The sequence below is a fragment of the Aristolochia californica genome, unplaced genomic scaffold, assembly GCF_029961685.1.
Source record: "Aristolochia californica isolate CCGP_79_NKW_82.1479 unplaced genomic scaffold, dmAriCali1.0.hap1 SCAF_10, whole genome shotgun sequence".
Taxonomy (NCBI): domain Eukaryota; kingdom Viridiplantae; phylum Streptophyta; class Magnoliopsida; order Piperales; family Aristolochiaceae; genus Aristolochia; species Aristolochia californica.
Genome location: NW_027181771.1, coordinates 23,625,700 through 23,697,788, shown reverse-complemented (window position 1 = coordinate 23,697,788; position 72,089 = coordinate 23,625,700). Strand labels below are relative to the sequence as shown.

At 35.9% G+C, this 72,089-nt stretch overlaps 3 protein-coding genes across 3 annotated transcripts; all 3 read left to right on the top strand.

Moving 5' to 3' along the window:
* The first annotated feature begins 25,418 nt into the window (after nucleotides 1–25,418).
* On the top strand, nucleotides 25,419–26,344 carry LOC137942947 (uncharacterized). The gene is made up of 3 exons (XM_068788665.1): nucleotides 25,419–25,878; nucleotides 26,016–26,109; nucleotides 26,164–26,344. The coding sequence occupies exons 1-3, from the start codon at nucleotides 25,419–25,421 to the stop codon at nucleotides 26,342–26,344; spliced, it is 735 nt and encodes a 244-aa protein (XP_068644766.1).
* Nucleotides 26,345–34,188: 7,844 nt separating this feature from the next.
* LOC137942946 (uncharacterized) lies at nucleotides 34,189–34,611 on the top strand. The gene is made up of 2 exons (XM_068788663.1): nucleotides 34,189–34,278; nucleotides 34,324–34,611. Exons 1-2 carry the CDS (start codon nucleotides 34,189–34,191, stop codon nucleotides 34,609–34,611), a joined length of 378 nt encoding a protein of 125 aa, XP_068644764.1.
* A 21,599-nt stretch (nucleotides 34,612–56,210) lies between these two features.
* Nucleotides 56,211–56,798, top strand: LOC137942945 (uncharacterized). Its single transcript, XM_068788662.1, has 2 exons — nucleotides 56,211–56,300; nucleotides 56,346–56,798. The coding sequence occupies exons 1-2, from the start codon at nucleotides 56,211–56,213 to the stop codon at nucleotides 56,796–56,798; spliced, it is 543 nt and encodes a 180-aa protein (XP_068644763.1).
* The last annotated feature ends 15,291 nt before the right edge of the window (nucleotides 56,799–72,089 follow it).

Here is a 72,089-nt window from a genome sequence, read left to right as displayed (position 1 = left end):
CTTAGAAGGTGGGAGCATCAACTGTTTTCATTGCGGATAACATTGAAGAATCGGCCACATATGTGCACAATACAACTATCCCATATGTTTTTGTCAGCATAAGTTTTGTCTAATCAGATTACATAAACCTCTATTTATAATAGAGGAAAGTAGTAGAGTCTAATTACAATTAAACTACTCCTGTCCCAATTACACCAAAACTCTAACACTTAAAGATAAGTCCTAGCTTAATTGAATAACTCAACATAAATAGAAGACTAATATAACTAAAACACCTTTAAACTGAAATTCTTCTATGAGATCTCCTTCATAATAAATTTTGGATTTGTAAGACTTCTTATAGTGAGAGTCATGTAAAAGGCTTCCATATCTTCTCTTCAACAGATTCCTTGCTACCAAACAACATAAAATAATTTTCTCTCTCCTTTTATTTTATTTTCTTTTGTTTTATGTGTGTTCCATACAGGTCCTTAGGGAAAGAGAGAGAGAGAGAAAGCGAAATCTAGGGTTCTTTAGAGAATGCACTCTTTTGTGTTAATGTGCTCAAGTGAAAGTACACTAGAAAATAATTTTGTGTGTGTCAGAATACTCTTTAAAAATATAATGGAAAGTAAAAAAATAATTTACTAATAAAATACTTTTAAGTTAAATAGTTTATATCTTACTTAATTAATAATAAAAAATTTAAAATAAGGTTTTATATTTAATTAAATATATCAAATAAAAAATTATCATAAAAGTACCAAAATACCCCCATAATTAAATGTTACTTTTATAATATTTAATTTCTATGTAAGTTATTAAATAAATATAATATTAAAAATCATGAAATCATATAAATACATAAATAACCCTTTGTTGAAATTCTAACCTTTTTTTTTTCTTCAAATGATTAAAATCTAACTTGGATCTATGTGACTCATCAACTTGTTTTACTTGTTGTTGAAGAAAATGAAAACTTATGGTTTTAAAAAATAACCAAATCTTCAAATAGTGGACTTTAATGGAAAAAAATGTCTCTTTTTATTAAAAAGAGATATGTGTGTATCACAACAAAAGTAGATTCATAACAGAATTGGTTGAGTAATAAATACATAAATTGCTTACAAACACCTAAAAATGATTCTGATGCTAAAAACGATTGAATAATAAATACTAAAATTACTGATAAAAACTTAAACAACTAACTTAATAATGATCCTAAATTTTTTGTTCCCCGCCATGAAATTCTATTCTATGTCATTCACCCAATGAATAGAATTATGAGCTTGTTTCCTCATCATCTCTGATGCCTTTTCCTCTTGATGATGGCCAATAGAGCAACAAACATTCTAGAAAGCTACAAAATCTTTTCCACTATGAGAAAGAAAGAACAATCAAGTCAACTCAGCATGGCATCTTCCCTTCCTCGTTATCTCCTTGATTTGCGAGGACAAAGTCTGATTTAACCAAAATTTAATACATAAGTTAGATTTAAAGACACGAGACAAAGAAAACCCAAATGCAGATTCAAATTTTATTTTCAGTAGATCTCGAGGAGATCTGAAACAAGGAGAAGTGAAATCTGCTCAACTATTTCCCATCATTGAAACCAGAGATAAAAGCATGTTCAAAACAAAACGTGAAGATCTATACTTTTTCAATCCAATAGAATTCAACAAAAGGAAGTGATCCTGCAACTACAAAAAAATAGCAAAACAAGTGAACTAAATTTAATAGAAGTCCAAGGAATGCATTTCACCTTTAGAAGATAAGTGCCCGTGCTTCAGTAGTTTAACCAATGACAATTTCTATTTTTCATGTTCTTGGAGGACCTGGGAATATAAGAAAAGTGCAATGCATAATTAAAAAAATAGTTAACTTCAAGAGGATTTAACAACATAAACGTTGTAGTCACCATACAACAGAGTTGCAACTTGCCATATGCACACAATCAGGCAAGAGTGACGAAGAGGTAGAGATTTTCACTATCCCAGTTTTGAGAAAAATTCTCTCCTTCGTTAAATACTAAGGGTCAGATTCCTATATGCCAACACTAGAAAAAAAATTTCAAGAGGGCTCTAGCTACCACAAAATGTAAAACATTTGCATGACTAATGCACTAGAAGTCATCTTGGTGACATGACATTCAGTGATATCGTTGTATCTAGATATCTGATAAACGAATGAAAAATGATGACTCCATTGACTACTTATGTATTACGGGTATGACTCCAGTGTTCGGTTGAGAAAAAAGTGATAAATTGAGCAAGCAGCCAATGAGGGGTTCCACTTAAGAAAACGACCAAATTTATCTCCTCTTATGTGTTGCTAGTGGAAATAGGAAGTCAAAAAATAGGAACAAAATTATATGATTACATGCCTAGGAAATTTATAAAAGTTCACCTGTGTATAGATCTTTTTTTCTGAAGGAGAAAAAGGACAAAAGGGTGTAACTGAAAAACTTAGACATCTTAGCTTGATCAACTCCAAATATGTAAAAGAACGTCGTCACATGACCCTTCAGCAAGGAGTATCATAGACGAGGAACTAGTCAGGTTGATCAAACCAGAATATGTATTTTTACAAAAACAAAAATGGGCAGATGGAAACGTACCGGATGAGTACTTGTGACTTTAACTTCTAGGGAGCTTACATGTGAAAGCTTCGTCAATAAATTCTGCCAGAGATGCAACTTGTAGTCAAGCTCATCGTGGTTGAGCAGTAGGGTAGCTTCATTTATGGAGGAGACATTGAAAATAGGCTTGTCACAAACTTGACCCTTGTATTGAAGATTCTTCAGGTTTGGCGTTCTTATCTCCATCTCTTCAATATCAAAACATGAACCTAGTGTTAATCTCTTCAATTGAAGATTGTCAATCTTTATTGACTTTAGGGAGTCACAGTAACTGATAGTTAAGTCATCAAGGAGAGGGGAGCCAAGAATTATCTCACCTAATTGAACACCATTAATTGTCACACCATAGAGAGCAACACTTCTTAGGGCTTTGTAACCTTTTAAATCATGCAGAGCTCTAGTATGCACCAAGTTAAGTCGAGAGATGATATTGATAGACAAGAGAACAAAGAGTTTGGCATTCTCAATGAAGGTTCTCTTATGGGAAATGTGTTTTTTTTTTTTTGCAAAGATATGATGCTACAAAAAGGAAACAAAAAAAAGTTGACATAGTGGGTAAGATAGTATATATTGGTATCAGGTAACATATCGAATAATATCCGATCTGATACATACTGTCTGCACCATGTGTTGCACTTTATAAGACATGTATCATATTTCAGGGCTCTACGATACCATATATCCAATACGTCTCACTTGATATGTTATATGTCTTGGTGATTTAGGCACCCTTGGGTAAGTGGACCAAATTAAGAAAATCCAAAACTATTTAAAAGTGCTTGAGGGAAGAGAAGATTATGTTCACATAAAAACTAATTAAAAGATAAAAAGAGGCAAGCATAGTTGTGGCCAAGAGGAAGTAAACAAAAGTTTGCAAATGAGTTCTAGTAAAATCACAAAAGTTAAGCGTAATAAGTTCTTATTGGAAGCAAAATGTGAGGAGCATGACTATGTTAATATTTAAAAGACAAGATTTGGGAGAAATCTCATCATGGAGGCACAAAGAAGCCTTGTGTCCATGACAAATGAGGCGATAATGAGAGGTTTCAACTCAATATGGTCACAATAAACTTTGTTTAAAGGGTGCATCTTTTCACAATTGGATTATTGTCAATTTCATATTTATGATAAGATGATTCTTGAGGCATTAAATCCTCGTGTTAAGTTATTTTATGGTGTTTATATGTTAATAATTAGCTTTAAAATATCTTAATGCAATTAGATCTAAAGGGGGAATCAACTAGGGGTCTTAGCTTATCTTTGAGTATATTTTTGTTACCACAATTAGTTATCAATAGGAATAGTAATGCTTCCACTAACATTTTTTCTTAAAAAGGACTCAACATGAATTCTACTTTTAATGAAGGGAAGTGAGTAGTAGGCAAGAGAAAAATGGAGCTGGTACAATCTATTAGGTCCAATGAAGGAGAAATCTTGGGGGGGTGTTGGGCGTTCATGCCACTAAATTGACAACAACAACTAACTTACAAAAATTCATCTTCACTTAGATTTACAATCACAAACTAGGCACATAATTCTGACCATTAAAGGGGTTTCTAGTAGCAAGGTAGACTACACAAGCCTAGAGCTTCACAAGGATTTATAATAACTTATTAGGTACTAGCCTAGACTTAAGAATGAGAGTTTCAAGAGTGCTTGGCTACATGAGGACTTATATCACACAATCATAGTAGCAATTCTTCACAACATTTCTTTTTCAACCACACATGGATGCACTCAATGAAATTGAGGTTAGGATGGTCTTGTCTACCCAATGCTTGACCCAATTTACAAGGGTTACTAGCTTCCTAATTGGTAGATTTTATAATCTAAGAGAAAATAATAAACACAACCAATTCTATGTACCTATATATGTAAGAAAATCTCAAATAGTCTTTAATCATTAGATTTCAAAATATAAGTCCAAGGTAAATCTTGGATTGGTTTTTAAAGCAAGGGTTGCACTCACCTCAATGGAATCAATGGTTTGAAAGTACAGCTCATGTGTAGTAGTAGTCTAAACATCAGTGATTGATTTAAAAGTACGATGACACTACTTTAGTATTCTCAATCAAATACAATTTAAGATTTAAATTCAAATGCATGTATATACTTGGATTTTTAAATTCTACCCCAAACTTCTAATACTATGTAAAAACCGTTTTAAATACCCTAATAAATCAACACACAAGAATGTATAATGTGATTAGAAAATAAGAAGCTCAAACAAGGGGCTGATAAACTAGTTTTGAGTGGTAACCTTTCAAACAATCAATCGAGTATTGATTCAAATATGATCTTTGAATCAATAGGCTCACATTCAACAATCATAGTTCTAAATATTTAAACAATATTTAAAAGAAAAAACATTGATACTATTATCTCTAGGAGGAAATACTCAAGTTCAGGTTTTGACTTCCTTTAAGAGCTTGAGATGGTTAAAACCTCAAATTTGAGTCTAGGAGCATGAGCACTTCAAAAAAATTCTTTGGTAGCATGTTGAAAACAAGTTTGTGAGAGATCTTCTTAAATAGAAATCTCTCCAACATTAAAAAAAAACCCATTAGAGTTAGAAAATGATATTTTGTCACTTAGAAAAACAAGGTAAAAAATAAGTCCAAAAAATCTAATCAAATATATATTAAATCCTTTTTTATTACAAAACATATTGGTATGTCACTTATTGATCATTTGGGAGTGTTGTAACATCCAAACCCGGGCCTAACTTTTTGAAAAATTGAATTTTTGAAATAAGGGGTCGACTCTTGTATTGGGGCCGTAATCTTGTTTTCAAAATTTGGCTTCTTTGAGCAACACATGTTGTTGATCCCTTCCATGGGGTCGTCTGCTTTCTTCTTAATTCACACATAAGTAACTTAATTGTATCTTGTCATAAAAATTATATCCATGAGGATCTTGAGACCGGCACATTCATCCTATTGCTCATGTGAAATGATCCTTCTTAACTAAGTTATTTTGGTCGGTACTAATTAATTTAGCCCCAAAGGTTCTAGATAACTACTATATGAAACATAAATATGCCTAAAGGTATTTATTTATCATGCGTTGTCTCAAGTATATCTAGTTGAGCTTTCTTAACTACATTATTTTGGAGAGTACTAACTAATTTAGCTTCAAGGATATTGGCTAACTACTATAAGAAACATTCATATGCCAAAAAGGTATTTATTTTGAATGCTTTCTCACAAGTAAAGTATATCTAGCTTTAAAACTGATTTGGTAACATAGAGTTCATTGCTTCCAAGATTCTTTTGTGTGATTAAAGGCGTACATAGAACTGATATTTGGTATCACCCACAACTATGATTGCTTGGAAGACTTGTGCACTTAACCACCCCCGAAGGAGGGACCTCAACCACCGCATACTCATTTGACTTTTTTTATCTTACTTTGACCAAAAATTAGTGGATTAAAATTTGATTTGGAAGGGTTAGTATTTAAGTGTCACTCAGACAATTTTGAATATAGAAGTACCACAATTTCTATATCCTAAAGATTGATTTGGAGATTTAATTCAACAAGTAAATATATTATAAGATTGGTGGTACACATGATTTACTTGCATGGGACTTCGATGGTTAATTAAGAAAATTAGATACTTCCTTGTATTTAGTAGTGTTTATGGCCAACTCAGAAGGGTGAATTTCCTTTGACACTTTATCCAAAAATCTACAAAGTATATGTACGCAATTTTTCTTTTTCATTATTTAATATGCATTTCTATCTCAATATGCATGGTCTAAGATGTGGACTACATGTTGAGTACGGTGAGTCTTGTCTTGAATTTTTTAAGAGAGCAACTTTAAATGGTTTTATCAATCAATTTAAACCAAGAGGATGTAAGCCATCTATTGTGCCCTTTTGGAATTGATAATATGGGTAAAAAAAAAGGGGGCAATTCAATGAAAATTAGTACAATAGTAGGTATTATATTATTTCCATATATCTTGCATTAAAGGCCAGATTGAGCTACCGTATTGCAAGTTTCTCAAGAGGGTGCTTGTTTTGTTGAGCGTATGCCATTTGGAAAGAAATTTTATCAATGTTGCCAATAATAGAGGTGGACGACACATTGACTTTACTTTAAGAGAAATTGACTGAATTGCCTTGTTATGTGAAATAGATAATTTCTTCTCTCAAGTATCTGCTTTCTCCATCGAGATACTCAAAATGGAGTTGTATTTTCTATGCAAGCTACCAGATTGCAAGCCGCCTAGGAGTGTGATTGTCATGTCAAGGTCTTTGATGTTTTCTGTATCGGCTGCAAGTGACTTCAAGATTTTGAACCACTGTGGAGAATGAAACTTCTTTGCTTCAACAAATTTTTAGAATTTTGGTGATGAACCGGGTCCTCTTGTTAGGAAACTCAAGAGTTTTATCTTCCACTCAACTTTTGCTAGAAAAAAATATTCCTTTGTGACTAAGAAGAGAAAAACGCAATGACAAGAACACAAAGTTTGCATTGTCCTTCTTTCGACCAATGCATTGGATCGAATGACTCTGATACCTTTTTTTTTTCCTATTTTTTTTCTATGCTTAATTCACTCTTCATGGGCATTAAAGCTGCGAGTAAAATCTCAGGCACTTGCTTGCTACTTTTCTTGGACATGATTTCTAAACATTTTTAAAAAAAAATTTCTATATGTTGATTTCCTATTTTATTGATTGGTAATCCAATATATAGATGATCTACAATTAAGGTATATATAGTCTGATAAAATGGTAGGTTTTTTAACTTTTATTCTTAATTTGAACTGCTTTTACATCGTTCCAATGTGCTTTTAATTAATTCAAAATCGAAGGTCAATTTTGAAGTTCATGTTCACAATGAGCAATGACATTCGTAGAAGCAATTACATACAAAGTACACATAGGATTTTTAGGGTGGTTTAAAGTCCTTCTAGCTGATTGCGAGTCTACCCCCTCAAGATGTTTCATAATCTTAAGGAGCCACTAATCTTGGCTTGCCCAAAAACATATAAAACAAATCACCTCGAAGGCCAATTGCAATGTTGCCCACAAATGGACTTATGCAATTCAATTGACCATAACAACCAACTTACAATGGTACTCCCTCAGATTTAACAACTAATTAGGCATACATGCCTAGACCCACAATGAGATTTTTCATCAATTGACAAGGTAGACCAGCACATAGATTTTCAACGACTCACTAGGTACCCCAATCTAAGACCCACAAAGAGATTTTTAGCATCACCTACCTACACAAGGTTTTATGACTGGAACAACTGCAAACACAACTTCCCACCTTCAATTCCTTAGCCACAATTTTTTTTTCTTGAATAAATTTGCGGTGAGGATGGTCTTACCTAAGGAAGGTTTGACCCAATTGTAAGTATTACTTTTTTACAATGTAACACAATATTAATTATCTCTCAATAGGAAAATTTTATTAATCTTGGTACAAACAAATAGGTACATCTATCCAATGTAATTAGTAGTTCAAAATAGTCCTTAGTGACTTGATTTAAAAATGAAAACAACTCATAGAAGTCATTTATGATTTGATTTGAAAATATAGGCAGCAAAAGATGTGTTCATTTGAAAATATCGGCTCAATTTAAATGTGGGATTGGTTTTTCAAGTCGGGGGATGTAAACAATTTAACTCAAAAATAATAAATTTCAAACTATAACCCATAAGTAGTATTATAAATTATAGTGAATGATTTTTCAAAGTGTACTTAGCACCAGTTCATTGTACTCGACCAATTATCATTGATATATCTCAAAGTATATAAATGTAAATACTTGGATTTGAAATTCTATCCCAAAGTTTCAATACTTAGTAAAAGCCATTTCAAATGCCCCAATAAAAATAACATATAGGCATGCATTAATATGATATGAAAATAGAGGAGGTTGTAAAACTAATTTCAAATGGTTGTCAATAACACAACTACTCACAATGAAATGGTTGAATCAAATATGGTCTTAAAATCCCTTTGCACATGTTTAACTAACTGAGATTTAAGTATTAAAACGAACAACACATAATTTCTTAGCTCAAAAAAGAAAACTATCAACCTTTTAAGCTAGCTTTTAAGGAGGCAAAAACTTCTTAAATCATGTGCAAGAGCTTAGGAGGCTTGGTTTTCATTGTGAGAAGAGAGAATTTCATTAGAGGCGAGTTTGGGTTAAAGAGAAAATTCTCCAACATTTACCAAAAAAAGGTGAAAACAAAGGTCTAAAATTTATGAAAAAAATCAATAGTTCCTATTTTTACTACCGAACATATTATAGGTTACTTACATAATTTGAAAACATATAATTTTTTTATTTGGACCGATATTCAGGAAATTGAATTGCTACGACATGGCTTCCACAATGTTTTCTTCTAATAGCTTGATTTTGTAGTCGAATCCTCCCCAAAATTTGAATCCTCTCCGCCCCAGAGTTCAACTCCTCTTGCTTTTGCACCCTATAAGGGTCGACTGATTTTTTTTTATTTCAGAACTTTTCAGTGCATAGAGTCAAATCCTTTTTGTTGTTTTTCACTCAGATGTGGTCAACTCCTTCGATGTTGTCAACTCTTACTATATGCACTTTAGTACAATAATCAACTCCTCCCACTACTATTTTCCTCTGTTGTGGACTCAATAGCACACCAAGTCACACAAGGAAGGAGGCAAAAACGACTCACTCAATAGGATTTATTTCGTATATTACTTTGAGTAGGATTTATTTCTTATATTATTTTAAGTACGGGTTACTTCTAATTACTTTTATATGTAGGGGCATTATGGGGAATTATTGTAACCCTAACCCTAAAACTCCATGACGTGATCTATTTAAGGGAATGGAATGAATGAAGTAGGTAAGCTTTGAGATTTTAGAATAACCTAGTGTCAACAGGTTGAGATCACCTCTTGATCTTGAGTTTAAGGTTTACTCCAAAAATCCAACCTATCCTTCACCGTCCATTGCCATCCATCTTCACCCAACTTCATCCATCATCATCCATACTAAGAAAAGGAACTTCCTGCCCCTTTTTTGAGCCCAAAGAGAGGGTCTTCCCTCCTCATCAACGTCAACAACAAGTAGGGTTCAATTCCCTCTTGACAAGTAGCAAAAAGAGAAGAGTCCTAGTTCTTTCACGTGAAGGATTAAAGCAACTCTTCTTGTTGGGGAATCATCACGGAAATAGAGCAAGAACAACCATCAACGTGAGCCAAGGTTGCTCCCAAAGCTAGGCCTTCAAATCCTAGCACGAGTTGCATCAAATCAGGGTTGAAACCCTGATTTACGTGAGCAAGAACAGGTATTTTTCCATTATCTCTCCACCTGAATAAATTCCATTCTAGCTATAACTTTAGCACTAGAATGAGTTCGTAAAAAGGGAGACTAATCACTGGTGGAAGATTTGCCAAAGAAGGGATCTTTAAGCCTCCTTACTGAGTCCAGCAACTCAGTACCAGTGCTGGATTCATAAATCCCACGCCGTGTTACTCGAACCATGACCCGGGACCGTAACAAACTTGGAATCAGAGCAAGGTAACAGGGGGGATAATATCATCAATGAAGAAATCCAAATCAGGATACAAAAGATAGAAGATAGCCTTGAAATAGCACAATCAGTGTTGGGGAAGGTTTGTGGTTTGGAAGAAGAGATGAGCCGAGTTATCAGCATGCTAACGGAGTTGAGGGCAGAGAGACATCAGAGTCCAGAGGTGAGAGAGGTTGCTCAACCATATCACAGAAGAGGGGAACAGTGGCCTGGGCGCACTGCTGTCCAAGGACCCCAGCACAGTTCCAAGGTACACTAAGTTAGAGTTTCCCTCTTTCAATGGTTCAGTTGATCCCTTAATTTGGTTGCATAGATGTGAAAAAAAAAATTGAACCAAGGGACTACTGAATGGAATAAGGTGCAACTAGCCTCGTTCCATATGACAGATGAAGCCATGTTATGGGTTACTCAAGTAGAGAAAGAGAGACCAGGGATGACTTGGAGAGAATTTAAAAATCTATGCACAATTAGATTTGGCCCTTCCGCCAACAGCAACCCCCTGGGAGAGTTACTCCTATTGCGACAAATTGGTTCAGTGGAACAATATCAAAAATTGTTCCAGGAAAAGTTGGCTCGTGCTGGTGAGAGGGTATTGGTTGACCAGCAGGTCTCCCTATTCATAGCGGGTCTCATTGAGTATTTACGGCTAGAGGTAGAACTTCTTATGCCTACGGATTTAGCTTATGCAATGGAACAACGACAATAGTTGCAGCAATGTAAGCCGGGTTGGTCAGGTGAGAGGAAAACTTCCTCCACATGGCAAGGGAGCCACTATAATTCATCTTAGGGAGCATCTCTGGGTAGTCCCATCGAGACACACTCTGACGACGACTCGGGTAGTCGATCCCCGCCCTGGTAATTCCCTACCAAGCTTTATAAAAAAATTAACGAGTGCGGAGATGGTAGAAAGGCGGTCCAAAATTTTATGTTATAACTGTGATGAGCAGTATCGGGTAGGACACCAATGTAAACAATTATTTTGGCTCGAGGTGGAGGATTCAGAGGATCGAGAGGAGCCAGAGGATATTATTGTGGAGGAGCCACTGGAGATATCCTTGCATGCTATTACTGGCCAGAAATCGCCCAATACAATGCAAGTTTGAGCTCATGTCATCGACCGAGAATTGGTGGGACTAGTTGACTCAGGGACTACACACAATTTTTTGAGTTTGACAGCCGCATAGCATCTCCAGCTCCAGATACACTCTCATCCGACAACCACCGTCTCAGTGGCCAATGGCGAGAAGGTCCCTAGCTATGAGATTAGTAAGGCGGTAAATTTTTCCATTTGCTCTACTTAGTTTAATGCTGAATTTTTTGTTATTCCCCTGGCGAGATTTGATATGGTATTAGGCACTAAATGGTTACAAACATTGGGGCCCATTCTGTGGGACTTTTCGGCTATAACCGTGAGCTTTGATTTGGCCAGGAGTCGGGTGCTCTTACAGGGCTGTCAGGTGGACAGGGCCCACCGCATGCACACTTTGTAGACACATGAACAGCCTGACAGTACTAATGAGGGTCTAGTTGAGGAGTTCTTTAACCTCTTCCAGGAGCCTTCGGGTTTGCCTCCCATGAGGCACTGTGACCACAAGATCTATTTGAAACCAGGATATGAGGTAGTGGTCGTGCGACCGTACAGTTACCCACATCTTCAGAAGGACGGGATAGAGTGTAAGTGCTAGGATATGTTAAAATAGGGTCTTATTCGTCCCAGTCGCTCCCCGTTCTCTTCACCCGTCTTACTTGTGAAGAAACATGATGGGAGATGGAGGTTCTGCATGGATTTTCGGGAGTTGAATGTGCAGACAGTAAAAGACAAGTTTCCGATTCCGGTAGTGGATGAGCTCCTGGATGAGTTACATGGGTTGTGGTTATTCACTAAACTTGTCCAACATTTGGGATACCATCAGGTTCAGATGCACCCCTCTGATATCAAGAAGACGACGTTCCACACGCACCATGGCCACTTTGGTTCGTCGTCATGTCGTTCGGGTTATCCAATGCACCCTCCACTTTTCAAGCTTTGATGAACTGGGTATTTAGCATCTATCTTCAAAAATTTGTTCTTGTATTTTTTTATGATATTTTGATATATAGCAAGTCGGTTGAGGAGCACTTGGCACACTTGAGGATTGTTTTCGACTTGTTACGAGCACATCAACTCTATTTGAAACATTCCAAGTGTTCTTTTGTGGCTTCACATGTGGGGTATCTGGGACACATTATCTCATATGAGGGGGTTATGGTGGATCCTGAGAAGATCCGAGCTATTCACGAGTGGCCGCAGCCACAGTCGTGTTCTACATTACGGGGTTTTTTGGCTACTGTGGCAAATTTATTCAGAACTATGGGCCAGTAGTAGCACCATTGACCAGTCTACTCAAGAAAAATTCCATTATTTGGAATGAGGAGGCCACCAAGTCGTTTGTGGCACTCAAAGTTTCCCTCGCATTCGCGCCAGTATTACAACTTCCCAACTTTGACAAATTGTTCGTGGTAGAGTGTGACGCTTCGGGCGTGAGCATTGGGGTCGTTTTACAGCAGTTGGGACATCCTATTGCGTATTTTAGCAGACAGTTGGCAGTCTGTCATCACAAGCTGGCAGCCTATGAGCACGAATTGATTGGGTTGGCCAAGGTGGTCCAACATTGGAGGCCTTATCTCTGGGCTGGGCTTTTCTCATACGCACTGATCACTATAGCCTTAAATTCCTACTAGAACAACATTTGACGATGTCGCCACAACAACATTGGATCAGTAAGTTGTTGGGGTTTGACTTCTAGGTGGAATATCGTGCGGAGAGATTAAATAAGGTGGCAGACGCCTTGTCACGGTGTTTTGAGGATCAGCAGTCGGTCTATTCGATCAGCCAACCGAGATTTCTCATTGTGGACTTGGTGAGAGACGCACATGCCACTGACCCTGCATTGCATGGACTGCATCAGAAGATTTTGGAAGGGACAATGAATTCGAAGTGGTCCATCCAGGATTCACTTATTTATTACGAGTAGCGGCTTTGCCTTCCACCTAAGTCCGAGTTGATTCCAGCTATTCTCTCGGCCTACCATGACAGTACACACGAGGGGATACAAAAGACCTTGCACAGAATTCGAGTTGATTTTTACTGGCAAGCCATGAAACCCTCTATTGCGACTTATGTGGGCGACTGTGAGGTCTGCCAGCACAACAAAGCCGAGCACTTGAGTCCAGCAGGTCTTCTCCGTCCTCTGGCCCTTCCTAACCAGGTTTGGGCCGACATTTTGATGGATTTTGTGGAAGGTCTACCCCTGTCCTCCGACAAATCTGTACTTTTCGTGGTGGTTGATAGATTCTCCAAGTACGGACATTTTATACCATTGGCTCATCCTTATACAGCAACACAGGTTGCTCAGACTTTCCTGGAGTAGATAGTCCACTTACATGGCATTCCAGAATCCATTGTGAGTGACAGAGATGCAGTTTTCACGAGCACCTTTTGGCGGGAACTTTTTCGCTTGAGCGGGACTAAATTGAAGTTCTCCTCTGCCTATCATCCACAGACAGACAGACATACAGAGGTGGTGAACTGCACCATCGAGATGTATCTACGGTGCTTAGTGGGTGATCATCCGCGGCAATTGGTTCAATGTCTTTCGTGGGCCAAAAACTATTACAACACTTCGTTCCACTCTGCCTTGCAAGCCACTCCTTTCTGGGTTATATATGGCCGGGGTCCACCTCGCCTTCTCTCATACAACCTAGGGTCCACCTGCGTGAACGTGATTGATCAGGCACTCATGAACAAGGATCTACTGCTACAGAATATCACAAAACGACTTTGACGCGCCCAAGCTCAGATGAAGGATGTCTACGACAAAGGTCACCGTGAGGTCTCTTTTGAGATTGGGGAGTATGTGTGGCTATGGCTCCAGCCCTACTGTCAGCAGTCTCTTGCGGGACCTCCACGTCATAAGCTCTCTCCCCAATTTTTTTGACCGTTTCTCATTCTTCGACGCGTGGAACCAGTCGCCTATCAACTCAAATTACCGGACATGGCCAAAATTAATGACATGTTTTATTTCTCTCTTTTGAAGCCACATTCCGAGGCACAACCTACATCTGCTCCATTCCTACCACCGGTTGATCATGGCAAGTTTATTCTTAACCCAGTCGTGGTGTAACGCGCGCGGTTGCCCAATGACCATCGGGAGATTCTCGTTCACTGGACGGACACTGACCCCAACGCTGCCACATGGGAACGTGTCGACATCTTCAAACTGGTCTACCCACCTTTTGAGCTTGAGGACAAGCTCTTTCTCCATGGGGAGGCAGATGTTGTGGACTCAATAGCACACCGAGTCCCACAACGAAGGAGGCAACAACAACTCACTCAATAGGATTTATTTCTTATATTACTTTGAGTAGGATTTATTTCTTATATTGTTTTAAGTAGGAGTTCTTTCTAATTACTTTTATATGTAGGGGCATTATGGGGAATTATTGTAACCCTAACCCTAAAACCCCATGATGTGATTTATTTAAGGGAAATGAATGAATGAAATAGGTAAGCTTTGAGATTTTAGAATAACCTAGTGTAAATAGGTTGAGATCACCTCTTGATATCGAGTTTATGGTTTACTCCAAAAATCCAACCTATCCTTCACCCTCCATTGCCATCCATCTTCACCCAACTTCATCCATCATCATCCATACTAAGATGAGGAGCTTCTTGCCCCTTTCCCGAGCCCAAAGAGAGGATCTTTCCTCCTCATCAGTGTCAACAACAAGTAGGGTTCAATTCCCTCTTGAGGAGCAGCAAAAAGGGAAGAGTTCTGGTTCTTCCACATGAAGGATTAAAGAAACTCCTCTTGTTGGGGAATCATCATGGAAACAGAGCAAAAACAGCCATTAACGTGAGCCAAGGCTGCCCCCTAAGCTAGGCCTTCAAATCCTAGCACGAGCTGCATCAAATCAGGGTCGAAACCTTGATTTACTTGAGCAAGAACAGGTATTCTTCCATTATCTCTCCACCTGAATTAATTCCATTCTAGCTATAACTTTAACATTAGAATGAGTTCATAAAAAGGGAGACTGATCACTGGTGGAAAATTAGCCAAAGAAGGGATCTTTAACCCTCCTTACCAAGTCCAGCAACTCAGTAACAGTGCTGGATTCACAAATCCCACGCCGTGTTACTCGATCCATGACCCGGGACCGTAACATGCTCACTCCATCATGACATGAGGTCGATTCCTTCCATAGGGGTCAACTCTTCTTGCTCCGATTTCACCACATGCTTGACTCCTTAATTTTGTCTTTTCATTTTAGGCTTTCATTTTTTTTCACTGATTATGCTTGATTTTTATAGATGGGTTTGACTCCTTCGACTATTGGCGCATCAATTTTTATTTCTTCCTATATGGTCATCTCCTTTTGCTCATTTTATTCTTCTTGCCTTTTTATGGACTGGTTGTTTCCAAAAAATGATTCTTCCTTTGTCTTTTAAGTCAAATGGTGCTACTAGATGTTGATGGTGTGCTTTCTAGTATGAGCAAATTTCTTCCATTTTCTATGGATCATTGAAATGGGCCATGGTGGATCGAACGAATATGCTGTTAGAAATGTTTTTAAAGGGTTTTTTTAATGCGCCTCATATTTAACATATATTATTAGTAATATTATCTTAATGGGGATCTTGGAACCAACACAATATATAAAATCATTTACTCTTTTCTGATTATATACTTTTTACTCCCTAGCTTGAACATGATTGTGTCCCATTCAAGTAAACAAGACTTCATGCAAAGGCTACAAGTTTAGACATAATTCAACTTACATTCAAATCAAACAACCTAAGTAGGAGTGTGCTTGTCGGAAGTAGTTCATAGCCATCTTCAATTGAGTTGCTCTAACTTCTTATGCTATAGGAAAATTAATGTTTCTCAAATTTTTTTCTTCTCCATGAATTTTTGTTGAAATAAGTATATATTTCTTGATGAAATTTGTATGTTGTCGAGAAAAAGATTCCCACTAAATGGAGAGAACCAATTATTCTCAATGAAATTAAAAAATCACCAAGATATTCTAGTCGAAACTATCCTGTCAATAATAAGCTAGGAAAAAAAAGAAAAATAATTCACTTACTCTCAAATAAATTCAAAGATTAACAAAAAAAATATTATTTTTGAAAAATTATTTTGCCAAGTACAAGAGGGAAAATTAAAAATAAAAATATTCACTTATTCTCAAAGTAATTAAAAAATACCGAGAAATATATACTATTCTCGACAAAAAAAAACCTCGAGAATAAGTTAGAGAAAGACAAAACAAAAATATAAACTAATTATTGGAAAATTTTAAAAATCTCTTAGAAATATACGCTATTCTCGATCAAATAATTTCACAAAAAAAAAGGGAAAATAAAAATAAAAAATCACTTATTACTGGTGAAATTAAAAATCTTTATGAAATATATACTATTCTTAGAGAAGTAATTTCTCTAAAAAATAGTTAGGAAAAAATAAAAAATATCCACTATTCTCTATGAAATAAAAAATCATTGAGAAATATATTTTTTCTCAACGAAATAATTTTGCCAAGAATAAGTAGGAAACATTAACAACAAAAATTAATTGAGAAATATCTACTTATTCTTGATAAAATTCAAAAATTCTGGTAAATATATGCTATTCTCGATAAAACAATTTCATTGAAAATAAGTAGAAAAAAAACATTACAGAGAAATATTCACTTATTCCTAGCGAATTTCAAAAATCATCAAGAAATATATATTATTCTAGATGGAATAATTTTATCGAGAATAAGTAGGAAAAAAATATAATCACAGATAATTAATCACCTATTCTCACATATAGTTATATTTAACATTTCCTCTTACTACCAGCATAGTGCTATGTAAGTCATTAATCAAGTATAATAGTGCTTTTATGTGAATCGAGATAAGATTTTTATCAATGGAATAAATAAAACAATTTAAATTAGAATTTAAATTTTCATTAAATATTATTATAATTTATTTTTTTTATTTTAAGAAAATATTTAATTAAAATATTAAAGTTAAATTAAAAAAATTAAATGATCAATCAACTTAATTTGGTTAAAATAATATAAAAATTAATTAATATATTTTAATTAAGTAATTTATTTGATATTATTAATTTTTTTCAATTATCCTTATATATAATCATTTTGATAAAAAAATTTTCTATAAATTTTCTTAAAATGGAAAATAGAAATTAATTAGTGAGATACACATAAATTCTTTGTATATTAATGGAAATACTTTCAAAGTTAGAAAAAGTAAACTATAAACTAAATATAACTATTTGGTTCGCGATTTAAATTATTAATTAGTGAGTGTATAATAATTTGCATGATCATATTGATGCACATTATAAATTGATCAAGTCATGTTAATGTAATATGACTTATGAAGTAACTAATTGAGTTATTGATCAAGTAATTAGTTAATATCAATTATTAAATATAATTTATTATATAATTACATTATTATCTCATAGATGATTTATTCTTATCCCAATGTTACAAAAAATATTTTTAGGTAATTATTAAAATAAATAAATTAAAGACTTGGTTATTATTAATAATCATTAGGAACCTTTCGTGCGATTTATGGACACTATTTAATAGTGAAAAGTAAAAAAAAAGAAAGAAGAAGAAGTCTTTTTTATAAACATTCGGACTGCGATTGGTCATATTTATTTTTATAGAGAAATAGAAAAAGCCATACAAGGGTTTTGTTAGGCCTAAGCTATGTAATTATGTGATACTAAGAGAGCAGTAAAATTGTGATGTAGTTATGAGAGGGAAAGAGCCACGAGGGTTACGAGTGTTAGGGTTTACTTTAGCTTTTATATTCTGTTGCAATTTTGTAAAAATATTTCTAATAAGAAACAACCTTTGGATGAAGTTAATTGTGATCGACCAGTAATGGGAGATGTAGCGCACTCGATCGTCTCATTAGATATAAGTCAGTAGTTTGATTGACTGCTATAACTGCATTTTTTCACATAACTTTTGTAACCATTGAATCGGACCTAATCTTACCCAGATCAATTATGATCGGACCGATGGGTCAAGTTCGGTTCTAACAGCACTCGTCCATGTGGTTGTTTGCCTAATGGCACTTTTTGCTTCCATCCTGAAACGGTTGCTGACACAGCAATATCTGTCACGCCCCGTCATCAGGTTTGCATTGTTTGTTACCATCAGAAATGTGTAAAAAAGAGTTATATAAAGCAGGAGAGACATAAGAATAATGACAGTAGAGGGAAAGAGAATCAAGAGTGTTTTATCTTTCCTTTCATCTTTTTCTTATTTTACATTTTGTAAAGAAATTGCAGCAAAGAAGAGGAACAACATAGCAATTCAAAGTTGTGATTACTGTACTACAATCGATCCATTTGTAAGCCTTTTTCTCATTCATTCATCTGTTTAAAATGTGCAATTCTGATGCTCTCACTATCGCTATTTGAATCCTCTTTGCTTTTTTTTCTTTAATGGTGCTTTCTTAAATCATCTGAACTCTATATAAGTTCATTTTCTTGCTTATAACATGTAAACACGACGGGGTCCTGACAAGAATTTTATTGGAGCTTCGCTATTACCTAAGATATTGACAAGTTCAACTATCCAAAATTTCAAATTGAAATGCTCAACCCAACCGGTATAGATGCTGAAGTGGTTGGGTTGAACATTCAATTTGACAAATGTGATGGTTCAAGGTAGCAGCTGGCTGGGTTGAGCATTCAATTTGAAAAACTTGAGTTCTAGTGGTTTACATCCATGGATAGATCAAAGAAGAAATCGAGGTCAAGGATTAGCATCTTAGTAATTTCATTCAGGGAAGGGATGTCTTTGAAAATTGGCTTGTCAAAAAATCTACCCTTCTACTCAACACTCTTCAAGTTTGGCTTACTTATTTTCATCTCTTGGGCTGAAGATTATCAATCTTCACTACTTTCACTTTTTAGAGATTTCACTCCCTTGAAATCGTAATGAGGCTCCTTTATGCATCAGGTAAAGTTGAATGCAGTTATTGATGGACAAGAAATAAGAGTATGTGATGACATCGAAACATGACTCCACTATTAATCTCTTTAGTGACTTCAGGGAGTCGCGGTAACTTAAAGTCAAGTCAAATTATCTCACCTAATTGAATACCATTAAGGGTCATACCATAGAGAAGAACACTTCTTAGGGCTTGGAAACCTTTGAAATCATGCGGAGAGGCTCGACTATGCACCAAGTTAAGTCGAGAGATAATATTGATGGACAAGAGAACAAAGAGTTTGGCATTCCTCATTTATTCATCCCCCACCTGATATCATCATCATCTATCGGAGTGCCTTACACTTCCACTCAAATCAAGCACAAGCTCCCCAACTTCTTTGACTTTGAGATTTGAGTCCCTTGAAATCGTAATGAGGCTCCTTTTTTGCATCAGGTTAAGTTGAGTGAAGATATTGATGGACAAGAGAACAAACAGTCTAGTTTTTTGAATTTCTTCATCCTCTGATAATCATCAAGTTCAAACTACTTAACCCCACTCAAATCAAGTTCAAGCTCCTCAACTCCTATTGTAGACAAATCAATCCACATCGAGAGATTAAATGAGTAGCTCTCATTGGGATCAAAGAACAGATGAATAATATTGTCACACAGGTTGCTGATCTTGTTGGTGTTGTTTATCATACAAAGTCAATATTTTTTAACTCCCCTAATTCTCAAATAAATTGTAGTTTTCAGTGTATAATAATGAATCTTCTCTGGGGTTAATATTTGTTCCATAACTTCTCCCCTCAATAGGATTGTTTGCTGCATTGAATTTTGTTTGTTTAATTTATTTCCTTTTTAATTTTCTTCTAGTTAATTTACTAATTTTTATCTTGCTAATTAATTTTATCTATCGTCCCTTTGATTGAAGTAATTGTAAGTCTCTTTCATAACCCTCTTTTATTTTTCTCTCCCTTCCTCTTTTCCTTGTCATTTTGATCTCTTTTCCTAGAATTATGGTAATCCAAGAGCTTGTAACGTAATAGTCATATTTTCTCTTTCTCACTTGAAATGAGGACGAGGTTGAGAGAAAAGGAAATCAAGTGGAGACAAGGTTTAGAGAAAGGGGAATGGTTGGGTTTCAGGGTCAAGCTTTAGTATCGGAATTTAGGTTTTCAAGAACTCTACAAATCCTACTTGTGCCCACCCCTAGGATTCGATATAGCGAGGAGAGGAGTAAACATGTAAATAGGGATTTCAAATTTGTTAGTGATATTAGTCCCCTCTAATAACATGAAAAGGATAAATAAAATTGGTCTACATGGAAGAATGGTTTGTCCATGGGAAGGGAACCAACCCATTGCTAGTACATATGTACTAACAAATCTCACAAGCTATTAGCAAAAACTCCTAACCATATATATCCAACGTACCCTTACATCAAAATGTAATACCCTAATTAAAATTATAAAATACTTTTTTACACCTAATAAAAAGTAAAACTTCCCAAGGGAACTTCTTTGAAAGACATACAAATGACTCCAAGGCATTAGTGTATCCAATGTAATCCTTAATGTTTGTATTATAAGATGAGCAAGGAGATTACTAGGGGTAAGTAAAGTTTAATAGGGTCATTTTTGGCATTTGGATGCCAAGCATGAGAAAGGGAGGGGGGTACCACCTTCAGGTTAAATGGGAAAAGTTTTGTTAAGAAAAGCCAAAAGGTTGGTTAATGTAGGAGTTTTAGGGGGTCAATCTTAATTTCTTATTCGGCGTTTCATAATTCTTATTTGATATAATCTCTAGTTTTTTATTTGATGTATTTGAGTCTGAATTGAAGTAGGAATTGCCATATTATTGTTGTCAAGACCCATGGGTACTAATAAAAAGTCTCAAAAAGATTTAAAACACCCATAGAAATAAAAGGACCAACCAAAGCAATGCTGAAAGGTTTGGCCAAAAGGGTAAGTGAGAGTCAAATAAATGATGATAGGAGAAAAGAGTGCCAAAGGCTAATGGGTAATGAGGAAGATAGGGTGTGGAAGTTGGGTTCACTATGTGTTTTATTTTTGTAAGAAATTCAAATCTTCATTAGAATAACCAATGACGACAACAATCAGTAAATAATGAACCTAAGGCAAGCAATTGAGGAGTTTTTCTTCAATAAGAATGTCTCAATCAAAGAGACACAATAGTAGCAAGACAAATGGGCCAATGCCCAAATAACCGGTAAATAATGGAAGTCCTTAAGAGTAATAAGGACACATGAAATAATTCGTAGCGAGTTCATACTTGAATAAGGAAGATATGAACCTAGACCAGTATAACACAAGAAGAGAGCAAGTAGACCGAGTCAGGTTGGCTCGTGTTCGAGTTAACCCGGTCCAAGTTTGGTGTCAACCTTTCCGACAGCAGCAATAGAGCTGGTGCTCAGGAAATAACCCATGAATAGAATCAGTATGCAAACCTGATAGATTAATTAGATTAACTCAACAGAGTCTGGTGTTGTCATCTCCTGTAACAGCGACGGAGTTGACACTCGAGAAATAACCAACTCGAAATGAGTAAATCACGCATATCACTCGGTAGGCAGCAATAACCAAATAGCAATCAGCTGAGTCATATGAAATATTTCCAAACAAAGAAATGCTGTCAAAGAGATCGTAAAGAAAAATGAGAGAAAACTGACTGGCACATTGTCGTGATCTTTCCGAACAGAGGAAGATCAAATATTTTTGGAAACAACTAGATATCTTCCCGAATAGAGCAAATATATTCTCGGCAATCAGAGTAAAAATGGAATGAATCGGAAGATCAATAACGAAGATCCGAAGATACCAAAAGATCAATTTTGAGCATGAACAACAAAGCCAAGAAGGAATATCATTTTCCATGTGATCTCATAAGATAAGAAACGATGAATCAAGCAATATTTTTCAGCCAAAAACGGATCCAAAAACATTTCAGCAAGTCTTGTTGAACGAAGATATCTTCCTTTGAAGCAACAATGTTTTCAGAATGACACACCAGTGCTTGACTATTTGGTGAAGCAATTTTTGGAATGGAATATGAAATGCCAGTGCTCGAATAACATTACTAGACAATTGGTCGTTCTCATATGAAGAATAGTAAGTTTCCAGAATTAATATTGAAGATGGCATTGATAAAACCAACCACGCTTTGCCAGCTAATGTCCAACTGAGCAAAGAAGCCAGCCTCCAATGATCAACAGATGTTGATAGAAGATGACAAAACTTTCGTCCAACGAGTTTGGTAGAAATATCAGAAGCCAATAGTCGATTTACCGAGTGATGGAAGATTTGTTGGAAGTGATCAACTGCCGAGCAATGGAGGAGCAGAGACTTCTCTATAGACACCGATCAAAGGATGAGCAATGGAGGTACGAGATTCAGAGATCAGACACCGATGCTATGATATATAATGGAAGAGCATCTTCTTCTCCAAAAGATAACGATCAAGAGAAGAAGAAAAACAACGGCCTATGCCGCTGAGATCGCAGCTTCTCCAAAAAAAATTTCTCCCCTGTTATCAACACCTATGCTTTCTGCGTATCAACGAGTAGTGCAGAAGAAATAGGGTAGTCTCTCCAATGAAAAAAAAATGCACCATCCAAGCCAAATAGAGAGGATTGGTAATGGCATAGTAATGCTAGGCAGTAGGAGAAAATGAGCAGTGCTGGAAGGAAGACGAGCCAATTAGGAGGAAACCATGGTTCCAATAGTTTGTCCACTAGCATTGGAACGAGTAACATAAAAAAAATGAAGTTTTCAACAACAACAACAGAGATGATCAACAATATCGAAACGAAATTCTAGCAACGATGAGAAATGAAGCAGCATTATGAGCAACGAAAAATAATGGGTTTCTAGAATCCTGAAAACCATAGCTGTGAGTCTTGAAAATCAATGCATTGATACCATGTTGATTTTCAAGACTCCATGGATTACGCTATGGACAAAAGAAGAGAAGGCATGTTGGGGAGAAAACAGGAGGAGAATGAGATTATGGACTTGTGTCCAAACCCTCCACTTGAAGCACTATTTACAAATAAATAAAATTATAATAATATAATTATGCCCTTCACCCTAAAAGAGTGAAAAAGAGACAAAAAACATAAACTAATCACATCAGTGCCACCACAATTACATCATATCTTCCAACATAAATAGATGCTCATTGTACTCAAATTTCAACAAGTTAGTGAACTTTTCTCTTTTCCAAAAATTGAACAATCCCAACCTTATAAAAAAAAAGAGGTTAGAAATCTAATCCCACTTTCATCTTCCTTCCGTTTCCCTCGACTCCATCTTATTCAAAACAATATTTAGGTTTTCAAAAACCAACTCAAGCTTGCAAGAGTTCCAAAAGTAGAAAATTGACTCTTACCCACATGTGTTTCTATTTCCTTGACCTTGTTCTCAACCAAAATCTAACCCTCACTCCAAATATGACCTCTAAACCCCACCTTGGTCAATTCCAACCCTGCTCATTTCATTTTCCCACAACCATGTTTCTTGCCTTGTGTGGTCAAGGCCATGTTTTCAAAAACCCAATTCTGAGCCGCAACCCTAAACCCTAAACCATAAATACAAATAATAAATAAAATTAATGTGTAAATACAATATGCATCAACTAATACATTATACATATAAAAAATAAGTTCATGATATGACAATTTGTATCATGAATATAGAGAAATCCTCTCCTCCTTGCTCATCCATTCCATTCTGAATTAATTTTTCCGAAATGCAAAATCTTAATCCCAACATAATGGTAGAAACAAAAACAGTATTGGGCATTAACAAAGCTCCCATTATGAATAAACAAAAATAGTGTATAATTTTTAATAAATAGTCAACAATTTGAATTTGAATGTTTTAATGATCTATCGCATGCGTCCTATTAAGAAGGTGAAACAAAAAACAAATGCTAGCATGATCCAATGAAGGCATGCTGGTTTATCTTCCTCATTCGCAGATGAAAAACTGCCCTGAAGTGGAAAATATGGAAGAGAGGAGAAACACTGCTGAAACGGAAAAGAAAGAAGAAGAACGGGGAAAAAAAATGAAACGGAAAATAAATAGATGAGAGAAGAGCAAAGAGACTAACGTGTGGGAGTCAGAGCTGAGTGTGCCGAGACGATGATTAGATGAGCAATGACTTACAGCAGCAGAAAGATGTCCGCTCGGTAGATTTTTGCAAAGAGTCATAGTCAAGATCAAAACTAATTGAGTTTACCCAAAATCGGTTCCAACTAGTCAAACAGAAATCGCAATTGGGTTTTGCGATTTTGTCATTATCGTTTTCGTTTATTTGAAGATCCAAAATCAATCTGATTTTCTGTTATCTCTCGGATTTTCACTCAACTCTCATTTTGCTTAAGAGGTTGAGGGGGTGAGAGGAAGTAGCGAATGATCTCTTCAATGCGGCAAACAATCCTGTTGAGGGAACAAGTTATGGAATAAATGTACAACCTTGAGAAGATTCATTACTATACACAGAAAACATGTCTTTACAATTTTATTGGAGAGTTACAGAATATTGATTTCGTATCACAAACAACACCAATAGAATAATCATTTGTTTTTTGAACCCTGTGAGAGCTACTCATTTGATCTCTCGAGGTGGATTGAATTGTCTGTAGTAGGAGTTCAGTAGCTTGAACTTGATGATATTCGATGGAAGAAGAAATTCAGAAAACCGGATTGTTTGTTCTGTTGTCCATCAATATCTTCACTCGAGTTTACCTGATGCATAAAGGAGCCTCATTACGTTTTCAATGGTCTCAAATCCCTACAAAATGAAAGCAATGAAGATTGATAATTTTCGGCTGAAGAGATAGAACCTGAAGAGTCTTAAGTACTATGGTGGAGTTTGGAACAATCCCACTTTCAACAACACCCTCCCTGGATGAAGCTACGGAGATGCTCACCCTTGACCTCGAATTCTAATTTGAACTATCCAAGGATATAGATCACTTGAACTCAAGTTTTTGCCCAGAAAATAGATTGATTAACACAATACTTTTTTTGTTATTTCAGATCACAAATAGTAGTATATAACAATCAAAAAACCAGTCAATGGACTTTCTGCATAAGAGAACCTTTACTGAGAAGACTGACAATATCTGCAAGCTACCAAAAAATATTATTCAACACATACTCACTTTTCTTCCATTGAAGTGTACAGTGATGACATCAATTTTGTCTAGGCAATGGATAAACATGTGGAAACCCCTATGGATTTACAACACTGTTATAGGCTTGACAAGGAGTTCACAACAAATTTAAAGAAGGCATATTATGTACAAGTTGTCTACCAACTTCTACAACTCCATACTCTGGACAAGATTAAGAAGTTTCGCCCGTGCTTTTGTCCCGGTGACAGATACTCATCCGATCTCACAAAATGGATTAAATTTGTCAAAGTCGAAGGATTTGGGGAGCTTGTACTTGATTTGAGTGGAAGTGTAAGGCACTCAGATTCAACAGATGATGATGATATCAGGTGGGGGATGAATAAATTCAGCATGTCAAACTCTTTGTTATCTTGTCTATCAATATCATCTCTCAACTTAACTTGCTGCATACTGGAGCCTCCGGAAGATGTCAAGGGTTTCAAAACCCTAAGCGGTGTTGCTTTCTATCGCATGACCATTACTGGTGATCAAGTAGGTGAGATAATTTGTGGCTCGAGGACTTGAGTTTGAGTAACTACGACTCCCTGAAATCAATGGAAATTGATCATCTTCAACAGAAGAGAATAATAGTGGAGTAAGTTGCTTGAACTTGATGATATTCGATGGATGAAGAAATTCAGAAAATTGGACTGTTTGTTCTCTTGTCCATTGATATATTCACTCAACTTAACCTGATGCATCAAGGAGCCTCATTACAATTTCAAAGGTTTCAAATCTCTAAAAAATAAAAGTAATGAAGATTGATCAACTTTGGCTGAAGAGATGGAGATAAGCAAGCCGAACCTGAAGAGTCTCGAGGTCAAGGGTCGAGTTGTGACATGCCCACTTTCAAAGACATCCCCTCCCTAAATGAATCTATCGAGATGCTAACCATTCGCCTTGACTTTTACTTCGAACTATCCAGGGATGTAGACCACTTGAACTTAAGCCTTTCAAATTGAATGCTCAACCCAGCCAGCTGCAACTTTGAACCATCACGTTTGTCAAATTGAATGCTCAACCCAACCAGTTCAGCATCTAGACCGGTTGGGTTGAGCATTTCAATTTGAAAACTAGATTGTTCAACTTGTCAATATCTCAAGTACTGGCGGAGCTCCAGCAGTGTTTACCTGTGATAAGCAAGCAGGCGAACTTAAATGGAGTTGAGAATATTTAAGAAAGCACCATTAAAGACAAAAAACAAAGAGGATTCAAATAGCAATGGAGAGAGCACCAGAATTGCACATTTTAAACAGATGAATGAATGAGAAAAGGCTTACAAATGGATCGATTGCAGTATGGGAATCCAGTCTCCTAGAAGAAAGAGGATCACAAGTTTGAACAGCTATGTTGTTCCTCTTCTTTGCTGCAATTTCTTTATAGAATGCAAAAGAAGAAGAAGATGAAAGGAAAGACAAAACACTCTTTATTCTCTTTCCCCTACTCTCATTGCTCTAACTCTCTCCTGCTTTATATAACTCTTGTTTATGTATTTCTGACTGCAACAAACAATTCAGATATTCAATGCACTCATAAAATTGGTTGTAACAAACGTAAAAGCTGGCTGTAACTTGTAAGACACCAGCAAATCGGTGATCTCCTCTACTCTTTCCTGCTTTATATAACTCTTGTTAATGCATTTTTGGCTCTAACAAACAATGCAGTCATTGATTGCACTCATAAAATTGGTTGTTACAAACCTGAAAATTAATTGTAACTTGTAAGACACTAGGAAATAGGTTGTTACAAACCTGATGATGGGGCGTGACAGATTTTTTGTTTCTTATATAGGGAAAATAGATTTAGCTTAAAACCAGAAGATCCGGCCCGTTAGTCTGGTCCTATCGTAATTGGACTGAGTAAGATTACACCTGGTTCAATTCTTACAAAGTAATGTGAAAAAATTCAGTTATACCTTAATGGGGTTTCGTTGAGTTATGAAGTTTCTTTCCACATGATTTTTGATATTTCTTTCAAATAATTTTCTAAGTTCAATAAACTAAATGAGTTCCTAGACTATAGAAATAAGAAATAGAATGTGGTTACCTGATCCAGTGCAATGACACATACATTGAGTGAAATATTATGGGTAAAGTCGCTTCTCTTTGAATATACCTTGATGAAACTTCATTGTGACAATCAAACAGTTATCTACATTTCAGTCTTTTCTAAAGGAACAAAACATTTTGAGATTGATTATATTTTTTTGAGAAAAATAAATCAGGTGGGATTATATCCCTTGAATATGTCTCTTCCCAAAGCCAGGTGACCGATATCTTCACTAAAGAGATTCCAATGAGACCACTTTTGTATACTTGTTCCAAGTTGGGCGTCTATGTTGTGTATGCACCAACTTGAGGGGGAGTAGTGGAGAAGTCAAAAGACTAAATCGTAATTTTTTTTCTTGATTTTTTTGTTATATGTCTATCCATCTATTTCACTTATATAAAAGGGCAACTTTGTCTAAATTCAGCCTTTCCATGGGAGAAGAAAGGAACATGCTCTAAGCTTCTCTTTCTTTTCCTCTTAATTCTCTCTCTCTTGTGTAGCTTTCTCCTTCCTCTTCTTCTTCCTCTTCTTTCTCCTCTCTTCTTCAATTTCCTTCCTTCTTCTTCTTCTACACTCAACCTTAAGACAAAACTCAAGATAAATTAATGGAATCCTAGAATATAATATTTCTAATTTTATATGAATAGTTAAAGTGGACCATAGACATTCAAATGGATATACTACTAGAAATTTCCTTTGAAGGATTTTTAAACTGCACAATATACTTAAAGCATATAATTGCAAACTTGAGTGTTTGTTATCATCAAAATTATCTCAATGGAGGTCTTAAGATCAACATTCCCTCCATTTTTATGATGACAAACACTCATAAGTTTATAGTGATACATATGTTACGAGTGCATAAAATGAATACAAAAATTTTCTTTGAGGAATTTTTAAACTACATAACAACCTTAAGCCATATAATTGGTAACTTCGGTTTTTTTTATCATAAAAATTATCTCAATGGGGTTCTTAAAACCAACATTCCCTACATTTTTATAGCAGACACTCATAAGTTTTTAGTGATACAAATGTTATGACTGCATAAAAGGAATACCAAATACAAAAATCAAACTCTTTCATCATGACTCCCCAAAGTTCAATGCTATGTTGACTTGTGTGGATTTTTATACGTTCACTCCAAATTTTCTCCCCCTTTTGATATCATCAAAATTTATAATGGGGACTATAGGTATGCTCCCCTTATAGTGATGCTCCCCCGACGTCATGTGATGCTCTCTCTTTTGCTATTGCATTCTACTACCCCGAAGATATGTACATTAGCTTGTAATTGTACTCCCCCTTAAGTTTTACACTCCCTTTATTTTCATGCATTCAAGCTTCCTTAAGTAGTCTCAAGTAATATCACAATCAAAACACAACTCTCTTTTTAGGGATCTTGGGACTACATGTCTCATTTCATACTCACAAAACCATATACAATGACTAAAACACTGGTCAAAATTGTTAGTCAATTTTCACTTCTAAAGTTGAGCTAGCATGGCTCTACTGTCACCTAGATTGACTAAGTGGTTCCCTAGAAGCTAATTTTCAAGACCCTTGTCTAGATTATATAACCTCCTTTTGGGCTACATTTTCTCGTTCTTTCCCCTCTTGCTTCTTTCTCCTTTTCAATTTTCTTACCAACTATGCTCAATTGACACTCTTGGTCTCATGACCAACTTTGTCAACTTAAGGTGACTTCATCATCTCTTTTATGCACCACCCTTCATTTGGTTTCATGCACATTTCTCCCAAATTCTTCTATAAACTAGCCCAATGCTCCATTTCTTTCACCATACTCTATAGTTCCTTTTGAGCCTTTAGTTTTTCATTTGCAGACATCAAATGAGATTTTGGGATTTTAGCTTTTCAACTTATCTCATTTTTGTGGCTTCTTTATTTGCTAGCCTCTATCTCAAACTCCTTATGAGGTTGCTTTCTTCTTCTTTTACTACAAAAAAGATATGTTGATTTTAGAATATGAGTTATATCTGATTTCTTCATTCATGCTTCTTGCACACTATTCATTGCCTAAATTTACCCTATAGACTCAAAACAACATAGCAAAAAAATCACAAAATCACACAAATATATTAATGGATTTTAAAATAAATACAGCCAAAACATTTATTATATCCAAGATGAATCTCATCATGAATAATTTTAAAATTTACGATATTCAAGATGAGAACATCTCTATGTGACTTTCTTACTCTCACAAACTTACACATAGTTTGAAATCAAAAGAAATGTAAAAGAAGATATTGAATTGCTACATCGTGAACTCTAATGATTTATAATATCCAAAAATATTCAAGAAATAAAACAGCTTTATGAATAATTTTAACTTCTATTGCCTTTAGACTGAAAAATCTTAGCTAAGGTGTAGTTTTGGGAAATGTGGTATCCCATAAAAATGATATCCTTTCACATTAATTAGAAATGACAATTATTATTTTGTAGGTGACTTTTCAATTTTATCCAAAACTACACCTTAGTTAAGATTTTTTTAGTCTTTGTAGTTTAAATTGCTATAATTAGCAACACTAAAAAGTAGACAAGGTGGGTAATGTGTTAAGTATCAACCTCAAGAATTGACGTAACTGATAATATCTGTATCATTACATATAATATGCATCATTTTTTGGATTGTATTAGTTATGTATCATCTTTCAAAGCTAATCAACACACCCAAAGTCCAACACATATTACTCGATACATGATATAAGTGACAAACGCATCCCTTGGTAAGAGGGCTAAAAGCTCCAGATCCAAAATGATGTTTTTTAAGTGTTTCAGAAGAGAAAATCACAAAATCCATCCCATTAAATTTCATGTATGGTCTTCCTCAACCTTGTCTAGGATAGATAAAGGAGGTGATTGTGAAGCAGCCAATTGATGTGTTGGAAGATGGGCTCCAGCCCACACGACCAAGGAAGCCCACATATCTAAGAGTATTATAACATGGGCCATCTGACCAAGAAAGGCCCACAATATGGTCCCAAGGACCATCAACCATGATTACCACAAGCTGACATCCTTATCACATTAGTTGGAAGATCAATAAGGACTCACAAAGGCATCTTTATCTTATGGTCACGTCCTAGAAGAGTTCTAGTTTGAGTAATGTTTGTCTTTTACCTATATTGAGTTATTTAATTATACTAGGACTTATATTTAAGAGTTAGAGTTTGGGTGTAATTGGGACAAAGGTAATTTTATTGTAATTGGACTACACTACTTTCCTCTATTATAAATAGAGGTTCATGTACTCTGGTTATAATAAGTCAATGAAGTATTTATCTTTTTCATAAATTCAACATGATGAAGGTGAGAAAATTCAAGCAATCATGGAAGATTTGAGAAGGCGCTTCAGTGTTTGAACCACCAACAGAGGAACAAAAAAGAATTGTTTGAATTAAATCAGTGTGAAGACATAAGTATACAAGGGTTTACATAGTTTTCCAAAATCCCACAAAATGGGAATACAAAGGTCTGAATTCCACACATTGAAGTGTCTTAGTGTCATCTAGGTGTCTTTACAAATTTGAAAAAATCAATGGGTTGTTTCTTTCATTCTTCTTCTACGATTATTGGATCTTGATCCTCTTCACTTTAGTGATTCATTTGTCCTTGATTCTCCCTTTTATTGAGTGATTTGTCAGGATACTTATCCTTGATTGATTTTGATTAATTGAGTATGATTTGTAGGAGAATCTTGAATAGCTAATTTTTCTTGTGGTGGGACCCTCATGTGGGTGATTGTGGGATAACTAATTATAGAAGATCCTTGAGGTGGTTGAGATTTATCCATGCTTGAAAACGTCCCCCTTTGCATGGCTTGCATGACTGAGAATAATGTCTCCTTTGCATGGGTGTGAACCTATCTTCTTGTAGGTTTTCCATGGGCATGATTTCTATGTTAATGATTCATTCCATGGGCATGTCTTCTATGTTCATGTTACTTCATGTAGCTTTAGGTTGTGCAGCAGAGGGGAAGAGTAAGACTCAGGAGTAAAGATCCCCTTCCCATACATGTGTGTGCCACACTCACAAGAAAACAAACACAACTAAGAACTAGTTCCTATGGATTTTGCATCACAATGCTATCAACACTTGGCATGAGACTTAAGACAGAGTTTGAAAAGGATTTGTTCAAAGTAAACTTATAGGGGGTGAATAGGTTTACTAAAAAATTATGAACTTTAAATCAATCTAGCATAATCACATCCACAACACCAATATTTAAAGTGGTTCACAATCACTATCTTAGATTGTGGCTCTACTCCCAGGGATCTCTTACCTTGGAGTTAAAGGATCCACTATGTAAAGCCAAACAACATCTACAAATTAGAACCACACAAGTTCAATTACAACACCTTCCCCTAACAGTTAGGGGCTTATAGTTAACAAACTCTAAATAAAAAACCTATAACAACACTTTTTTTCACACAAGGACTTACTAAAACAACAATAACAATAACAACAATAGCAACATCAACAACAATACTTGCCCACATATGGACTTATGGAAACAACAACACCTGCCCGGACATGGTCTTATGGCAATAGCAAATACTAACCCACATAGATCTTATGGCAAGAACAACACTTGTCCACATAGGGACTTACGACAACACTAAGTATAGATGCTTAGCAAGTTAACAAATGACTACATAACAAAGGTCTCTTGCTTTTCAATCAAGCACAATATGCCTCTTGATAGACAGATAGATCAATGGAACAACATAATATAATATAAAAAATACTTAAGTGGTTCTACCAATATGATTGGCACCACTATGTATAAAAATTAAAAGTATACAATAATCTCTTCAAAGAGTTTTGATATCAAAATTCAAAACTCAGATAAAGTAATTTATCAAAACTCAAATCAACCAAACAAAGTACTAAAATAACTATGAATGTAAAAGAAAATACTTAGCATGCTTGAAAAACTCAAGTTGAAGACCTCCATTCTTCTAATTTCAGAGTATGGGACAAGTGGATCACAAAGTATGAATGTGAGGCACTTCAAATTCATGGCTAAGTGTTGAGCATAGGTTGACTCCTATGTTATTTTTTATGATAACATAACTAAATTGATCAAACAATTTGAAAAACTAAGTATTCAGATATTTCACCTTCAAGAGTCAATGCATCTCAAGGTTTAAAACTTCAAAATGATCAAGCCTACACAATATCTCGAGCATCAATGAAGGACATCACTAGAAGAAGCACCCATGAGGAAGAAGACAACGAGAAGACTAGAGTTCAAATGTAAAAATTAAATGTCCATACTCAGTCACAATGTAAGAGAGTATTCCTAAACTCCCTTCATTAAGTACAATTGTGAAATTGGAGCTTTAAGTCACAAAATGCATATAGATATGTTTAAGAACATCACTTAGAACTTGTTAGAGAACTTAGAGAAAAAAACATTCTCATATTTTAAATGTCAACATAGTTGAACTGACACTGGAGTGATCGATCATCTAGAAGTGCAGGGGCCATAAATATAAAGCATGATTGAGAAACCATAGTCGATTGGTCCATCATCCAGAACATGACTATTTCATGCTATGGAGCCTGATCAATCATCCCATTTGGATTGATTGATCAATTCTACCCAGGCAAACAAACTTTACATGGAATGATTGATCACCCCACCTGATTGATCGATCAGACATAATCTTGCCAATCAAACATAATCTTGCAAGTCTGAGGCATAAAACATGATTGATCATAGGAAATGCACTAATTGATCATATTTGTATTGCATAGTCAGAGGGAATTCTGATTGATCGATCATCCCGTAGTCAATGAATGAGTAACTTAACTTTTCTACACCAACTGTAACATATTGATCAATCAGTCCATCGATCAATATGTCACTGTCTAATAGAAAAGTAGTTGTTATGATCAATTGATCGATTAGTCACATAACAATGATCAATCAATCAAAGTACTGATTTTTGCTAACGGGAAAAAATGACTAGTTTGAGTTGGTAAAGTTTTTAATACCCCACCAAACATTGTATTGGAAATTTTAATGAGCATTATTTTCAAATATCCTAAGCATTTACTCTCAATCTTGCAAAATATCTGAAAAATGAATTAGAGTGAAGGAGTGAGTCATATTCTTTGAAATTTCAAGTCTCTTTCCATCCCAGCCTTGCTTTCATATAGTCAAGCTCCTTCAATCACTTCACATTGTGTTGCAAAGGAAGAGGAAGCTTGGATCTCTCATGGAGAATGATCTCTCCAAGTAAGGGTGTACATTTTTCCTTTATATTTACTTAAATTTATGAAAGGTACATCTAGAACCTATAGAATCTAGATACAAAGGGCCAGCTAGAGCTAGAATCTAATAGCAATCTCTTGGGAAGATTGGTGTTGTAAAATACATGTATTGAGCTACACGTGGTTTAAAGAAAACTGAAATCTCTTTATGTAATTTCGGCTATTAGAGCTTTTGAATAGTGGAATTTCCCAAGCAATGGTTCTCTCGTAGTGAATACCAATAGGGGAACTTCAATAACAATTTTTTTTTGTCTCCTGTGGTGTGTGCATGTTTTGTTTTACATCGAATTACTTTTATGCATGATTTTTATTACACGTGCAACTTAATGTTAATTCAATATTCTCAATTCATCCTCCCCTTGAGAAGCCATTGGGCCAACAATTGGTACCAGAGTGGGCCAAACACTTAATTGAAATCAAAATCCTCATGATTTTGAAAATATAATAAATGGTATCTCAAGAAAAATTGCTCTTCCCCGAAGAACAATATGCCAACTATCCACCTTTGTTCAATGGAAAAAAATATGGATATTCGAAGGTAAGAATGGAATTCTTCCTTCAATCTATGAATTTGGATATATAGCATGTAACAGAGAATGGTCCTTTTGAGCCACAAAATCTTGAATATGGCCTTCCAATTGAAAATGAATTCAATAAGCTAACTAGGAAAGAGAAAAAGCAGCTCAAGATAAACTCTAAGGCCTTCCACCTAGAACCAAATGAGTTCAATAGGGTCCCCACATGTAAAATTTTCAAGGAAATTTGGAAAAAACTAAAGGTCACACATGAAGGAATCACTAGAGTAAAAGACTCTAGAATTAGCTTATTGCTAGCCCAAGAAGATGAAATCAAAATGAAACTAGGTGAATGAATAGCTGAGATGAACTCTAGGTTCACTCATATAATTAATGAGTTGAACATTCTAGGAGAAGTGATTTCCTTGTATAGACAAAATGACAAGCTACTCAAGGCACTTCCAAAGTTATGAGAGGCAAGGAAGATAACCGTGCATGGGAATGATAACTTTAGAACTATAAGCTCAGAATAGCTACTATGAATCCTTCTCACTTATGAGATGGAACCTCAAGATGTTGAGGAAGAGCAAGCTAAAAAAATTGCTCTTAAGCCCAATACAAGTGTTGAAAGTAACTCTAGTGAAGAAAGCTCTGATGACGTAAGTTTCATCACTAGACTTCTTCAAAGAATCTATAGGAAAAAGAAGAATTTCATAGAAGGCTAGAACTCAAAATGACAAATTCTATAAGGAAACTGATGTTTGTTTTGAGTGTGGGAAACTAGGACATAGAAGGAACAAATATCCAAAGCTTGAAAAAAGAACCCCATCTACAAGCAAAGATCCCAAGAACAAAAAGAAGAAAGTCTTGATCTCAGTTTGGGATACAATTGAAGAAAAAAGTCTATTCTTTGTCTAAACAAATATAAAGAAAAATGCAATGCTCAATTACATAAGATTGCAAGGCTCAAGGAAGAGCTTGTTGGAGGGTAACGAAAGATATATAGCAAATGCCTCAAGACAAAATGAATTGATAGACAAGCAATCATGTGATTGGCTTGCATTTTAAAAGAAGAGTTTAGACTTAGAACATCAAGTCAAACTTCCATCTCTCAAATCCACATCTAAGAAGAAAGTTGGAAAGAAGAGTACAAAGCAAAATAAGAAAATTTCTCCCATTCCTCACATTAGATGCCACTATTACAATGAGATGAGTCACTATGCCCACATTTATGAAATTAAGAATGAAAAAGGCATCAAACAAACATGGGATACCCCAATCAACCAGAAAAGTTGTAGTAACCCAAAAGAAGTTGGAATAACAAGCTTGGAAACCCAAATCAACTAGAACCTCAAATTTTATCCCAAAAGGACCCAACCTAAAATAGATCTCTAAGGGTTAGACTTTTCGTGATGTTGGTATGTCTCCAAGCCAAGGCTCAAAAAAAATTTGGATTTTGGATAGAGGTTGCTCCCTTTCCCTCGACTCCATCTTATTCGAAACTGTCTTTAGGTTTTTAAAAAACAACTCAAGCAAGTAAAAGTTCCAAAAGTAGAAAATTGATTCTTACCCATATGTGTTTCTGTTTCCTTGACCTTGTTATCAACCAAAATCCAACCTTCACTCCAAACATGAACTCTAAACCCCACCTTGGCCAATTCCAACCCTGCTCATTTCTTTTTCCCACAACCTTATTTCTTGACCTGTGTGTTCAAGGCCATGTTTTCGAAAACCCAATTCTGAACGATAACCCTAAACCCTAAACCTTAAATACAAATAATAAATAAAAGTTAATGTTTAAATACAATATGCATCAACTAATGCATCATACATATAAACAATACGTTCTTGATATGCCAATATTTATCATAGATACAGAGAAATCCTCTCCTCCTTGCTTATCTTCCTCGTTCACAGATGAAAAACTGCCCTGAAGCGGAAAATACTGAAGAGAAGAGGAACACAGCTGAAACGAAAAAGAAAGAAGAAGAACAGGGACAAAAAGCTGAAATGGAAAATAAAATAGAAGAGAGAAGAGCAAAGAGACTAACATGTGGGAGTCAGAGCTGAGCGTGCAGAGACAATGATTAGATGAGTAGCGAGTTACAACAGCAGAAAGACGTTCGCTCAGTAGATTTTCGGAAAAGAGTCATAGTCAAGATCGAAACTAATTGAGTTTAATAGAAATCGGTTCTAACTTGTCAAACGAAAATCGCAATTGGGTTTTGAGATTTTGTCATTATCGCTTTCGTTTCTTTGAAGATCCAAAATCAATCTGATTTTCTGTTATCTCTCGGATTTTCACTCAACTCTCATTTTGCTTAAGAGGTTGAGGGGGTGAGAGGAAGTAGCGAATCATCTCTTCAATGCAGCAAACAATCCTATTGAGGGAACAAGTTAAGGAATAAATGTACAGCCCTCAGAAGATTCATTACTATACACAGAAAATGTGTCTTTACAATTTTATTGAGAATTTGGAGAGTTACAGAATATTGATTTCGTATCACAAACAACACCAACATAATATTCATTTGTTTTTTGAACCCTGTGGATTGATTTGTCTGCAATAGGAGCTCAGTAGCTTGAACTTGATGATATTCGATGGATGAAGAAATTCAGAAAATCGGATTGTTTGTTCTCTTGTCCATCAAAATATTCACTTGACTTTACCTCATGCATAAAGGAGCCTCATTACATTTGCAATGGTCTCAAATCTCTAAAAAATGAAAGCAATGAAGATTGATAATCTTCGGCTGAAGAGATGGAGATAAGTAAGCCGAACCTGAAGAGTCTTAAGTACAATGGTCGAGTTTGGAACAAGCCCACTTTCAACAACACCCTCCCTGGATGAAGCTACGGAGATGCTCACCCTTGACCTCGAATTCTAATTCAAACTATCCAGGGATATAGATCACTTGAACTCAAGTTTTTGCCCAGAAAATAGATTGATTAACACAATACTTTTTTTGTTATTTCAGATCACAAATAGCAGTGTGTAACAAACAAAAAGCATAAGAGAACCTTTACTCAGAAGACTGGCAATATCAGCAAGCTACTATAAAATATTATTCAACTAATACTCTCTTTTCTTCCATTGAAGTTTGCAGTGATGACATCAATTCTATCTAGGCAATGGATAAACATGTGGAAACCCTATGGATTTACAACACTATTATTGGCTTGACAAGGAGGTCACAACAAATTTAAAGAAGCTATTATAGGCTTGACACTATTATGGATGTACAAGTTGTTTACTAACTTCTACAACTCCATACTCTGGACAAGATTAAGAAGTTTCTCCCATTCTTTTGTCTCAGTGACAGATACTCATCCGATCTCACAGAATGGATTAAATTTGTCAAAGTCGAAGGATTTGGGGAGCTTGTGCTTGATTTGAGTGGAAGTGTAAGGCACTCAGACACAACAGAGGATGATGATATAAGGTGGGGGATGAATATATTCAGAATGTCAAACTCTTTGTTCTCTAGTCTATCAATATCATCTCTCAACTTAACTTGCGGGATACTGTAGGCCCCACAAGCTGTCAAGGGTTTCAAAACCCTAAGAAGTGTTGCTCTCTATCGTGTGGCCATTACTGGTGATCAATTAGGTGAGATAATTAGTGGGTCCCCTCTTCTCGAGGACTTGACTTTGAGTTGCTACAACTCCCTAAAGTCGGTGAAGATTGATCATCTTCAACTGAAGAGATTAAGAGTGGAGTTAAGTAGCTTGAACTTGATGATATTCGTTGGATGAAGAACTACAGAAAAGTGGACTGTTTGTTCTCTTGTCCATTGATATCTTCACTCAACTTAACCTGATGCATACAATTTCAATGGTTTCAAATCTCTAAAAAATGAAAGTAATGAAGATTGATCAACTTTGGCTAAAGAGATTGAGATAAGCAAGCTGAACCTGAAGAGTCTCAAGGTCAAGGGTCGAGTTGTGACAAGCCACTTTCAAAGACATCCCCTCCCTAAATGAAGCTTTCGAGATGCTCACCATTGACCTCGACTTCTACTTCGAACTATCCAGGGATGTAGACCACTTGTACTCGAGACTTTCAAATTGAATGCACAACCTAGCCAGCTGCTAGTTTGAACCATCATATTTGTCAAATTGAATGCTGAACTGGTTGGGTTGAGCATTTCAAATTGAAAAACTGGATTGTTCAACTTGTCAATATCTCAGGTACTAGCGGAGCTCCAGTAAAATTCTTGTCAGACTCCGTAGTATTTACCTATGATAAGCAAGTAGACGAACTTAAATTGAGTTGAGAAGATTTAAGAAAGCACCATTAAAGGAAAAAAACAAAGAGGATTCAAATAGCGATGGAGAGAGCATCAGATTAGCACATTTTAAACAGATGAATGAATAAGAAAAGGCTTACAAATGGATCGATTGCAGTACAGGAAACCACTCTCCTAGAAAAAAGAGGATCACATCTTTGAACAGCTATGTTGTTCCTCTTCTCTGTTGCAATTTCTTTACAAGACAAAAAAGAAGAAGAAGATGAAAGGAAAGACAAAACACTCTTGATTCTCTTTCCCCTACTCTCACTGCTCTAACTCCCTTCTGCTTTATATAACTCTTGTTTACACATTTCTGATTGTAACAAAAAATTCAGACATTCAATGCACTCATAAAATTGGTTGTAAAAAACCTGACGATGGGGCGTGACAGATGTTGCTGTGTCAGTAACCATTTTAGGATGGAAGCATAAAGTGCCATTAGGCAAACTACCACATGGATGAGTGGTGTCAGAACCGAAACTGACCCATCGGTTCAATGATTTTTTGTTTCTTATATAGGGAAAATAGATTTAGCTTAAAATTGGAAGATCCGGCCCGTTTGTCTGGTCCTATAGTAATTGGACCAAGTAAGATTAGGTCCGGTTCAATGCTTACAAAGTAATGTGAAAATTTTTTTGTTATACTTTATTGGGATTTCGTTGAGTTATCAAGTTTCTTTCCATTTGCTTTTCAAGATTTCATTCTAAAAACATTTTGAGTTCAATAATATAAATAAGTTCCTAGACTGTAGAAATAAGAAATAGAACGTGGTTATCTAATCCAGTGCAAAAGCAACATAGAGAGCAATGACACATACATTGAGTGAAATAGTATGGGTGAAGTCACTTCTCTTTGAATCTACCTCAATGAAACTTCACTGTGACAATCAAACAACTATTTAAGTTATCTACAATTCAGTCTTTTCTAAAGGAACTAAACATTTTGAGATTGATTATCATTTCATTTGAGAAAAATAAATTAGTTGGGATTATCTGCCTTCAATATGTCTCTTCCCAAAGCTAGGTGACTGATATCTTCACTAAAGAGATTGCAATGAGACCACTTTTGTATACATGTTCCAAATTGGGTGCCTATGATGTGTCTGCATCAACTTGAGGGGAGCATTGGAGAAGGGAAAAGGCTAAATTATAATGTTTTTTTGTTATATGTCTATCCATCTATATCACTTATATAAATGGGCAACTTTGTCTAAATTTAGTCTTTCCAAGGGAGAAGAGAGGAACATGCTCTAAACTTCTCTTTCTTTTCCTCTTTACTCTCTTTCTCTTGTGTAGCTTTCTCCTTCCTCTCCTTCTTCCTCTTCTTTCTCCTCTCTTCTTCAATTTCCTTCCTTCTTCTTCTTCTACGCTCAACCTTAAGAGAAAACTCAAGATAAATTAATGGAATCATAGAATCTAATATTTCTAATTTTATATGGATAGTTGAAGTGGACCATAGCCAATCAAATGGATATGCTACTAGAAATTTCCTTTGAAGGATTTTTAAACTACACAACATACTTAAGGCATATAATAGGTAACTTGAGTGTTTGTTATCATCAAAATTATCTCAATGGAGATCTTAAGACCAACATTCCCTCAATTTTTATGATGATAAATATTCATAAGTTTATAGTAATACAAATTTTATGAGTGCATAAAATGAACACAAAAAATTTCTTTGAGGAATTTTTAAACTACATAACATACTTAAGCCATATAATTGGTAACTTGAGTGTTTGTTATCATAAAAATTATCTCAATGGGGTTCTTAAAACCAACATTCCCTACATTTTTATAGCAGACACTCATAAGTTTTTAGTGATACAAATGTTATGAATGCATAAAAGGAATACCAAATACAAAAATCAAACTCTTTCATCTTAACTCCCCAAAGTTCAATGCTATGTTGACTTTGTGTGGATTTTTATACGTTCACTCCAAATTTTATCCTCCTTTTGATATCATCAAAATTTATAATGGAGACTATAGTGATGCTCCCCTTATAGTGATGCTCCCCCGACGTCATGCAATGGTCTCTCTCTGGCTATTGCATTCTACTACCCCTAAGATATGTACATTAGCTTGTAATTGTACTCCCCCTTAAATTTTACCCTCCCTTTATTTTCATACTTTCAAGATTTCTGTAGAGTCAAGTAATATCACAATCAAAACACAACTCTCTTTTTAGGGATCTTGGGACTACATGTCTCATTTCATACTCACAAAACCATACACAATGACTAAAACACTGGTATAAATTGTTAGTCAATTTTCACTTCTAAAGCTGAGCTAGCAAGGCTCTAGTTTCACCTAGATTTACTAAGTGGTTCCCTATAAGCTAATTTTCAAGACCCTTGTCTAGAGTGTATAACCTCCTTTTGGGCTATAGTTTCTCGTTCTTTACCCTTCTGTTTCTTTCTCCTTTTCAATTTTCTTACCAATTATGCTCATTTGACACTCTTGGTCTCGTGACCAACTTTATCAACTTGAGATGACTTCTTCATCTCTTTTATGCACGACCCTTCATTTGGTTTCATTCACATTTCTCCCAAATTCTTCTATAAACTATCAGTTTACCATTAGGCTACTTTCCTGCTTCCTACCACATGTCACCGTTATGTACTCGTTTGTGTCTATGTCATAGCTATCTAGTAGGCCCAACATGACTTCTGCTGCTACCTAGAACTTCTTCGGGTTTTGACCCTATTCCTGCCGGCTTACCACCACGTGGGCAATTCCGTCGATGCGGTCCTCACGGTCTTCAGAGGGCCCCGAGCCGTTCCTATTAACCGTTGCGGCTCCATGGCTGCTTCAGCAGGGTAGAGCACAGCTCCGTTTCGTTTTCTACCTCGGAGCGTAGCCGAATAATTCTAAGTCTCTAGCGTCTGTCCTATTTGGCACTATTTCAATACTATTTCTTCTTGACGAGTGAACAGTAAATATGAATAGTAATCATGAATAGTAACCATGAATAGTAAAAATGAACAGTACTTTTGAACAGTAACTATGGAACAGTAAAAGAAAAAAGGAAAAGAAAAACTACTTATCTACATATCTCCCAAAGTTACCGACCGTGGCACCGATCGGTTCCCTCTTTTCTACTCAGCCATTACGGCTGTTTAAGCACATACCGTGCTTGAGGAACTTGCCGGAGAAAGATCGCCGGAAATCACCTTCTTCTTTGGAACTAATGCTCGTTTATTGGTGAGTTGCTCCAAGTTTCGATGATCTTTCCTCTGGAGGAGCATCGTATTTATAGCTAAAGATTTTTCAGCTTTTCCACCTTTACCCTTGATTGTAAGGTGTGCGTTTAAAGACAAAGGGTAACTTTTGTCTTTTTGGCATGTCTCTTTTGCCCTTGCATTATTACCTTTTGGCGTCGAAAGCAGGGGTAGAAATGTCTTTTTTGCTTGTGATGTCATGATGATGACGTACAGGAATCTTTTTTAGCCATCTTTGTTGACTTGTGTAGCCGTCATTGATGACTTTTTGTAGTCGCCATTGCGGACTTTTGAGCCGCTTTTGCTGACTTTGTTTTCGTCGTGGGCCTAGTCTGCTGACGTGGCTGCTGACTAGTTGGTTGTCGTGGCTGCTGACTGCTCATTCGGACAGCTGCCTTTCTGTGCACAGTTTACATGTGTGCTCCTTAGAAAAAGTCTTCTGAGCCATCTGGCAGAAGCTTTCCTTTGTTGTTTTGCTTAAGGGGATATTTCCTCCAAGGAGTTTCTTCAGCGTAACTTCAAGACTGGTCTGGATGGAGGCCGGAGTCTCTTTATAGCTTTTAGAGATGATCGTCAATGGGACGGAGGTCTTGTAGACGAAGCTTCTCTTTTTCTGAATCAGCTGCTTCATGAGCTGTATCAGGTGTTTTAGCCCGTGGATACGTCTGGTTGGCCAGACTGCTTCTGGGCAAGGCTAGGCTTTTGGAACATGTCTGGGATCATATTCCATGTTGGCGTCACCTTCTTTGATGCCTTCAATAGTCACGACGGAAATGCTTGGAAACATTTTGGTGTCAGTAACAATTTCAGCAATACAGGAAACGAAATGCAGTCGAATTCCTTTACTCTTCGTTATGGAGATAAAACTTTTGCAAGCCTCCATAATTTCCTTTGGCATTTTCTCCAATACGGATAAGTCGGTGGAGGGCAATACCAGTTGTTTTATGAATCCATATGCATAAAGCATGGATGCATATTTTGAGTCTATTTCATGACTCAGCTTCACTTGATTCCAACTGTTGCTGGGCTCAGTGGTGAAGAAGGGAGTGTTCATCCCTTGTCCAATTTGTTCATTCCATCTCTGGAATTGAACAGTATGATCGGATTCGATCTTTGAACGAACGCTGTCCACCTGTTGAGGGCGTAGCGAGGGTTCCTCAGACATAATGTCCGAAAGTTTTAAAGGTTTAAATTTCTTTAAAAACTCAAACTCATTAAAACTAGTTTTATCTGGTTTATTTAGGCTTTTCAACCTTGTAAACTCAGACGGGGTAACCAATTTTGTCTTGAATGATTTCTCATTCTTAGACAAGTCCGTTTCCATCAGGGATGGATCCGTTAAGACTTCCTTTTCAGTTCTAGACTGACAGGTAGAAGTCCCTAATTCCGATTTCAACGAAATCGTTAAGGTTTCCTTTCCAGCTCTTGACTGGCAGGTAGAAATCCCTGATTCCCCTATCTTCAGAGAAGATTGGGTTGTGATTTCCTTCTCATGCCTGGCATGACTGGTAGAAATCCCGGGTCGACTTGTGTTTATCAAAACACTAAAGTCATCCGTCTGCTGATTAGCTGACGTTGTAGCTTCCTTTTCTCACAATGGAGATCCGGTAGAAGTCCCGGAGGAGCTTGGCATTTCATGCCGTAGGGTGAGTTCTTTTAACTCTTCAGTTAATTCTTTAACCTTGAGTTGTAAGAGTTCTCCACTTAACCCGTAACGGGCACAATTCTCAAAAATGTCTTCTTGTTCTGAGAGAACTAAAAGACTGTCGAATAGTGACTGTAGGGTTGAGAGCAATACCGTGAGTGCGGCAATTGCTGCTGCTAGGTCCGTCAGGGTGCTGCTGAGGGGATCCATTTTACCTGTCTGTAACACAAGAAAATTCTCGAGTAAGAGTGTCAGGTAAATAGTTTTTATCTCCTTTAATGTGTTCAACAGTGAAAGAGAATTGAAAGAACCATTGCTGCCAATGGAGTAACCTATCGCGACAAAGTGAATCTTCTAAATTTCTTGTCATAAAACCGATAAATTTTTTACAGTCAGTTCTTACCAGAAATTCTTTGGGAGCGAGATAAATATAAAACTTTTTTATCCCATTTTTTACTGCTAAAATTTATTTTTCATAAGAATGATAGTTTGTTTCAGCAGATGAAAATGTTCCTGATGTATATTTGCATATTCTTTCAGAATCATTGATTTGGCATTTTTTGAAGACCTGATGGAGGACAGCTCCATTGCCAGAAATGGCATAGGCTTCAGTAGGTTTTACTGCGTAGACAAAGACATCAGTATTGTCGATTTCACGTCGAGTGTGACATCGAAGTTTATAGTAGGCTGGTGTTTGCTCGACAGGGGCATGAAACATGAGCCATTCATTTCCTAGGACTAAATCTGGTCCGAAATTTATGTTTGATCCTAAACTTATGAGTTTTGGAATCATAAATTTTTCACCTCCAATGTCGAGATGAATGTTGCGGGGTTCGGCAGGAAGAGAGATAGTTTCTCCGGAGCCAACTGTTACTTGAAGGGGCGCTTCAAGTGGTTTCCATAGATCGGTGGGAAGTAGATTTTGTCTAGCTAGACAATATGAACTTCCTGTATCTACGAGAGCGTGTATATGGAATTTGATATATCCGGGTAGTTTAAGCATGACCGTGATATAAGAATTTCCAGATGCAACATGCTCTGCGTTTATGCGGATACTCATTCAGAGAAGAAACCTGAAGAGTCTGACATGTACTCTGAGTTTTCCGAGGAGGAGGACTCAGTTTCGAGATGAAGTTCATACACCTCATCTTCTGACTGGATGTCATCGTAATGGATGATTTCCAATCCGTTTTCTTCGGCTAGTAACATGTATGTACTGTACCGCCGTTGTTGTTTATCATTTGGACAATCTCTGGCGAAATGTCCTTCTTTCTGGCATATCCAGCATTTGCATTTGCTTGGGGTTTTCCCCTTTGGGCAGTATGCATTTGACCCTTTACTGGATGTGGTGGGGCCAGAATTTGTTCTCTTTCGAAAGTATCTCTTTTTAGGAGTATACCTTGTTGTAAAACTTTTTTGTATCCTAAATTTTTTTTGTTGAAATTTCTTAGGATATTTTCGTTGCTTATGAGAGGTGGTTTTGCAACCATAAGCTCCTACATTTTTGTTCTGGTTTGAACAACATAATGTTTGTTTATTTGCCTTACTACTTTTCTTTTGTAGTTTTTGGGCTTCACAAAGATTTGCCAACATGTCTTGTACAAATCTATGTCTTCTTCCTAACGTATCAATGTTTAGGAAAATATCCATGGTTAAAGTACCAAGTTCTAGATTGTTTTGCCAATATTTTGTAACGTAGTCTTTTTCAGCTACATGTGCAAATGGTTCTAGCAATTTTGCATAAAAGATAGACAGATAAGGTTTCTGGTCTTCTTTTTGCAGTTTATAGAAGTAACTTGCAAACTCGCAGTAATACTTCTCATAAAAACAAATGTTACAGATTTGTAACTTGTTTAATTTCTGAAGAGTTTCTAAACGTTTTCTTTGTTTAGTATTCTCATTGTAGGCTTCTAGGGTTGGATGTATTCCTAGAAATTCCTTTGATATCTTAGCCACTAATCCTTTCAAGATATTGGCTATCGATATTGAGGTATTAGCTCGTTTTTGGTCTTCGGGAAGGTTGTCCCACCAAAGAGCTACATTACCCTGTAAAGCATGGGTAAAGAAATTAAATGCTGATTCTTGGTTCCAAGATTCATGCATATTTGCAGCATTGCTCATGCTTCTTTCCCAATCTTTAAGGACTTTTTCTCCATCCTTGGGGCAATCCAAGTTGAGGTAAAATCCAAAAGGGTTTATGCTATCTATGGTTCGGTGTCCCTTAGTAGCATTTGAAGGATCGACATTTGTGTATTTTGTCGAATACCTTTGTCCTCCCAAAGATATTTTGGAGTGGGAGAAACTTTCTCGTTCTTGCGGATGAACCGCAGTATGGTTTCGGAAGTTATCTTGAAAGCTATCTTCCATGTAGGTATCTCGTACCCTTGAAGTTTCTGCTTCAAAACTACCACGAAGCATTCGAAACCTTTTACCAAGATCATCTGCCTTTTTGTCTTTAGCAGAGTAGTCTGTTTTCTTGGTATTTTCTTCTGCAACTTCATCAGATTCCCAGGCTTCTGGTTCACTATCGTGTTGCTCTTGTTGTTTACTCGAAGAATGTTTTTCTTCTTGAACATAATAAATCGGTTGGCGACCGAAGGTATTATATTCTGCGTAAACTTCATCATCGGTGGAGGATGATGCTTTTGAAGCGATCCTAAAAGCAGGTGGTGCTGGATCCTTTCTTCTAGGTGCTATGCAAGGTGTTGCAAAGTACACTAGGTTTTTAAGCCATCCGGTGATGTCAGGAAGGCCTAATGGTAATGGAGTTTCCATATCCATTAAATAGAAAAACTCATTCATTTTTACAAAGCTAGGAGGTTTAGCTTTTGTTTGATTTTGTCGATTTTGCATCGAAATAGATGGATGCGATTCGTATACCTTTCCCAATGGAAATTGTACCATTCCCTGGCTAAGGTAGTATCATCTTCTAGTTGAAGCATGTTTCTTAGCAAGAGAGTGAAGGCTAGACCTTCTCTCTTTTGTTGCAAACGATCTAAAAGTTTTTGCCGATAGATCATTTATTTCGGGATGCTGTCCAGGCTTGTTCAGCATCGTTCTTTGTCCGGAATTTTCTGTGAGAATTTCTGGGAAATCCTATGACTTGAGCTTGGGCTTCTTCCCAGCTGTCATATATTCCTGTTGCTCTTCCTATGAAGACAACATACCAGTATTTTGTTTTTTCTGGCTTTTCGTATGTACTTGTAGAGGCTTCTCCTGTTGAAGCGGTGTCTACAGGTTGAGATACGATTTCTTCATGGGTCATTCTGTAGATTTCTCTTTGCAGAATGATTACCAAATCTTCTAAGAATTTCTTAGATAGCATATTCTTGAAGTTCAAGTTGTTCAATCCAGATTTGGTGTTTCAGGTCTTTGATAACTTGTTTTAATCCTACTGGACCGAGTCCTAAGAATCGTCCATCTCGGATTATTCTTCTTCCTTCGTTGTTATAATCTACAACTAAAGGATTTTCTTCGAGCTCTTTGAGTTTGGCTTGAACTCGTGCGAGTCGATCTTTTAACTGTCGAATCCAGACCCTCTGGAATTCGATTTGATTATCATACCTTCTGGTCATGATAAATTCTCGCAGTCGCGAATAATTTATAAGTCTTATTTCTGGATTAGACCTATTTTGTTCCATAATGGACTTTTGGGTTTGTACATTTCTTTTTTACAAATGTTACTTGGGATGTGACCGGTATGGGTCGTAACTGTTTGGGAGTATTTTTACCTAAACAGAAAGAATCAAAGGTAAGCTTTGACTTCTTTGACACATACAAAACCAAGTCTATTACTCGGCTCTGATACCATTTTAAACACAAGGAGTCTCTAGCAGACTCTGACAGCGGGATACTGATACCAAAGCACTATTGCTATGATATCGACACAAAGTCTCTAATAGACTTGTACACACAGCGGAAGACATCCTAGGGATACAGGGCAGCGGAACAAGAATCCTAGGGACTGCTACCTGTCAGTCTCGTGAAATTGGTATCAGAGCCAAGTATTAGACTTGGTTTTGTATGTGTCAAAGAAGTCAAAGCTTATCTTTGATTCTTTCTGTTTAGGTATACATACTCCCAAACAGTTACGACCCATACCGGTCACATCCCAAGTAACATTTGTAAGGAACAAATGTACTAATGTATCAAAGACCCCAACTGGTAGGTCAGAAGGAACTCATCGGTCCTTCTTACGACACCGTGTTGAAAACTGGACAGGCAAATGTTTGTCCAATAATAGGCTATCCACATGGATGGCATGACAAGAATAATCCAATATTAAATAATATAATGGATTTAGTTGGTGATATACATCACAGCTTCTTTCTGAAAAGATGCTGGGAAAAATACACCCCAGAAAGCGTTGCTTTCCTATGCTTAGGAATAGAAAGTGACGTTAATGAACGAGTACAGAAACTCAAGAGAAGAATTAATGCCCATCTTGAGGTACTTAAAACAGGAAGTACTGATGAAACAGTACGTTTCCTTACAGATCTACAAAGCTATGTGGATGAAGAAATAAATCCTTCTAGGATCTTAGCACCAATCCGAGAAGCGAAAATAAAGATGGTTAATAACAAACCATCAAAAAAGGAGTTACAAGAAGTAATTTGCAAAATATCTTCTGTAAAAACTCATCATGGAACAGATAGAGATCGTCTTATACGCGATATCTGTGCCTTAACACAAAATGAGGAATTGAGAGAACTTGTTATACAACACATCACTCCTTTCATCACTTTGTATCAATTGGAACGATTGCTTGAACTCCTGTTCCAAAAATTAGAAGAGACCTCAACTCATATAAAATTCCTAAATGTCTGAACAGATAGGAATCGAATGTACTTCTCTCCAAAACAGTGTTCATATACATCATGAAACACAGGGAGAATACGATGAACATCCTAATCTCATGCAGGATGGACAAAAGTGGACAATAAGTATCCCTAGGATAACTGAAGTCTACAACAAAGATTGGATTGAATTCCAAAAGAAATCCTTCATTTTCCAGAAGGAACTATCTGTAGAAATACAGGATACCGACTCAGGTACTTTCTGCTACAGATTATTAAGTGTATCTGACTTAGCCAAGCTAAAGAGATTCAAATATGTCCATTATGGACTAGTTCGTATAGGATTAGATCCCTTAATACGAATCAATCAGAATTTACCCTTCATAGCAGCTATAGTAGATAACTCTGTGAAGAATAATTTTGAAAAGGCCCTACTCGAAGGAGTTAGAGCAAATTTAGGATTAGGCCCAGTATCCTTTACAACATGGCCCAATCTACAAATAGATTTAGAAGACAAGCACATCTAAGATACCTTGTCCCTAAAAATCTATACAGACAACTGGTCGAAAAATGGAATTCAACCAGGAAGAAGAGTTATGCGCATACTTGTATGCATAGTAGCCCGAGGAATCAACACTGGAAAGGTTCCAGTTAAAGATTCAAAGAAACTCACAGAATTAGCCAAAAACATTGGTTATTCGGAAAATTTGACCATAGAAGAACTCGACCCAAGAGAGTTAACATGGCCAACAGAATGGGTAGTTCAACCTTTGGCACCCAGACACCTTCCTCTCTCTCGAAAAACCATAAAGGAGATAGAAGGAAAACTAGTGATCACAAACACTAGACCCAGCTTTTCCATCGAACAGGACAGGCCCTCTACCTCGATAAGTAGAACCTCAACTAGTTCCCGTTTCGAAGGAATAGGAAATCCAAGGCCCAATGCTTATGTTCCTCTTCACATAGATGATGGCACATAATCCATACAAAACCTTAGGTCCACAGATAGGAAATAGTGACATAGTCACCAATTCCATTCAAACCTTAGAGTCTTATGGTAAGACACTTAATAGGTTAGAAAAAACTGTTGAAAACCTCCAACAGAAAATAGATTTCCTCTATGATGAACATAAACATAGAGAAATAATAAAGTGTCAAAACACCCTAGAAAATATTCTAGAAAAGATTGACCATGGAAATAGTCCTGTTTTCTTCAAAGAGTTAACAGAACTTAAACAAAGTTTAGATAATCTAAACAAAGATAAAATGCAAGAAATTCTGACAGAAGTCTTAGCATTAAAAGAACATCAAGGTTCAAAAGAACTTCTAGGTTCTCCAAGTCCATCACGGTATAAAACACCTTTTACACCTTGGACACCAGAATGATCTATAAAAGGAAACTTTTAGATCGTTTAAAATTAAAAAGAGAAAGCCTTAACCTCGCTTTACTCCAAAGAAATACTCTTCAGCCAGAAGATAATACAATCCCAGCAATGGTATGGTATTACTATTTTTGGGAAAGATATTCTGATCGCATCTACAACCTTAGATGCAAGATCAAGAAAATCAAAAGGAAGCTAAATCTTTTAGCTTTGTAAAATGATCAGTAGAGCAAGACTACTAGATCAACTTCGTCTGGTACGGTCAATGCAAGCCCAAAATTGGCAAGCCAGAGAAACTCTCACACCAGTAATTGACACCGATATAGCCTATCAGGCATATTTGAATGAATGGTGGAGATTAACCCGTAGAGAAATTCTACTACGGTATCTAATTAAAAAGTTTCAACGGAAGCTTCAAGAATTAGCTCTATGACAGAGTTTTTCTATTTAATGGATATGGAAACTCCATTACCATTAGGCCTTCCTGACATCACTGGATGGCTTAAAAACCTAGTGTACTTTGCAACACCTTGCATAGCACCCAGAAGAAAAGATCCAGCACCACCTGCTTATAGGATCGCTTCAAAAGCATCATCCTCCACCGATGATGAAGTTTACGCAGAATATAATACCTTCGGTCGTCAACCGATTTATTATGTTCAAGAAGAAAAACCTTCTTCGAGTAAACAACAAGAGCAACACGACAGTGAACCAGAAGCCTGGGAATCTGATGAAGTTGCAGAAGAAAATACCAAGAAAATAGACTACTCTGCTAAAGACAAAAAGGCAGATGATCTTGGTAAAAGGTTTCGAATGCTTCGTGGTAGTGACCATTTTGAAGCAGAAACTTCAAGGGTACGAGATACCCACATGGAAGATAGCTTTCAAGATAACTTCCGAAACCGTACTGCGGTTCATCCGCAAGAACGAGAAAGTTTCTCCCACTCCAAAATATCTTTGGGAGGACAAAGGTATTCAACAAAATACACAAATGTCGATCCTTCAAATGCTACTAACGGACACCGAACCATAGATAGCATAAACCCTTTTGGATTTTACCTCAACTTGGATTGCCCCAAGGATGGAGAAAAAGTCCTTAAAGATTGGGAAAGAAGCATGAGCAATGCTGCAAATATGCATGAATCTTGGAACCAAGAATCAGCATTTAATTTCTTTACCCATGCTTTACAGGGTAATGTAGCTCTTTGGTGGGACAACCTTCCCGAAGACCAAAAACGAGCTAATACCTCAATATCGATAGCCAATATCTTGAAAGGATTAGTGGCTAAGATATCAAAGGAATTTCTAGGAATACATCCAACCCTAGAAGCCTACAATGAGAATACTAAACAAAGAAAACGTTTAGAAACTCTTCAAAAATTAAACAAGTTACAAATCCGTAACATTTGTTTTTATGAGAAGTATTACTGTGAGTTTGCAAGTTACTTCTATAAACTGCAAAAAGAAGACCCAAAACCTTATCTGTCTATCTTTTATGCAAAATTGCCAGAACCATTTGCACATGTAGCTGAAAAAGACTACGTTACAAAATATTGGCAAAACAATCGAAACTTGGAGCAACTCACCAATAGACGAGCATTAGTTCCGAAGAAGAAGGCGATTTCCGGCGATCTTTCTCCGGCAAGTTCCTCAAGCACGGTATGTGCTTAAACAACCGTAATGGCTGAGTAGAAAAGAGGGAACCGACCGGTGCCACGGTCGGTAACTTCGGGAGTTATGTAGATAAGTTGTTTTTTCTTTTCCTTTTTATTTTATGTTTTTGTTTCAGACAATGTTTTTATATTTCTGCATGTTTGTAATATTGTGATTCGTACAGTAACTGTTTTTACTGTTCATGTTCCGCATTTATAAATATGATCTCCATAGTAGTTGTTATTACTGTTCATATTCCGCATCTATGTCTTGATCTCCACAGTGTTTGTTTTTACTGTTCCATAGTTACTGTTCAAAAGTACTGTTCATTTTTACTATTCATAGTTACTATTCATGTTTACTGTTCACTCGACAAAAAGAAATAGTATCGAAATAGTGCCAAATAGGACAGAAGCTAGAGACTTGGAATTATTCGGCTACGCTCCGAGGTAGAAAACGAAACGGAGCTGTGCTCTACCCTGCTGAAGCAGCCATGGAGCCGCAACGGTTAATAGGAACGGCTCGGGGCCCTCTGAAGACCGTGAGGACCGCATCGACGGAATTGCCCACGTGGTGGTAAGCCGGCAGGAATAGGGTCAAACCCCGAAGAAGTTCTAGGTAGCAGCAGAAGTCATGTTGGGCCTACTAGATAGCTATGACATAGACACAAACGAGTACATAACGGTGACATGTGGTAGGAAGCAGGAAAGTAGCCTAATGGTAAACTGATAGGACGGGCCCTAGGCTCCATTTCTTTCACCACACTCTGTAGTTCCTTTTGAGCCTTTAGTTTTTCATTTGCAGACATCAAATGAGATTTTGGGATTTTAGGTTTTCAACTTATCTCATTTCTGTGGCTTCTTTATTTGCTGGCCTCTATCTCAAACGCCTTATGAGGTTGCTTTCTTCTTCTTTTACTACTCAAAAAAGATCTGCTGATTTTATAATATGAGTTCTATCTCATTTCTTCATTCATGCTTCTTGCACACTATTCATTTCCTTAATTTACCCTATAGACTCAAAACAACACATATATATTGATGGATTTTAAAATAAATTCAGCCAAAACATTTATTATATCCAAGATGAATCTCATCATCAATGATTTTAAAATAGATGATATTCAAGATGAGAACATCTCTATGAGACTTTCTTACTCTCACAAACTTACTCATAGTTTGAAACCAAAAGAAATGTAAAAGAAGATATTGAATTGCTATATTTGGAACTCTAATGATTTAGAATATGCAAAACTATTCAAGAAAAAAAACATCTTTATGAATAATTTTCACTTCTATTGCCTTTAGACCAAAAAATCTTAGCTAAGGTGTAGTTTTGGATAAAATTTAAAAGTCACGTACAAAATAATAATTTTCATTTCTAATTATTGTGAAAGGATATCATTGTTATGGGATACCTCATTTCCCATAACAATGATATCCTTTCACATTAATTAGAAATGACAATTATTATTTCGTAGGTGACTTTTCAATTTTATCCAAAACTACACTTTAGCTAAGATTTGTTTAATCTTTTTAATTTAACTTGCTATAATAAGCAACACTAAAAAGTTGACGAGGTGGGTAATGTGTTACGTATCAACCACAAGAATTGGCGTAACTGGTAATATCTATATCATTACATCTAATATGCATCTTTTGTTGGATTGTATTAGGTATGTATCATCTTTCAAAGCTAATATCAACACACCCAAAGTCCAACACGTATTACTTGATGCATGAAATAAGTGACAAGGGCATCCCTTGGTACGAGGACTAAATGATCGAGATCCAAAATGATGTTTTTAAGTGTTTAAGAAGAGAAAATCACAAAAGGCATCCCATTAAATTTCATGTATGGTCTTCCTCAACCTTTTTTAGGATAGATAAAGGTGGTGATTGTGAAGCAACCAGATGATGAAGGTGAGAAAATTTAAGCAATCATGGAAGATTTGGGCAGACACTTCAATGCTCGAGAACAGGTCTTCAAACCACCAACAGAGGAACAAAAGGAATTGCTTGAATTGAATCAGTGTGAAGACTAAGTATACAAGGGTTTACATAGTTTTTCAAAACCCCAAAAAAAAGAAATACAAAGGTCTAGAATTCCACATGTTGAAGTGTCTTAGTGTCAACTAGGTGTCTTTAAAACTTTGTACAAATCAATGGGTTGTTCCTTCCATTCTTCTTCTACGATTCTTGGATCTTGATCCTCTTCACTTGAGTGATTCATTTGTCCTTGATTATCTCCCTTTTATTGAGTGATTTGTGAGGATAAATATCCTTGATTTATTTTTATTAATAGTATGATTTGTTGGAGAATCTTGAATAGCTAATTATGTTTGTGGTGGGTCCCTCGTGTGGATGATTGTAGGATAACTAATTATAGAAGATCCTTGAGGTGGCTGAGATTCATCCATGCATGAAGACGTCCCCCTTTGCATGGGTGTGAACCTCTCTTCTTATAGGTTTTCTTTGGGCATGATTTCTATGTTCATGATTCATTACTTGGGCATGTCTTCTATGTTCATGTTTCTTCGTGTAGCTTTAGGTTGTGTAGTAGATGGCAAGTGTAAGACTCTGGAGTAGGGACCCCACTCCCATGCATGTGTGTGCCACACTCACAAGAAAAAAATACAACAAATAACTAATTCCTATGGATTTTTCGTCACAAAGCTAAAAGCGTTAGAGTAGCAACACTTGGCATGTGACTTAAGACAGAGTTTGGAAAGGATTCGTTCAAAGTAAACCTATAGGGGGCGAATAGATTTACTAAAAAATTAAGAACTTTAAAATAATCAATCATAATCACATTCACAACAACTTTTATAGTGGTTCACAATTACTATTTTAGATTGTGGGTCTACTCCCAGGGAGCTCTTACCTTGGAGTTAAAGGATCTACTCTGTAAAGCCAAATGACATCTACAAATTAGACCCACACAGATTCAATGACAACACCTTTCCCAAACAGTTAGGGGCTTATAGTTAGCAAACTCTAAATACATAACCTATAACAACACTTTTTTTACACACAAGGACTTACTAAAATAACAACAACAACAACAACATCAACAACAACACTTGCCCACATAATGACTTATGGAAACAAAAACACTACCTAGACAAGGTCTTATGGCAATAGCAAATACTTGCCCTCATTGAGTTTTATGGCAAGAACAACACTTGTTCACATAGGGACTTATGACAACACTAAGTATAGATGTTTAGCAAGTTAACAAATGACTACGTAGCAAAGGTCTCTTGATTTTCAATCATGGCTACGTGTTGAGCATAGGTTGACTCCTATGTTATTTTTTTATGATAACAAAACCTAATTAATCCAAAAATTTGAAAAACTAAGTATTCATCTATTTCACCATCAAGAGTCAATGCATCTCAAGGTTTAAAACTTCAAAAAGATCAAGCCTACACAAGATCTCGAGCATAATTAAAAGATATCACTAGTAGAAGCACCCCAAGGAAGAAGACAATGAGAAGACAAGAGTTCAAATGTAAAAGTTAAATGTCCATACTCAGTCACAATGTAAGAGAGTATTCTTAAACTCCCTTGGTTAAGTGCAACTGTGAAATTGAAGCTTTAAGTCATAAAATGCATATAGATATATTTAAGAACATCATGAACATCACTTAGAACTTGTGAGAGAACTTAGAGAAAAACATTCTCATGTTTTAAATGTCAACATAGTTGAACTGACACTGGAAAGATTGATCATCTAGAAGTGTAGGGGCAGGAAATATAAAGCATGATTGATAAACCATAGTTGATTGATCCACCATCCAGAACATGGCCATTTCATGCTATAAAGCATGATCAATCATCCCATTTGGTTGATTGATCAATTCTACCCAGGCAAACAAATTTTACATGGAATGATTGATCACCCCACCTGATTGATCGATCAGACAGAATCTTGCCAATCAAACAGAATCTTGCCAGTCAGGGACATAAAGCATGACTGATCATAGGAAATGCACAAATCGATCATACTTGTATTGCATAGTCAGAGGAAATTCTGATTGATCGATCATCCCCTAGTCAATGATTGAGCAACTTAATTTTTTTGGAAAAATGGTAATATATTGATCAATCAGTCCATCGATCAATATGTCACTGTCTAATAGAAAAGTAGTTGTTATGATCAATTGTTCGATCAATCAAAGTACTGATTTTTGCAAATGGGCAAAAAATGTCTAGTTCGAGTTGGGAAAGTTTTTAATACCCCACCAAACATTGTATTGAAAATTTAATGAGCATTTATTGGAAAATATCCTAAGCTTTTACTCTCAATCTTGAAAAATCTCTTAAAAGTGCTTTAGAGTGAAAGAGTGAGTCATATTATTTCAAATCCCACATCTCTTTCCATCCCGTCCTTGCTTTCATATAGTCAAACTCCTTCAATCACTTCACATTGTGTTGTCAAGGAAGAGGAAGCTTGGATCTCTCAAGGAGAATGATCTCTCCAAGTAAGGGTGTACATTTTTCTTTATTTTTACTTAAATTTGTGAAAGGTTCATCTAGAACCTATAGAATCTAGATACAAAGGGCCTCCTAGAGCTAGAATCTAGTAGCAATCTCTTCGGAAGATCGGTGTTGTAAAATAAATGTATTGATCTAAAAGTGGCTTAAAGAGAGCCAAAATCTCTTTATGTAATTTCGGCTATTAGTGGTTTTTAATAGTGAAATTTCCCAAGCAATGGTTCTTGGGCAGTGAATACCAATAGGAGAACATCAATAACAACAACAAAAAAAATTGTCTCCTATGGTGTATGTATGGTTTGATTTACTTTTATGCATGATTTTTTATTACACGTGCAACTTAATTTTTATTCGATATTCTCAATTCATCCTCCCCTTGAGAAGCCATTGAGCCAACAATTGGTATCAGAGTGGGCCAAACACTGAATTGAAATCAAAATCCTCTTGATTTTGAAAAAAAAAAAAATGGCATCTCAAGACAAATTGTTCCTTACCGAAGAACAATATGCCAATTATCCACCTTTGTTCAATGGAACAAACTATAGATATTCGATTGTAAGAATGAAGTTCTTTCTTCAATCTATGAATTTGGAAATATAGCATGTAACCAAGAATGGTCCTTTTGAACCTCAAAAACTTGAATATGGCCTTCCAATTGAAAATGAATTCAATGAGCTAACTAGGAAAGACAAAGAGCAGCTCAAGACAATCTCTAAGGCCTTAAACCTAGAACCAAATGAGTTCAATAGGGTCTCCACATGTAAAATTGTCAAGAAAATTTGGGATAAACTAGAAGTCACACATGAAGGAATCACTAGAGTAAAAGACTCTAGAATTAGCTTATTGCTAGCCCAAGACGATGAATTCAAAATGAAACTAGGTGAGTCAATATCTGAGATGAAATCTAGGTTCACTCATATAATTAATGAGTTGAAAAATCTAGGAGGACAGACTTCCTTCTATAGACAAAATGACAAGCTACTCAAGGCACTTCCAAAGTCAAGAGAGACGAGGAAGATAACCTTGCATGAGAATGTAACTTTAGAACTATAAGCTCAAAAGAGCTACTGTGAATCCTTCTCACTTATGACATGGAACCTCAAGATGATGAGGAAGAGCAAGCTAAGAAAATTGCTCTTACGGCCAAGACGAGTGTTGAAAGTAACTCTAGTGAAGAAAGCTCTAATGACGTAAGTTTCATCACTAGACATCTTCAAAGAATCTATAGGAAAAAGAAGAATTTCATAAAAGGCCAATATAGAACTCAAAATGACAAATTCTATAAGGAAACTAATGTTTCTTTTGAGTGTGGGAAACTAGGACATAGAAGGAACAAATATCCAAAGCTTGAAGAAAGAACCCCATCTACAAGCAAAAATCCCAAGAACAAAAAGAAGAAAGTCTTGATCTCAGCTTGGGATGCAATTGAAGAAAAAAGTCTATTCATTGTCTAAACAAATATAAAGAAAAATGCAATGCTCAATTACATGAGATTGCAAGGCTCAAAGAAGAGCTTGTTGTCATGAAGGAAGCTAATGAAATATATATAGAAAATGCCTCAAGACTAAATGGATTGATAGACAAGCTACCATGTGATTGACTTGCATTTGAAAAGAAGAGTTTAGACTTAGAACATCAAGTCAAACTTCTCTCTCAAATCCACACCTAAGAAGAAAGTTGGAAAGAATAGTACAAAGCAAAACAATAAATTTTCTCCCATTCCTCACATTAGATGCCACTATTTCAATGAGATGAGTCACTATGATCACATTTGTGAAGTTAAGAATTAAAAAGGCATCAAACCCAAATCAACCAAAAAGGTTGTAGTAAACCAAAAGAAGTTGAGCAAACAAGTTTGGAGGCCCAAATAAGCTAGAACCTCAAATGTTATCCCAAAGGGACCCAACCTAAAATGGATCTTTAAGGGTTAAACTTTTCATGATTGTTGGAAGATAAGGCTCAAGCCCACACGACCAAGGAGGCCCACATATCTAAGAGTATAATAAGATGGGCAAAATAACCAAAGAAGGTCACAAGATGGGCCCAAGGCCATAATAAGTAGGACCCACAACGATTACCATGAGTTGGCATCCTTATCACATCAGTTGGAAGATCAAGAAGGACTCAAGAAAGTATCTTTATCTAATGGTCACGTCCTAGAAGAGTTTTAGTTTGAGTTAGGTTTGTCTTTTATCTATATTGAGTTATTTAATTATGCTAGGACTTATCTTTCAGTGTTAGAGTTTGGGTGTAATTGGGACAAAGGTAGTTTTATTGTAATTGGACTCTACTACCTTCCTCTATTATAAATAGAGGTTCTTGTACACTGATTACAACAAGTAAAAAAAGTTTTATCTTTCCCATAAATTCAACAGTGATATAGGTATGTCTCCAAGCCAAGGCACCAAAAAAATTTTGGATTTTTGATAGAGGTTGCTCGAGGCACATGACCAGTGATAAGAAGAAGTTCATTGAACTCAATCCCAAAGATGGAGGTCATGTACGTTTCAGAGACAATAACAAAGGTACCATAAAAGGAATTGGTAAAATAAGTGCCTCAACCTCTTTCATATCTGATGTGTATTATGTAGAAGGGTTGATGCATGACTTGCTTAACATTAGTTAATTTTTTTATAAAGGAAACAAAGTTTCATTTGAAAAGGACAAATGCTTAGTAAAGAAAGAAAATGATGAACTAGTTCTAGAGAGACATAGAAATAGAAATCTCTATGTAGTGAACATAGTCAATTTACCCTCAACAAGTGCCATCTGTTTGGGTGCAAAAATGGATAAATCTTGGTTATGGCATAAGTGACTAGGACATATAGGAATAAATTTCTTGAACAAACTAGTGAAAAAGAATCTAGTGAGAGGACTACCAGATCAAAAATTTGTAAGAGAGAGTCCTTGTGATACTTGCCAATTAGGAAAGCAACACAAAATTTATTTCAATGCCAAGAATATAGTTTCAACCTGTTGTCCACTTCAACTAATCCACATGGACTTAATTGGACCTACTTGAACAATAAGTCTAAATGGGAACCGTTTCACCTTAGTGCTAAGGGGATAAGTGAGAGTCAAATATAGGATGGTAGGAGAAAGACTGCCAAATAATAAAAGGATAATATGGGTAATGAGGAAGATAAGGTGAAGAAGTCGGGGTCATCATGTGGTTTATTTTTTCAAGTAATTCAAATTCATCATCATACAAACCAATGCCAACAATAGAGTGCAAATAATGAATCTGAGGCAAGCAACTAAGGATTTCTTCTTCAATAATAATGTCCCAATAAAAAAGACACAATAGCAGTTGCGGTAATGAGCCAAAGCCCAAATAACACGTACCAAATATGCAGTTATATAGTAACGGATAACTGGTGAATAATGAAAGTTCTTAATAAGGACACATGAAATAAACTACAATGAGTCCATCCTTGAATAAGGAAGTTGTACACCAAGTAATAAGTTGATGATAATCCAAGGTAATAATCCAAGTAAAAATAAAATGAGTCACGCAGAGTCAAGGGCCCAAGTCAAGATTCTGGGTGAAGCTGAGTCAAGAGACCAATCTGGCTCTACCAAAAATTAAGACAAAATAATGGGCTAAAATTCAGAATAATGGGCTCAAAGTCCGAATAATGGGCTCATGAGTCTGAGTTAACCTGGTCCGAGTCAGGCTGAGTCAAGAGACCCAAGCTTGGAACTTGATTCGGTATTATCAAGCAAATGTTAGGGGCTCTGAAGTGTCATTCGTGCCTTGAACTGCACAATCCTGGCATGCCCCAACCTTGGTTTCAGAAGTTAGATGGAAGCCAAATAAACCAATTGAGATTCATGGCTTAGAATAAAACTACCGGCTGGGATTCATGGCTTGAAATAAATTTCCAGCTCATATTGAAATCACTTTTGAATGAATATACCAGCCAATGAAGCTGCTAATCAAGAAAGTTTTTGAATGAAGATACCAACCAGCAAGATACATAGCCAACTTGAAGAAGCCTGAATAATAAGGATTAATCCAATTATAGACGTCCAAAACTGCAATAGAGATCTTCAGTTCCAATTGGGATTAAAGTAAGCAAAGATATAGAATAAAGATACTTCGGACATTAAATTATCAATCGGAGAAAAAACACTCTGTTGCCAAACCAGCCATGACTTCCTCCATAAGCTCAACACTTTTCTAAATGAAGAAACACAGACCGGGATTTTTTTATCTGAAGGAATGGTTCCATCTGCCAGTGTTGGACCAGATAAAAAACTGGCAGAAGATCAAAAGATTAAGTGGGCCTTCTGGTAAAAAAACAACTTTCCAAACAATGATTAAATCTCCAAGGTGGCTCGGGAGATAATGGAAAGGCCAGCGAAGGAGACAAGCCAGAAACAACGAAGGTTCCAACCGAAAATAGCAATGCAAAACAAAGAAAGATATGAAAACAACAACTTTCTAGTTTAAAATATTCAAGCCAAGCAACACCGTGACGTAATGCCTTCAATCCAGCAATTTGCCAAGATAGCTTAAAGTAGAGCTTTCCAAGATAAGGAACAATGTTGCTCAATCCTTAATTCAGATAAATCACTAACTTTTCAATAATTATGATGCCAACAGAATACTAGATTGTCCAGAGAACAATCAACGAAGTCCAACAGGAATGCTAGCTCATCCAGAGATCAATCAGTGAGGTCTAGTAGAATACTAGCCACCAGGATGATTAGCATGCTACGTGATACTAAAATTTGCCAACAACAGAATCAATGATGACCAAACATAGTAAGTAATGACTTTCGATGAACAAAATAGAGCAAGTTACTGAAACAGTAATCTTTTTTTCCTTGGATTATTAGCAAATTAATCAACAACAACCAGAGAGATTATTCAGCAAACAATCGATTACTAGCATACATGGAACCAATATTAGCAGATGGATGCTCCAGCTTTGCAATTGAATCTTCAATTCGAGCAGATTTCCAGAATTTGTCAAGCCTCACAAGAATTCAGATAATGATCATTAGTAGTTTTCAACAAAATAATCTAACATCTTACAACAACAAACACACTAGCTTTCCAGGATCTCATACTGCTTCTCTTATAGCAGTAGCAAACTAATCATTCTGAATTTTAGAGTGGATGAAACAACAAAAGTTTTGGAATAAAAAAAAACTTTACCAGTAGAGTAAATTAGTGTTCAACCAGTAGCGGATAATCAACTGTAGATCACACATTTGTCTTCCTGCTTCGGTCTTGTTTTCCAAAAATAAGAAACACCAATCTTACTGAAGCAAATACCAAGAAACAAATACCTCTTGCATGAAATAGGTGCCAAGGACCAGCATGATATATCTATTGTTTCATAGAGAAGTCAATAGAGGGAGCATATCTTCTTCAGATCAGCATGGGCAGTCTTCTTCAAACAGAACGCCAATGAAATCTTCAACACCGAACAACGCCTTAATACCTCATAATCCGAGCAGCAAAGAAGTCCATAGCAATGAGTCCTGAAAACCAATCACTGCTCTGATACCATCTTGGGTAAAGAAGAGAACACACGTTGAGGAGAAAAAGGAGGAAGAATGGGGTTATGGAGTAACAATATTACAATTATCCTAGTAAAAGTCATGAAGAGACAAAAACATATATTACATCAATGACACTCTAATTACATCATATCTTCCAACAACCTCAAATATCAATGAAAGACATCTCTTGAAGAATCACTCTCAAGGAAGAAGACAACGAGAAGTCTAGAGTTCAAAATAAAAGTCAAATGTCCAAACTTAGTCACAATGTAAGAGAGTATTCCTAATCGCCCTTCTTTAAGTAAAATTTTGAAATTTGAGCTTTAGGTCATCAATTGCATATAGACATGTTTAGGAACATCATAAACATCACAGAGCACTTAGAGAAAAATATTCTGATGCTTAAAAAGTCAACATATTTGAACTGGCACTGGAATGATCGAACAACCTCTACCAATGATCGATCATCTAGAAGTATGCAGGCCAGAAATATAAAGCATGATTAATCAACCATAGTAGATTGATCCATCATCCAGAACATGGCCATTCCATGTTATAAAGCATGATCGATCGTCCCATTTGGATTGATCAATCAATTCTGCCTTGGCAACCAAATTTTACATGGAATAATCGAGCATCCTACCTAATTGATCTATCAAACAGAATCTTGCCAGTCAGAGACATAAAGCATGATCGATCATGAGAAATGCACTGATTGATTGTACTTGTTTTGCACAGCCCGAGGGAATTCTAATTGATCGATCATCTCCTAGTCAATGATCGGTATTACACCAACGATAACATATTCATCAATCAGTCCATCAATCAATAAGTCACTGTCTAAAAGAAAAACAGTTGTTATGATCGATTGATCGATCAATCAAAGTATCAATTTTTGCATATAGGCAAAAAATAACTAGTTTGAGTTGTAGAAGTTATAAATACCCCACCAAACCATGTATTGAGAAGTTAATGAACATTTAGTGGCAAATATATTAAGCCTTTACTCTCAATCTTGTAAAATCTCTAAAAAGTGTTTTAGAGTGAAAGAGTGAGCCATATTTTTTGACATTTGACATCTCTTTCCATCCCATCTTCGCATTCATATATAGTCAAGCTCCTTCAATCACTTAACATAGTATTGCCAAGGAAGAGGAAGTTTGGATCTCTCATGGAGAAGGATCTCACCTACTAAGGCTGTACATTTTTCTTTTTATTTTTTCTTAAATTTTTGAAATGTTCATCTAGAACCTATAGAATCTAGATAGAAAGGGCTAGTTAGAGCTAGAATCTAACAGCAATCTCTTGAGGAGATCGGTGTTTTAAAAGTGTGTATTGAGCTTCACATGGCTTAAAGAGAGACAAAAATCTCTTTACATAATTCTGGCTATTAGAGATTTTGAATAATGGAATATCCCAAGCAAGGGTTCTTGGGCGGTGAATACTGATAGGGGAACATCGATAAAAAAAATTCTTTTAGCTCCTATGGTGTGTGCATGTTTGATTTACATTGAATTGCTTTTATGCATGATTTTTTATTACACGCACAACTTAATTTTAATTTGATATTCTCAATTCACCCCCTCTTGAGAAGCACTTGGGCCAACACTAAGATGATTTTTAAAGCTAGAGAAGGCTTGTGCATTTAAAGAATTGAAATTCTATTAAAAAAAGTAGTTGTTACTTGTTTACTGGCTTGTTTCTAGATCTTGCCAAAAACTTAGTAAATAAAATTTTAAAAATATGAAAAAATAATTAAAATAAAATATTTGTGAGTGTCATTTTGGTATAAAACTTACAAATTTTTGAGGTCTACAACCAAAGATATTGCATGTTGATATGCTTGAAATTCCATTTCTGGAACATGGGGTCGAGTCCTTTGCTTTGGGATCGAACCCGTTTGATCCAATGACCCTTTTCAGGTTTAGTCATCTTATGTTTTCCTACAGGAGGTTGACTCCTTGGAGTGGAGATAAAATCCTATACCTTGGTTCCTCCTATAGCGGTCAACTCCTTAATTAAATCAAAACCTTTTGTAAGTTAGATTTGACTGATTTTAGCTTATTGTTGAGTGCATGGGTTTGACTCCCTAATTATGCAGTCAACTCCATATTTCTAAATTGATATTTTTTGAGTTTGTGTTTGGCTGTTTGTGCATGTGCTCGACTCTTCTTTTCAACCATTGTTTATAACGACTTTTGAACTCCTTTCTTAACAATTGATGGTTATATTCAGCTCTAGAGACATGTGCTCGACTCCATCTATCATGTGCTCAAATCCATCAACTTTTAAATCATTTCTTGTAACGAATGTTTAAACTTTTTTGTTGACAGTAGTCAGCTCCATGGATATGTGCTCGACTTCATCATCTTCCAATTGAGTTAGGCAATGCAACTTTGAATATTATAACCTTCTACTCATTCATGTTCTTGACTCCTTTCTTGTGGAGTTGACTATTTTTGAGAAATTCATACTTTGGTCACACTCAAAATAAAAAAATCAATAGCCTATATTTTTTATCATCAAAACATGGATTTATGGAGAAGACTTTGAGCTTACGCTTCCTCAAACTTCTAAGTTGATGATTGGTTCAATATAAAATTACAACCTTATTAGGAACCTTTTTTTTCATCTAAGACAATCAAAATCTCTTATCAAGTGTATTAGAACTCAAATAGGTATGATGAAGAACAAATCTAAAGTGGGTGGGTTGGAGGGTTGGTTCAATTTAAAGTACAACACCAATATTCAAGCAAAGTAATCAGGTACATGTGGAAGCAATACAAACAAAGTACACATGACTTTTAGAGGGCTCATAGTCCTTTGTAGAATGTTAGTCCACAATCCAAAATGATTTCCACCTTAAGGCTCCGCTAACCTTGGGTTGTCCAATGACATCTATAGCAAATCACCTCTAAGGCTAATTGAAATATTGCCCACATAGGGACACAACTTGATTGACCTCAACAACTAACTTACATACCACTCTCTCACTTAGATTTGCAACAAATAATTAGGTACACTGGCCTAGACCCACAAAAGGATTTTTCAGTAGCTAATTTAGGCTACACAAGCCTAGATTTAAGGGATTTTTAGGACCACCTACTTACACAAGGTCTTATTCTCACACAACAGAAAATACAACTTCTTACCTTCTACTCAACCACAATAGGTTCTCCAAAACACTTTGGGGTGAACAAGGTCTTGCTACATAAGGCTTGACCCAAATTGCTATGATTGTTTACAATATAGTTCATTGTGAATTAGCTCTCAATAAGTAGATTTTAATAATCAAGACACAAACAAACAGGTACTCTAATCCTATATACCTACTCAATGTAATCAACAATTCAAAATAGTATTTAACTTGATTTGATAATATACTTAATAATGATGATTTAAAAATATAAGTTCAATATAAATTTGGGATTGGCTTTCAAAATGAACAACGAGTTACCTTGGGTTGTCCTGCATTTATCAAAATGTTAGAGGATCTCAACGAGTTGTAGAGACAAGCAGAGATGGTAAAGCATCAACTAGAGCAGGTTAAGATTGGCTGGCAGAGTTACATTTTTGAAAGCTTTGACGAGCTTAACAGTTGTGAACCCCGTTTACTTTTTCTAGGTCACAGGTTCTTCCGCTGAGACGCTACAACCTGTATAATCATAGAAGCAGTCGCCCCACTTTCCTCTCCATTTCTGCATGGCTTTCGGCTCCAGTCCAGGTTAGTCTCTCTTCACCAGGTTCTCCAGGTTAGTCTCATTCTCAACCATGTTATACATTGTTCATGTTCAATAGTCTTCTCCTTCCTTTGGTTATTTATCATCCTATTGTAGGATTAAACCTATTCTTATCATGCTAATGGTCATGGACATAAAGCTACTTCATGCCCTCATGATGAGACCTTCAACAGCTATTAGGTATTAGTACTTGTATCTAATTATGGGATTTTCAGTAGTTACCGATTAGTTTATTCAAGTCTTGATTAATGATTTAAAAATGCAAGGGTTGTTTGTCTAAGTTAAAGCACAATTGAGCCTCTTGATAAACAAATATTATAATGAAACTCAAAACAAGATTACACTCAATCATAAGGTGAATCTACCAAAAATTTAGGAGCTCTAATGAATAACTATTAAAATAAAAGACATTAAAAATACAGCTGCAAAACTGGTAATGCTAGGAAGTCTACTAATCAATCACTCAATACAAAGATGTTGAGCCTTCTATGATATGAAAATCAAATGAAAAACTTCCATAAATCAAGTAATGAAGTATTTGAATCATATTTTAAAATCCAAGCACTAAAATAATTAGCTTTAACTGAAAAACTTTATAAAATGTTAAAAGACACCCATGTGTGTTGGGGTGGCATGGCTAGTAAATAATTATGCAAGTTGGTGTATGTCCTCTTATGTCCTTTTCCTTTTGTAGAATGTAGCCCTAAGGGCATTTTAGTTATTATAAACACCTCCACAACTATAAATATAACATCAAGGTACGAAGTAGAGCATTCAAGCATCTTCCTCTTGGCTCAAATTCGTTCATACACATCTATCTTTTTTCCTCTTTTTTCTCTTCCTTGGTTTCTTCTCTCCTCTCGTTTCTTCTCTCCTTTGTTCCTTGGTGTCTTCTCTCCTCTCTTCCTTGGTTTCTTCTCTCCTCTCCTTTCTTCTCTCTTCTCTTCCTTGGTTTCTTCTCTCCTCTCTTCCTTGGTCTCTTCTCTCCTCTCTTCTCTCCTTCCTTTGAGATCTCTTGTGTTAGTGTGTTGTCCTTTGAAATCAACATGGTATTAAAGTGGACAAAGATTTGACATGGAAAAGGAGAAGAAGATGGACAATAAAAGGAGGAAGAAGAAGAAAAAGAAAAAGGAAAGGAAAAAAAGAGTAGTTTCTCATTTATACCTTTAGTCTTCTTTCCCAATTTTTTTTTCATTGGATTTCTCACTTCTTAGGATGATTTTCATATAGAAAATTATATACTTTTGGAAATATCTTTGAGTCTAAATTCCAATTCAAAAATAATTATTGCAATTAGATTTTTATAGAAAGAGAAATCGACATTTGAAGTAGAAATGGTCAAGTAGCAAAAAAAAGCCTCAACTTTCTGAACGGTTTATACCAACATGACTGGCAATTTATGTTGAGAATTATATTTAAAACTGACATAGTGTTGAGACCAAGTTTTCATTGATCTTGCCATGGCATCCCAACGACATTATTTTTAAAATAGTTTGGGTGGAGGAATTCTCCTCCTTTCTCCAATCCAAGTAGTTCAATTATATCAACACCGGTAAGGGAGATGGTCCTATGGGGGTAGGAAAGAGAAAATTATGTAAAATGACAGCCACATGTGTAGGGGTGGCATGACTAGTAAATAAGGAGAACTTCCATAGAGATGAGAGAGAATTGTAAATATACAAGCTGGTGTATGACCACTTATGTTTCTTTCCTTTTTAAACATGTAGCCCTAAGGGGATTATAGTAATTGTAAACTCACAACTATAAATATAGCCTCAAGGTATGGGGTAGAGCATTCAAGTCACTTCCTCTTTGCTCAAATTCGCCATACCTCTCTCTCGTTTTGTCTTTTGTCTCCCTTAGTTTCTTCTCTTCTCTCTTCCTCGAGCTAAAGTCTCTTCTCTCCTCTCCTTGAAATCTCTCGTGTTAATGTATTAGCACTAGAAATCAACATGGTATCATAGCGGACAACGATCTGAGATGGAAAAGGAGAAGAAGATGGAGAGGAAAGGGAGGAGGAAAAAGAAAAAAAAAGAAAAGGAAAATAAGGGGAATTTCTCGCTTTTTTCTTTAGTCTTCTTTCCCAATTGTACTTTCTGATAGGTGGAATTGTAATTTCTATGGCGTGAGTGTCAGACATAAGCAAGTGGTATTGAAAATCCCCTTGTCTATTCTTGTATAGCCTATTTAGTTGCTAGAAGATCCTTTTGTGGGTCTAGGCTAGTGTGCTTAATTAACTATTGTAAATCTTAGTGAGAGTGTGGTATGCGAGTTGGTTGGCGAGTCACTGTGGATAACATTATAATTGTTCTTAGAGATTATTTGTTGTAGATGTTGTAGGACTACGCAAGCTTAGAAGTGTTAAGTGATGGAGCCTAATCAGTGCCTTACGTTGAGTCGGTACACAGATCCATGATATATTAACTGTTGTTTCATTAAGGGTAGTTTGGGAATTTTACTCTTGTATCGTGGTTGCCTAATTTTCTCTTTATAATTGAGAGACGTTGTTGTTAGCGTTTTATCATCACCAAGAATGAGCTGGAGTTGTATCCTGAGAGAGGTTAGAGAGAACACTTGTAAGTGTGTGTAATTTTTCTTGTAAACTACTTCATCTTGCTAGTGGATTACTACAGCAGTGGAAGGCACGACGTAGTCTCACCTTGAAGCGAACCTGTATAAATCTTGTTATTTTTCGTGTTTTCTTTTCCTTTGTTCTATATTTATTATTATTGCTATCATTGGTTTGGAACTATGGTGTCTACTTCCTAACAAGAATAGCTTCAAGGTGTAAAAACATTTATGGGGTGGACAAGCAATCCACATAAGGATTGTGAAGCCTCTAAAAATCCATTGTGTACTTTTTATATAATTGCTTCCATGTGTACCTTCATTACTATACAATTGGCATTATAATATACATAATCACCCCCCCCCCCCCCCCCACCATGCATGTATGTGACCATGCATATATGTGAAGGTTCTAATACACTTGTACGAGAGATTTTAGTTGTCATGGATAAAGTCAAAGCTCTCTAATAAGGTTGTAATTTGAGATTGAACCAGTCATCAACCTAGATCCCTTCACAAGAGTCTTACACATACCTGCATCATTTGGACACTTCACAATCACCTTCATTATCTATCCTATATGCGAAATTTAATGGGATGTCTTTGTAATCGCTCCCCTCAAATACTTATAACATCATTTGGAATTTCATTCCTTTAGTTCTCTTACCAAGGGATACCATTGTCACTTATATCGTGTGAGTAATATGTGTTGGACTTTAGAGGTGTTGATATTGGCTTTGAGAGATGAAATATACCCAATCGAATCCAACACGGTGCATATTAGAAGTAACCATACGGGCATTACCTGTTATGGTGATTCTTGAGGTTGATACCTGCCACATTACTCTAACTCACCTTGTCAACTTTTAAGTGGTTCCTAATTATAGAAAATTAAACTAAAAAACCACATTTCCCATAATAAAGCTATCCTTTAACATTAATTAGAAGTGACAATTATTATCTTGTAGGTGTTTTTCCAATTTTATCAAAATTACACCTTAGGGAAAAAAATTTAGTCTAAAGGCAATAGAAGTGAAAATGATTCATAAAGCTGAATACAAGTACCTTATACAATGTTTCTACGTTATTTCTTTCAATTTTTAATATTTTTTATATCTTGAATATTTTTGGATATTCTAAATCATAAGAGTTCCCAATGTAGAAATTCTTTATATTCCTTTACATTTCTTTTGGTTTCAAACTGGGGTAAGTTTGTGATCGTAAGAAAGTCACATAGAGATGTTTTCATCTTGAAAATCATCTCTTTTAAATTACAAAGGTGATATTAGAAATGCCAGCCCTTGCTTCTCCTGCCATAAGTGTCACCAAATAGTGATTTTATCTCTTGAATGAAACTCATTTAAGGGACAAAAGACAGCCTCCGATTTAATCTCCTCAATCCCATTATATTTCATTTAGTAAACAGAAATTGAACATGCCTCTATAAAAAATTAGGCATAATTGAACAAGATATACCTTTTTTATATTTTCTTGGTTATTTCTAGCCTTTTTTTCATTCGATCTTTTAGAGTGGATGGAGTTTGTATGCCTCGATAAAAGAAATCAAGGAGGTTGAACTAAATCTGAATGGAAGCATAAGGCACTCCAAATTGATCGGTTATGATATTCGTTGGATGGAAATTTTTTGAATGTCAAATTGTTTGTTTTCTTGTCATTGATATCTTCTTTGAACTTGACTTGTTGAAAAATGGATTTTCCTTCAATTTTCAAGGGTCTACATGTCGGCCTAACATAACCTTTGAGATCATTTTGATGATCAATGTACACCAACATTACTAATGATATGCTTTAAGTATCTTGTGTAGTTAAAAAAACATTGAAAAGAAATTTCTGGCAATATATCCATTCGACTGGCCAGGGTCCACCCACCGGTTCTTACAAAAAGAAAAGTAAGTAGCTCATTCTAGAGAGTACATCATCTAGACAACTCAGCAACAATGTCTAACCAAGCAAGAAAAATGGAGATTTATTTCACACAAACAGTGAACCCAAAAGAGACAAGAAGAGTAAAATAGGCAAGAAGAGTCGATCACATAGCAAGACATCAGCTACTTCTGCTAGAAAATTGAAGAAATTGAAGTGCCAAGAATTGAAAGAGTCAAGCTCATGCATAGAAGTCAAGCACATTAGTAAGAAATATGAAGACCTTAACTGAAAGAGAAAAAACATTAAGCATTTGGTTAAAATGAGCAAAAATAGTTTACCCTTGTGGAAGGAGCCGACGCCATATCATGGCAAACTTATAAAGAGAGTCGAGTGCAAAGAAATAGAGAATTTTGAAGGTGAAACAGAGTGGACCCCATCAAAGGAATCAACCCCTAGGTAAAGGAGTTGACTCCATCAAGAGGGAGGAGGAAAAGGATTCAATTATGACAAATAAAATGTTTTGAAAGAAAAAAGAGTTGACCTTCATTATCCAAAGTCAGCCCTTTAGCATAGGAGTTGACCCCTATAGAAGCAAAATGAAGGAAAAGACAGAAAAGAGTCAGGCACAAGGAGAGACACTCTAAAACAAAATAGATTCCAAACTAGAGATGCTCTACATGGAAAGACTCACTCTCAATTGAGGTCCACATGCTAGTGAGGAGCGATCTTGCTTGGTATTAATAGTCTTTGGTGCATCACCCTCAATAATGCAGTATTGTGTTTGTCATACTAGTAAGGTATTTAAACAAAATTTTGAATAAAGTGATCAATTGTTCATTGTCACTTTAAATGGAAGGGCCACTTAGACTATAGCATTACCGTCATTATCTCAAATACCACTCCCACCAAAGACTCCATGGAGGTGACCTAGAATCAATCTACAGAAATTTTAGTTTAAATGCCCAATAAAATTTTGGATCCATTTGGCATCACAAAGTTGATTCAAAGGCAGCTTCATCACCACAAGCCTCAATTCTAAAAAGTTAGATCTAATGTAAAGAATAGTAGTTGAACTGATTTTGGATGGATGAAATTTCAATAAGTCAACATCTCGAGAAACAAGGAAATAAGGTGATATGTGTTGTTTTAAATCTTTGTCATTCCTCTATTTCCATATGGATCACATCTTTGTGTGAAGACACAAGATCACAAAAGTTACTCAAACATCTCTCTCCATGCAAAGAAGAACGCCTGAATTCATGCAAAATAATAATCAACCTCCTCTATCTCCCATGAAAGATAACGTACAAGACATGCCACCTACAAGAGCTCACTCAAGGGACCCATGTTCTCTCTCTTCCATGCAAGACAAATTACAAAACATGCCAGCTACAAGATCTCACTCAAACGACCCATGTCCAGCTGTATCAAAAATACATGTGGTTCAAAAAAATTCTTTCATGCACGTTCCTCGTATCAAGAAGAAGAGATATTCACCAACTAGGCACTTACCTAAAAATACTCAATCAAGATCACACAATCTAGATCACATAAACAAGGGTCAAGAATAATTAAAATTTAAATTCTTACAAGGTGCCTTACAACTTTGTGCATGAGTCAATCATATTTTTTTTTATCAAATTAACAAAAAATGGCCTATCAATTCAAATCTAAAAATTCATCTATCAGGGTAGGGATATTTAGTCATCTCCACATTCTAAATTATTTCAACAATACATGACACCCGAATGCGAATTTTATAAACCGTGTAGACAAATCAAGAAGAAAATTAATGTATTAAGTATATGGTGGTTGAGACTCATTTGGTAGGTGATAGCAAATAACAATACTATTTCCATTTTCAATCTTATGAAAGAGTCCTAAAAGCAAGTAAATAACAATATTGGTTACTTTTCTATGGATGATGTTGAAAGCTTTAGTGGAGCAAACATGCAAAGTTCATACCTAGAGGCATATACATGTTTCTCATAACAACTGGCAAGAGCTCTTTCGGCTGAGTTAGTATGTACTCTCCATTCACAATTGAAATCAAACAAATTGTGCCACCTCCACACATTTTCCAAAATTATCTAAATGAATGCCTAGCTGATCCTTTTACCAAAAATCTATTGTGACAAACCCTTCATCCTATTCATAACCTATTTTAATGGAAAATAAAAACATACTAAGCTACCTAAAATATTCCCCTTTCGATCTAATAAACTTGGTATATGCTAAAGCTAGTTGTGAACACATTCATATCTTAAGAACAACTAAGAAGAGGATTTAATGGCTTAAGTTTCATGTTATCATTAAAAGGAAACAGAAAATAGATCATAATGTGATTATCAAAACAATAATTCTCTTAAAATTAAAGTTTGTCATGATCATGTAAGCCAAATTCAAGCTAAACCACTTCTTAGCATATAATTGGCTATGAACTTAAAGTTTCTTTCTTGTCTCAATGACAAGATTTATTCCAAATTTTATCGTCAAATTATGATATCAATCATGTTCCACCCATCTTGCCCCAAGTAAGGAGGTATAATGCTTATAATTTTGAACCAATTTAGCATTTTTATTTTTATTTTTGCATAATAAAATTTACAATTGCAGGAGCCTGTTAGTATAG

Coding starts and splice junctions, on each gene's coding strand:
- LOC137942945 (XM_068788662.1), top strand. CDS start 56,211: ATGGCATCTCAAGACAAATTGTTCCTTACCGAAGAACAATATGCCAAT. Junction 56,301..56,345: donor CAAACTATAGATATTCGATT/GTAAGAATGAAG, acceptor TTGGAAATATAG/CATGTAACCAAGAATGGTCC.
- LOC137942946 (XM_068788663.1), top strand. CDS start 34,189: ATGGTATCTCAAGAAAAATTGCTCTTCCCCGAAGAACAATATGCCAAC. Junction 34,279..34,323: donor AAAAATATGGATATTCGAAG/GTAAGAATGGAA, acceptor TTGGATATATAG/CATGTAACAGAGAATGGTCC.
- LOC137942947 (XM_068788665.1), top strand. CDS start 25,419: ATGGATAAACATGTGGAAACCCCTATGGATTTACAACACTGTTATAGG. Junction 25,879..26,015: donor CATTACTGGTGATCAAGTAG/GTGAGATAATTT, acceptor CGATGGATGAAG/AAATTCAGAAAATTGGACTG. Junction 26,110..26,163: donor GCCTCATTACAATTTCAAAG/GTTTCAAATCTC, acceptor CTTTGGCTGAAG/AGATGGAGATAAGCAAGCCG.